Source organism: Rissa tridactyla, chromosome 22 (assembly GCF_028500815.1).
Source record: "Rissa tridactyla isolate bRisTri1 chromosome 22, bRisTri1.patW.cur.20221130, whole genome shotgun sequence".
NCBI classification, from domain to species: domain Eukaryota; kingdom Metazoa; phylum Chordata; class Aves; order Charadriiformes; family Laridae; genus Rissa; species Rissa tridactyla.
In genome coordinates, this window is record NC_071487.1 from 5,582,291 (window position 1) to 5,653,832 (window position 71,542).

The window sequence follows — 71,542 nt, forward strand, 5'->3', positions numbered from 1 at the left end:
TTCGCGTTGGCTCTACCTTCTGGCAACCGAACTAGACCTGCACGTTGCCCAGCCAAGCCTCTAGTCGTGCACAGCACCCTCACGCAGCCTTTACCTGCCAGAGCAATCCTTGCCAGGTCTCCTACCAAAGAACCCCTGCGGGGTTACACCCGTCTCTACGCGACACATTTATTGTAGCGCTCTTGTTTCACGGCTCTTTCGCTTCTACTCATCTGTCAAAGGAGTAACTTAAAACTCTTAAAAGAGGAGCTACGGTTCTTTAAAACATCACTCTTTGAAAGCTGGACACTTTGTGCAATACTTAGCAAAAAAATAATAGAAAATAAAAAACAAAACAAAATTTGAGCAAAACAAAATCAAATTTAATGTTCTTAAATGCAAAAGTAAAAACAAACAAAAAACACAAAAAAGCAAAAGAAAATTAACAGAAACAGAACAACTCAAAGTTTCAAGGCAGTCTGCAGAAAACTTGGGGGATTAATCTTTAAATCTACAAATCAAAGGGTTTTTTTGTTAATATCTAACTTGCAAGTAGTAAGTACTTTTCTGCTGAGTGTTCAATAAGTAAAGCTAGTTGTCAAAACAAAATCCTATTAAAATAGAAAAATCTAGCACTCATTAGAAGGGATGCGAGAAATACAATGCTCAAATGTTTATAACTGGTTTTTCTTTTTTTTTTTTCTTTTTTTTTTTTCCTCTTTACAAAATAGAACTACCAAAGGAATTCAAACTATAATGATCTTTGAGAATGAGTAAGTATCTGGCTGCATTATAATGTACCAGTAAGTAGTGCACCATGCATTAAATATTTGGACAGAAGAGATTCGGTTTGATAAAGTAGCAACATATATTCACACTCTCGTTTTGGAGGTTTCATTTTGACTCTGAAATCTTCCCGGAGTTTCTTTGAAACTCTTTGGTCCGTTCCTGTTAGCAAGTGGGCTTTAAAAAGTCACGTTTCTAAAAAAACCTTTGAATTTTGACAGCTCGGCCACTGCTCAGTGTGCAACTTACCTCATCAATGGTGTTAAAAGTTATGCTGGCATGCTACTACTTACAAGACCTTGACTTTAAAAAGCCTAATCCTCAACTCTAGATACGTAGTAATGCATATTAATCCATCAAACAATTTACTGGCAACTAAAACATTAGTATTTCTCCACTTTTCTTCCATACTACTGTGTCTGGGGGGTAGAGAAGGTCAGGGGAATGGGTAAGAAAAAACCAACAACATAAAAAACAAGAAAATTAAGGAATTCAGCCTGATATTTTTCAGAAAATTCCAGTTTTTGCAGACAACATTCAATGGAACAAATGTTAGTCTCATAAGTGAAAGCATGCTTCAATTTTACCACCATCCAGAGGGTCTAGTTAATGCAATCTACTTAAGATTTCAGGGGATTTTTAACGTGTTTTAAATGAAATAACTTAAAGGAACTTAAAATTGGTCTGACATTGTGGGATTTCAAACATTTGAACATGTCAGTTGCATCCCAGAATATAAAACCTTTTTCACTTCTCATTTAGACTAAGACAAACACTTGTGAAAATTGGCGCAAAATGAGTTTTACACTAACAAAAATGTTTCAACTTCTGTCACTCAATTATCTATTCCATACAAAAAAGCACGAGCAAGTTATTTGTGGGACTTGTTGGTTTTGAAGGAAACCTGTAAGATTTTGTCCCCCAGGCGGTAGCCATTAAGACTTGCTATGGCCATTGCAGCTTCTTCATAGTTTGTCATGGTCACAAAACCAAAACCTTTGCACTTGTTGGTGTTGAAATCTCGAATAACTTTCACATTGGTAACCGCACCAAAGGGGCCAAACATCTGCCAGAGGATTCCCTCATCAGCATCTTGACCAAGGTTGTAGATGAAGATACACCAGCCAGAAGATGCGTTTCCTGGAACATTTACACCAGAAAGCCCACTCATGTGATCTACACCCATAGGAGAGAACCTAGCAAATAAAAAGCACAATATTTCATGTAAAAGTTCAATTCAATTAAGCAAATTAACTTGAATGGGAAGCAACTGAGAATGAATTATTTTCTACATGGACATCAAAACCGCCAGAAAGAAATGTTTCCCCATTCAAATTGACAATCAAATTGACAGCTGCCAGGAAAAAAAACCAAAAAAGTTAAGTATTCCAACTACTTTATCAACAGGGAACCAGCCTCCCTAGGAACAGGGAGGCAACAGGAGAGTTGCAAGGCACGACTACGTGATCGCCTTCACAGGGGACCCGGATCGATCTTGGGAACTCAGCCGGGCTGTTAAGAGCACTCCGGGGCACGAGCGCGGAACCGCTCGAGTGCGGGTAACAGGCCAGCGCCCCCCCCCACCCCCCCAGGGCCCCCAGCTTTGCTTCAAGCCACCCTCAGGCACCTCCCACAGATCTTGCATCCTACTTCTCTCGCCTCTAAAACAGCACGTTGGGAACTCTTAAGTCAAAGGGTTTCTTTGGGTTTTCCGGGGGCAGGGGCGGGGGGGAAACGTGCGCGCGTGTGTGTGTTTTGTTGTTAAGGCGTAGAGATTGTGTGTATTAAATTAAATTTCTTTTTGTTGTGGAGCAGAACAAAACCTGCTCCCTTTTCCACCCTAAGGCAGCAGGTGCGGGCAAACGCTCCCAGTACCAGCGGGCTACTAAATGCGCCACAACCCTGCGTACACGCAGCTCTGCGGCAGCTAAGGAAATGTTAGCGCTTCCTCGGTCGGTTCTCATTAGCTGGGACACCCCACATTTCTCACTACAGGATCCAAATCTCGGGTGTTTTATTCCTTAATACCAGTTATGCAGATATTACTGACTGCGGTAGCTTTCAAACATCAAAATAGCAGATCACATTTAAGTACACAGTTACAATTTCAGTAGGCGTGCGTGGTTTTCTTCGTGTTAATTTTTCACCAACTTCACACTAAGAAAACTCACCTGGCTTTACTGAACTGGATTTTGAAACCACTCTTCCTAAACCCTGCCTCCTGCATAGCACCCCAGCAGTATTTATGCATAACAAAAAGCAAAAACACTCTCATTTTTATGTCTTGTTTTGTATTATTGTCTCTTCTCCTATTACCTGCATCTCTAATTCCCCTTTATTCTAGTTCTTGTCCCCATCCTAGAAATTCAAAGCTTCCGAATATTTACTGCAATATTACAGTTGCACAGCTAAGCACTCAAAGGTCAGGAAATGGGAAAGTTAAGGTAAAAAAACCCCTCAATTTGATTCCTCGTGCTCATGTGTTATTTAAAAATGTGAGGTCGCATGATTGTAGAAATATAATTATACTATACCAGGGGTTCCCAAACTGTGGTGTACCACTGGTGATATGCAAACCACTTAAAAGCGGTACACGTGCTGCTCTCTGCCAAGAGCATGGCGGTGGCAGTTCCTGATTCTCTGCTGACCTGGAGGAAACAGGGAATGGATGTCTGGGCAGTGAACGCTGCATTAAGTGCCAAACGCTTCCCCGCTGACTTTTGTCTTGCCCTGCATAAAGACAGGAGCCGCTGCTGCCTCTGTAGGGAGGGAGGGCTGGGGGCAGCGTGGATGAGCAGGAGGGGAAGCAGAGCTGCGGCAGCACGCGCATCCGCGCAGGGACGTTGGCTCACGCCCAGCGTGGCACTCGGGTTGATGCACTCACACAAGAGAACCACTCGGTCACCATCTCCCCCCCCACCAGGCTCTCCAGTGCTCGGAGCTGGTTTCCTTGGACACCTGAGCTATGAGACCTGCCTGTACCCAGAGCAGGGGCAGGGGTGGGGGGTGGGGGTGCAGAGCCCGTCCCTCCACCGCACCCTCGGTCCTGCTGAGCACTGCACTCCGGCAGAGCCGACCTGGGGCCTTCGGGAGCGCGGTGGGACACACCTGAGCTCACGCTGCACATACTCACTGCCGCTGCCACTCTTGGCCAGCCCCAAGCAAATCCAAGTTTGGGAATCCTTGCACTATAGTAAAACTGAAAAAGCGGTTAAGAGTACCAGAATGTGAATGAGGCGCACTAATCCGTGTGATCTGATGATTATGTGACATATCTACTATTTATTTTGCTTTTATGTAAAAGTGTTCTTGCGTTTGCATGCTTTATATGCTTACTTTTCCTGACAGACACCTTCAGCTCTGTAGCTTCTTTCCATTTGAGTAACGATCTGGTAGGATGCATTTATCTTAATACCTGGGAAGCTTTCATCTCAACAGATCACCAGTCTTGGGTTCCTGCTCACGTGTTTGGGGAGCGGAAAAATCACTAAGCTCAGAACTGCGTGACGTTGGTTCCAGCAGTCAGTGTAGCTCCAAACCTGCTTGCCATAAAGCCCCGGGCTCTGCCCACAAGCCCACACCAACAGAACATCAAGGCCTGGAAACACTTGTAGAAGAGCAGCTGAGGGTTAAACGCAGGAAGACAACAAATCTAAACGCTTATTACAGGCAAAATAATTTAAAGTAGCAAATACCTCTGTTCTTTGGATACACTAATTTTCAAGCATTGTCCTCTCTTCCTGCTTTGACTCACAAAAATGTGGCAGGTTTATTAAAAACCAAAAACACCCAAAAACTGAAAAAAACAAACCTGGGTAAAAACACCCCTAAAAGGCCTGAAAAGTCATTTCAAAAAAAGAACAACCACAAGAGATACCACCTCACACATAATATCCCACTTACCCAGATTGAGCATGATTCTAAAGTGAAGCTATACTTTGCAAGTTCATGTGAAAAAGAAACCCTTCCTAGAAGTTTCCAGCTGGTTAAAAAGCAACCAGCAAAAGAAGAAGTTTGTAGAAGTGACAGTAAAGGTGCTATGGGATTAGAGCTATGTGGGAGGCTAAATTCACGTCCCGACTCGCATCCCCCTGGCAGCGTCGCACAGGAGCCCTGGCAGGAGCGAGAGCACTCGCACGGCGAGCGGAGCGGGCTCGTCCTGCAATTTGGCCACCCTGCTAAACCTGTGCTCATCCTGGCCGGAACCGGGGCAGGAGGGGCAGGAGGCGTCTGGATCAGCTGGGGACAACAGCCCGCAGGCAGCCAGGCACAGAGCAGCTGATGCGGAACACCTCTTCGCCCTCCAGGAAGAGATTTTTTTTTTTTTTTTTGACCACACAAATTTAAGATGACTCTTCGGAAGCTGTACTGTCTGATTTGGGCAAACACCACTAAAGCCCACAGAGATCCAAGATGTTTCAAAGAAAAAAATTTCTAAATCCCATCAATACTGTAATTTGAATGATTGCAGTCTTATCTCACTTACTGCTGGTGTCCTCATTTTTGTTTCATTTATTTTTATACTGTCTCTTCCACATTGCTTTTTCAATCCTCCCTAAGCAGCCGTAGATGATGTGATCTATGGATCGTTCTTTTAAGTCATGCTAACCTCAACATTCCAACATCTTGTGACATTATCAACACGGTATGTGTATTTTTTTTAATTGTAATCTTTTTCACCTTATAAGCTTCTCTACTGTTATGAGACAGACCGCTTCATTTAATAGCTTCTGGGATTATTTTAACGCTCTAGAGGACATAATCTCAGAAGTGACACTCCTAAATGAAAACAATTTTTTTTTTTTTTTAGTTCTATGGAAGTCCTATAAATTCTTTTTGCTGAATTCTTTTCACTGCAACCTGAGAACAGCTGTAGATACCATCACAGGTGGGAGCAATCCCACTGCTAATAAGCAGTAGTATTGTTTTTAGTAGTAGCCGATGTTGCCTTCACACACGAACTTGGCATCATAACCCCCTGCCCCAGGACAGGTTGGGGGTGACCCACTGGGGAGCAGCTCTGTGGAAAGAGACCTGAGAGTCCTGGGGGACAACAGGGTGACCATGAGCCAGCAATGGGCCCTTGTGGCCAAGAAGGCCAGTGGCTCCTGGGGGGCATCAAGAAGAGCATGGCCAGCAGGTGGAGGGAGGTCATCCTCCCCCTCTGCTCTGCCCTGGGGAGGCCACACCTGGAGCGCTGGGTCCAGTTCTGGGCTCCCCGGTTCCAGAAGGACAGGGAACTGCTGGAGAGGGGACAGCAAAGGGCTGCCAAGATGCTGAGGGCACTGGAACACCTCTCTGATGAGGAAAGGCTGAGGGATTTGGGTCTCTTCAGTCTGGAAAAAAGATGGCTGAGGGGGGACCTTATCAACGCTTATAAATACTGAAAGGGGGGGTGTCAGGAGGATGGGGCCAGGCTCTTCTCAGTGGTGCCCAGGGACAGGACAAGGGGTAATGGGCACAAACTTGACCATGGGAAGTTCCATCCAAACATGAGGAGGAACTTCTTTGCTGTGAGGGTGGGTGGCAGAGCCCTGGCACAGGCTGCCCAGAGAGGTGGGGGAGTCTCTGTCTCTGGAGACATTCCAACCCCGCCTGGACGCGTTCCTGTGCCACCTGCTCTAAGACAGCCCTGCTCTGGCAGGAGGGTTGGACTAGATGATCTCCAGAGGTCCCTTCTAACCCTATGATTCTATGATCTTTTTATTTTTGAATAGTTCCACAGAAGAGGAGCTCAGCTACGCTGATACTGGTCACATCCACTGTTTGCCTCACAAGGAACTTTTTCTCCTACAGCCTGATAAAGACAGGAACAACTTACTGTGTACAAAACGGGGCTTGCTGAGTATTCAGTGATACAAGCTCGAAGCCTGAAATAGCAGGGCATTAAATCAAACAGCCACAGAGCAGAGAGCAGCAGCAATGGAAACAAGGGGGTTCATTCTCCTAGAACTTTGACGAAATGCTACTCTGGATGAAATGTTTTCTTCTGAGGCATTGTCACCACAGACAACTTGCATCCAAATTACAAATTGGCGTAACAGTTGAAAATTTAAACAATTTCACTGGAGTGAAACAAAACAGATGTGTGGGAGCTGCCGGTGACAGGGTTAAACACACTACAGCCTTCTTGCATTTCCCCTTGATCAAAGAATTATCAAGAAACAACAATTCCCCTTCAGGCATTTTGGACCCAACCCATGGGCTGGGATATAAACAGAAGTATGCTTGCTAAAGTAAGCGGGAACTGGCTCCAACCCTGCACAAGTCTGAAAGCAAAACCAGCTGAACTGGGAATATTTGAGATTCGAAAAAACATTCTTCTAGCATAAAGCTCCGGTGAACCGTAAAAGCACAGGGCTTCCAAGGACTTGCCCTCTCAAGCTTTAGGAGCTAAACTCCTTAATTGCAGCAGAGCCTAACGCCTAAAGATCTGCTATTCTGTTTAAGTAAACAAATACACTCGAAAGAAACCCTCGCCCCAGATGTTTTATCTGTCCTCCAAACACAATCCCATGCTGTAGCATCATTCCTTCTGGATGGCAACGGAGCGCTTGGAAAACCACGGCTCAGAATCAGCCAGGCCAACCCCGGGGGACGAGGCATCGCCACCCGTTCCTGATGCGAGCCCCAAATACCACAGTAGCTACAAAGGATTAACGGAACACGAAACAAAGGGTCTGAGCGATATCTGTAGGAAATTAATAATTACAAATTAGAGATGCTAAAGGCTTAATCCTGGCTTTACAGGGATATGATGGAACAGGATGAAGCGTAATCAAAATGTCAGTTTAAGTATTCAACCTCTACGTAGCAGAAACCACAACTGTAATTTATACCAACCGTGAGCTCTTCGGAAGCAGCTTATCCTTTCATCATGTTTTGTTCACCGCACAAAACAAACAAGACTCAGTCCAAGCTAAGGTTCCTAAGCTTTACCACAGGGTGAATTATTACAATTCATAAAGTTCAGCATCTTTTAAGGAAGACTCACTAGAAAAAAACTGCAATTGACACCAAAGGTGGGAAGAAAAATCAGAAGGGCTGCGGGATGGATCCATCTGGTGTGCATACGCGTGCGAGTGAGGGAAGCAAGCGTTAAAGTTCTTACAAGTCTGTGACGAGACACAAAGAGAGACGTGGACAGTACTTGTCCTCAAACCAACTGGTGAATCTTGCCTCCACGGCATGTTCGTAAGAGCATGGCTTAACCCCGAACTGCTCTGTTACTGCCTCTGCCGATCTGTAGCACCTAGACATCTTCAGCCCCTTCTCCACCAGCAAGCCTGTAACTAGGAGCAGAAGTTGGCCAAAATGCATTGACAGATGAGTGCCGGGCACAGACAACTTGAGCGGATGTAGTTGCCACAGAAGCAGGGATAGAACAGAAAGACACAACGTTTTCTTTCACCTTATCCCCACTTGTGAAAACTCAGGCCTGTAGAAAGGCAGGAAATGCAGGCAAATAGCGTTAATGCTGCTCTTAATGGTACCATCAAAGAACAATGAACAAACCAAAGTGGAACCGAACAATAACGAGGATGATGGTTCATCCAGCTTGGAGGTGTCACCGAGGTTAAGTCGGCCTGTGCCCTGCATCAAAACTGCTTCCGTAGAGAAAGAAAAAAAGAGATGGGTCATTGTCCTAGGAGACTCTCTCCTGAGGGGAACAGAGGGCCCAGTACGCAGACCGGACCCGCTTCCTGGGGAAGTCTGCTGCCTCCCTGGGGCCTGGGATAAAGACGTGAAGAGAAAACTCCCTGCCCCGATGTGGCCCTCAGATTCTTATCCATTACCGATTTTTCAGGTAGGCAGGGATGAAGCTGCTAGAAGAAGTCTGAGGGCAATCAGGAGAGACTTCAGGGCCTTGGGACAACTGGTTAAGGGATGAGGAGCACAAGTCGTGTTTTCCTCTATCCTTCCAGTTGCAGGGAATGATGAGGGAAGAAAGAGGAAGAGCCAGCAGATCGGTATCTGGTGTCACTGGCAGAATTTTGGGGTTTTTGATCATGGGTCAGTTTACACAACACCAGGCTTCTGGCGACAGATGGGGCACACCTGTCTCAAAGGGGGAAAAGGATCTTCACGCAGGAGTTGGCAGGGCTCACTGAAAAGAGCTTTAAACTAGATTTGAAGGGGAAGGGGATAAGAGCAGGCTGGCGAGAGCTAAGCCCGGGGGCAGCACACCAGTGTCTGAGGGACGGTGTGCTAGCAAGGTCCTTCTGTCCGCCGTCTCAGTGGAGGAAGGGGACGGTGACCCACGTGGCAGCAAAGACGCGAGGGTTATTGATGCGTTAGAAACCATGGAAGCGCCTGACAATGGTCACATGGGAACTGGGGCTTCCCCAGAAGAAGAAGGTGGTGAGATCAATAGCACAACTGAAGTGCATCCACACCAGCGCACGCAGCGTGGGCAGCAAACAGGAGGTGCTGGAAGCCACTGTGCAGCAGGAAAACTGATGTAGTTGCAATCACAGAAACATGGTGGGATGACTCCCACTGGAGTGCTGCAAGGGACGGCTACAAACTCTTCAGGAAGGACAGGCAAGGAAGGAGAGGAGGTGGGGTGGCCCTGTACGTTAGGGAGTGTTTTGACTGTCTAGAGCTTGACTGATGGTGACAATAGGGTTGTTTATGGGTAAGAATCAGGTGAGATTCTTTTCTAGACCTCCCAACCAGGATGAGGAGACAGATGAAATAGTCTGTAAGCAGTTGGGAGAAGTCTCACAATCGCAAGCCCTTCTCCTCATGGGGGACTTCGACTTAGCAGATGCCTGCTGGAAACACAGAGAAAACCGTCTCAGAGGTTCCTGGGGTATGTGGAAGGGAACTTCCCGACACAGCTGGTCAATGAGCCAACTAGGGACGGTGCCCCGCTGGACCTGTTGTTTGCCAACACAGAAGGACTCGTGGGCAATGCAGAGCGATCGTCCCCCTGTACTCGGTGCCTGTTCAAAGCAGGGACACCTCGAGCAGGCTGCTCAGGCCTGTTCCAGCCAGGTTTTGAGCCTGTCCAAGGACAGATACTCCACAGTCTCTTTGGGCAACCTGTTTGATTACCTTTAGTGTAAAACAAAGGTCTCATTGGAGACACGCTACACCTTCACTGCAGACACATCACACCTAGCTGTTCTTAAAACGCTAAACTAAAGCATTATGGAACGGTCACAGCAATACTGGAACAGAAGCACTCCAAAAAACTATTCGAGGTTTTAGTCCAATTTTGTTGAGCTAACTGGACACCTCAGAGGAAAAAAAGGAAAAAAAAAATTATCAGCAGGGAAACACTATGCTCAGAACGTCTCATGAACACAACAAAGCCAATTACTTAACTGCAAGACAGTAAACATGATGCATTCTCCAGAGCACAGGCCAACTATCAACACCCTCCTTTAAGCAACTAAAGCAAGTCAAATTCCAGCAATTCATACTCAAAGCAACTAAGGCAATTCTCACAGCAAAATACGAAGTATCTTCCACAGCTCTGGAAGCAGACAACGCTGCAATCACTCAATAACCTGACTGAACGTACCAGGACTCAAGGAAAGATATCCCACAGAATCTTTTAATCAGAAAAAAGGTTTTCCTGTTTTTCTGTGACACCTCCCTGCTGGAACCAATGGTTCAGAGCTTTAATTAAAGTTGCCAAATTATATCTGCGTTCAGATACACGGACTCCAGAATGGGGATCTGTTGAGACAGGCATCTACCAACACCCATCTGGAAACTGCTACCTTCTACCATCTCACTGTACACTCAGTTGTAGAAACAGACACCGTAGTGTATGTACCTTTACATAATTAACTTCAATATCAATTTTACAAGTAAGATTTTACTTTAATCATATTTTAATTCAACACTTTATTTACAAAACACTGCAGGACATATAGCGCACTCTGTATTCATTCACACACGCTGCCATGAAGGTACCACCGCACAGCTGCCAGGGTACAGTTTCCCAGACGGACACGGGATTAGCAGGACAGCCTTAAACGCATTATTCTTCCTAACCTACCTGAATCTTTGCGCCTGGTGATGCACTGGCCCTCCAAACCGTCTAGCTGGTGAATGACACAGCTGCGATAACAGTGCCACATTTTTGTTCTGGTTAGGATTGGCTGCAAACTTCACTGTAATGGGTTCGGTGGAACCTGGGGGTTTGTGACCATTGAAATTTGTAATTGCCTCTTCTGCTTCTGACCTTTTGTCAAACCGGATAAATGCGACCCCTCTGGACAAACCTTTTAACCAAACCAATAAAAAAAAAATAAAAAAAAAAAATTGAAGTTCAGGATAAACTCAAAATAACTTTGAAAGCAAAAAACAAAAAAGTTAAATATTTCTATGGTCACAGCTTTCAAGTTCTCTACATTTACTAATGTTTCTTCAGCAGCTAGAGGATAAAGTACAAAATTAAGAAACAGAAGACAAGTTAACACATTTCGGCTATAACAAACACAGTGACGAAAACACTTAATAAAAAATTCCATGAAATCCATCACCAACTGACATTCCCATTAACCAAAAAAACCTCCCAACATTTTAAATGAATTCCAGAAAGAAAAGCATTAATTCCAGTCAGTTAAAAACAAAACAAAACCCCTTAGCTTCGATTACTTTAACGCTAAAAAGCATCTGCAAACACAAAATTGACACGGATTTTTCCAGATGCTTTCAGTTTTCCACACTGAAAACACACTCCGTTTCGCAGACGAGGATATGAAGGTCTAACGCGAATAAAGCGGTTGAACTTCTGTAATGAAGAGATCACAAGTTCACTTACATCACGGTCATCATTTCTAGCTGTCACATACATACCTTGTTTTTAATTCATTAAAAACTGATTAGGACTGACCCCTCGGTAACCGTACTGAGAGTCACGCTGCTGTTAAACACCTGCGTCCCTTGTCCCTCGCTCCAGCCCCGGAGACTGTTACCCTCCTGACTGAGGTCAACGTCGTGCCCTGGGAGATCTCGTCCCCCACTCTCCCTTCTCACCTGTGACCCGACCTTACTCTGGAAATATCAGTTATCACAGTGAAGCTAAAAAGGTACATTTTGTTTAAACTGCATTTCCAAAGCCGCAAAGTATTACGGCTAGACTAATTCTAGTGCTTTACCAACTCTTCGGAAAGGGCCGTATCAAACACTGACATGTTATCGCTACTCTACCTCCACGTAGGGCAATCTTCAAACATAGCTTCAGAAGCTGTTTAAGCTTCTCATAAATCACAAAGCTGTTTTAACAGCTGAACGCTATTTCCTGTATTTCACAGAAGGAAATGCAGCACGGCAGAACCCTGGGCGTGCGGCAAGCAAGCAAAAGGGAATCCACCCCCTACAGCTACCCATGGAGTGGTCTCTAGAAAAGGCGTATTTTCCTCCAGGGCACTGGGAGAACTTCCGTAAATAACAACTCCTCTTATTTACTGCATGTTGTTAAGTACGCAGAGCCACTGCACTTTTTGAAGACCAGAACTGCAGAACCATGGCGGGAGACGGCCAGCCCCAACTGTGCAGCTGGCGTTTCTAGAGTGATCTGCAAAGGAACCGACCTGTGAAGAACGTATTCCGTTTTTTGATTTCTTGTTGGTTACTTCCTAAACAGGAGGCTGGACCAGGTCGGCTCATCAAGGTAGAGCTGAAGGCACTATCTGCTCCAAGGGCACTGAGATGGAGCCTCTCCGGGCCAGGGGGAAGCATCTGCCCTACGCCGGGAGGGCACAGAGCAGCAGCATCGCCCAGAACTCAGCCAGGACCATCCCAGAGCCCAACATATCTTACTTCTTCTCCACTGCCATGCTGTTCCTCTTAGTGCTTCTCACTTGATTTATCGTAGCGTTCATTTAAAAATATAAATGTTGTAGGAAAAATATTTTTAAATCAGATTAATTCTCAGAAGCTAGAGAACAAGCTCTGCTGAGAAGGTACATCTAAGAGCACAAATTAAATTTATCCTAACAGACTAGATCAAGATATGAAAGGCAGGTTTTAATGCCAACACGTGGCTACATTCTTGAAGTGAAGAGAAACCGAGGCTATGCGTGCATTAACCTTTATAACTTAACGGAGCACGTCCTTCAAACAATACATTATTAAGGTTACTTGAAAGCAAGCGGCATATTCTGGGCTGACACCAAATTAGACAGCATCTTGCCTCAGCACACCCAAGGAAAACTGTAGTATTCCTGGAGAGATTTTGATTGTACAACTCGTGTACCCTCATCTTACAGCTCTGTCAGAGACAGATCGTAGCTATCTAGACTCCGCTGGCAGCCAGAGAAGGATGACTGTTTGGGACAGGTCTTACAGTAGGTTTTCTGTGCTCTAGAACTCGTCTTCTTGCTTCTGCCTACAGCTGTCACCTAGCTCTAGGGACAGAACCACACAAGTTGGACAAAATGAATCCTTTTCTCTAGGAAAGGAAGGGCAGAATTTTCCTCACTCAACACCTGAGCGCCTACAACATCAGTATCCAGATCTCTTCGTGTCACCTCGGATTTCTTTTACGCGCAATGGCATTTCCAGTGTGGTCTGACCAAATCCAAATGCTTGAAAGCGGATGCCTACTCAAGGAGCTAGCTCTGACGGAGATACTTAGACTTTAGCATTTAGTCAGATTAATCCCACCAAAGGCTGCCGATGGCCTACTCCAAATTAGTCAATTCCTCCCAGAGGCTGAAAGTTGCTGCCTACCTACTGCGTATAACTGTACATACTACTGTACATAAACCTCAAACGTGCAATTGCTAAAATTAGATTGTCTTCTATTCTAATATAGCACATGCATAATTAATGAAAGAGTGTATTTGTAGAAGTTCTCTCCAAATTCACACATGATATATGGGCTACTCGAAAAAACACAGAATACCTAAGGTTACAGGATACTCTGCAGTCATACCGCCTGAAATAATTAGGTAAGAAATTAAAACTCTGTGGAAACACATTGTAACACTAAATCAGAATTACCAGCATAAAGGAAATCCTTACCTTTGGTCTCTCCTGAGCTGAGTGCTTAACTAAGCAACTTCTCCCTTTGCTTTCTCTGGGTTCCCCCCGCCCCCCCCCCCCAAACAAAATACATTCAGAAAATTCAAGAGGGCAGTTCTGAGTGTACGAAGTTCATTCTTTTCGTTAGCAGTAACCAAAGAGGACTGCAAGACCCCGCAAATGCGTTAAAATATGAGGAAATTGTGTGAGTGAGTTCCAAGTTGGTATAAAAGACAAAACACATTGTTGTTTTGCTTTTTAATATGTACCTATGGCCTGGAATTTACCTGTGGGTAACAGTTGCACTTGTGTAAGGTAAAGGTAACCTTAGCACTCCAGACTACAAACACTGCCCAGAAGCCCACTGCGCTACAGTAGCGTCAAGCGTCAGAGCGAGAGGGCAGATTTGGCAAATCAGCAGCTCAGCCTGGCAAAACTGACAAGAACAGCATAAAACATGACACGAGGTTTAGACCGTAAGCTTGCCAAGGAGGCAGTGTAAGTCATTCTGTGTTTTTTAAAAAAAAAAAAACAAAAACAAAAAAAAACATTGGGAAAGGATACCCCATTAAAATTATTTCAGTGGTTGACACCAGATGTCACGGTTAGTTTGTGAAAGTCTAATTTAGCTTAGGAACGACCAGTCTCTGAAACCCACCAAACATGCCGTACGCTGCAGTTTTAGGAAGCCAGCACAACGGAACTCACCTGTAGTTTGATCCACAAGCACACGCGAGTTGATGATGCGTCCAAAACGTGAAAACATATCTTCTACGTCTTTTTGTGTCATTGACCTTGGCAGTCCACTAATATATAAATTAGCATCCTTGATAACTTCAGAACTTGGACGAGCATAGGAAACCTTTACGAAGAAAAAAAAAAAAAAGGTACATTCAGGGTGCAAATAGGAAAGAGTACGTTACTTTGTCACGAGCCACTTTAGTTTGTTCCCCACTAAACAATGCAGGCGTATTTTTACTGGAGTTCAAAAAAGCAGAACAGGGAGAAGACGGGAGGGGGAAAACGCCCGAACAAAAAGAGAAGAGTCATGTCCCTTTATAACTCCATTCAATTTGGGCTTATCCAACAGGTAAAGAATATAGTGGCATTGCTATAAAGAGACAGCAGGAGACTAACAGCGATGCTTCCAACAAACGTATTTGCTATTTTGATTAATCCCTGACTGAAGTTCTGACTCAGGTACCGGACCTGTCAGTAACCACAGATCACACCAAGAACTCGTGCTGCCAGTGTATTTTTTTTTTTAAAGCCTCATTAAAAGATTTTACCGGCTGGAGCGCAGTTTTCTATCTTAATTTCTGCTTTTAGAGAAAGTTACAAATATCACCTAGGCGTGTGTGACTTCCTGCACGCACAGTACTGGCTGTTATTTTGGAAAAGGAGTGCATGTGTAGTAACATGATTTAAAACAGAGATCAGCAATATCAGCCACACACGAGTTCAAAAGCCTGGCAACAATTTGGAATGATCCCACCTGCTGCTGTAAAAATGGTGGGAATGAAAAAAAGGGGATCTTTGAATTACAAACCCGAGAGACTTAAGAGCTCACTTCACTACTCTCAGATTCTACCCTCCTCGCAGTCAGAGGCCACGCAGGCCACCAGAACGCAGTTTATTAGAATGCCATTTTCACAGAAGGAGGAAATAATCTCGACATCCTACCTTGATAGTTTTTGACTGAAGTCTGAGGCCATTCAGTGTGTTTATTGCTCTTTCAGCATCTTTTGCAGTAACGTAGTTCACAAAGCCGTAGCCTAAGCTGTGTCCTACGTGGAAGAACATTTTTTTAAATTAATCCTAACAAAAGAAAGTTATCACCATCGAGGTTAAAGGAAATGCAAATGAGAAAAAGTGAACTCGACATAAACGCAATCCACACAGCAAATATTTAAATAGGCCAAAGAAGCGTCATCATATGAAGCAACTCAAAGCTCTTTCATTTGCCACTCTGGATATCCCTCGGTCTCCAAGGGCAGCGTCTATCAGACAGCACAGATGATCCAGCGACAGTAAGAAATTCAAGACTAAAATACCGACTCTGAACAGTCTTGTAAGCTTAACGGGTGTGGGACCAAGGCAAGAATTTAACAAAGTTCACAAGTACAAACTCTTGTAGATAAAGAGCAGCAAGGGAGAAAGTGTCAACAGATGAACCGCTGGGTAAGGAATCTTCAGGTTACTCATTCCCGGGCGGCTATTCCTCCTGGAGACAAGGGGGGAAAAGTTGTTTTCAATCCCTCATACATTCATAGCGCTGATGAGCAGCGAGTCTCCCAAACGCAGGACGAAACTGAGGAGTGAAAAATTCCCTTCAACGCACACATAAAGTGATAGTACATGAATTGCAAGTTTACTCTTAACTCTCACAGAAAGAATTTGAGAATAATAATACAAATCTTTAAAATATTTAAGGCAAAGGATATTTATTTGGATATTTATTTGTTCTGCTTCTATGTCCAACCCCCACAAATGCTACCGTCAATTATAACACTATATATATACTAAGATCATTTTGGGCTGCAATTTCCCAACAATTAGAGGCTCTTATCACTGTAGACCTAAAAATAGCTAAAATATTTTCAAGACTGTCTCAGTGCAATAAAGCAACTCCCATTCAATAAAAGACGCACCTTTTTCAGACAACTTCTCCTTGTCTCACCCAGATCTATGGGATTTTCCAAAGCAAACTGTAAGCACGCACAGGAGAATGTGCTATTTTACTTTAACAATGTATTATTTTTAAGTTATTATTCAGCTCAATTGTTAGGCTTGAGAACACCAGAAGACACAGCTAATCATTATAGTAGAGGATTCTCTTCCAAAATAGTGCCCTTTTTTAATGGCCAAGCGTGGCTCTGCAATAGCCTTAGCTGGCAAGGAAGTTTTCTTATGCTTTCCAGACATCTCAGAACACCAAATATACCACCCCTACCCCCCCACCCCCCCAAAAAAAAGTGATATGGTGATTATCGCAGCACAAGATGACAAAGAAACTGAAGAAAGGGGCTGTAACAGACACCGCAGATTAATTCCATCTTGCGAGAAGAGAATCCCCTGGGTACTGAAGGAGTTGAGACCTACAAGTCTAAAAGCCCCGAGGACGGGAGGAAGCTCCAGATGCCCCTGGCAGCGCTCCCACGACCGCACACGGGAGAGACTGACCGCAGAACCCCTGCCCCGTGCCCTGGCACGTCCCCTGCCTGGCTCTGCGCTGCTCTGAATCCGAGCAGAGCAGTCACCCACCTAAACCCAAACAACAGCATTGCCCGCTTCCTAATACGCTCCTTCTATAAACAGTCCCGCTTAATTTTACTGTCTGCTAAAGAAGCCAGATCCCCTTTGTGTCCAACCCTCCCGCAGGAACAATATCCTGTTCTCTTACAGAGCGAGTGTTAAATCATCTCCACTGGCACAGATGCGACTCTCCTGATGCCAGACGCTTCTGCACAACTGTAACGGCAAATCACTCTGACAGCCGAGCAGGATTTAACTCTGCACAGGAAATAAATAAACGCAATAAAAGCAAGATCTCAGACACCAGCTTCTGCACCTTTATCCCTTAAGGATCTACAGATAACATTGATCAGGATTTTACAGACGTATCTTACACGTACCTACAGCACAGGTTTTGCTGATTTCTTTAGAACATTCATTTCCTGTTTTATTAGTCAGAGATGGTCAAACATTCGGATCAAATCTGGTTAGTCTACAATCCCTTACCTACTGAGACTCTTTTCCCCTGATTAAGAAAGCAAGTAATTTAACAATTAGAAAAACATTTAGCACCTGGACCCTGGCTTATTTCTTTTTTTAAGTTTAAGAGTAGGCAATGACTTTTTCCCTCCCGAGAGGGTGGGAAGAGCCTGACAGCCCTCACAGGTCCAGCACCTGCGCCGAAGGCTCAGACCACTGGCCACTTTGTAGACGCTTCCAATCTGTTCCAAAAGCCACATAAATGTGAATATGCCAGCAAACCAATGAATAGAACCAGGTCCTAATAAAGTTTACGGAAATAGACCAGGGAAACAGAGTTCAACAAGACTTAAGCACTCCGAATCTGCGCCACTGAGCCCTGGCAGTCAGGGCTGTCACTGCCCAGGCAGACGCTGCGCTGGGGAGGGGGGACTATATTCTCCCAGCAGGGGAAGAGCAGCAGTATTCCCCACCGTATGCATTTATTAACCTATCTTCAGCACGCTGAGTCACGGAGATCAGGGGCTCGGCCTCTGAACTATTTTCTTGCAACGAGCTGCCGGGGAAGGCAGCAGGCGGCCACCCTCACTCACCAGCAGCTTTCTTGCAAAGCATCGGACAGGTTACGTATTTATGCACCGTTTGAAATGAGCGACAAGGGAGATTAGCTAGTTAGTTTTGGTTTTATCCTGGGTGTAAGTAACAGCACTCACGGACACACGAGACCAAAAGCGACCACACGATCTGGGTCCAGTCCCTGTAATCACAAACTCTACATATTCCCTTTCCCTAAAATGTAAGCGAGCCTCATATTAAAAGCAGTCGGATTTTTGTCCCAGGCACTCCGATTGAAAGCATGTTCTACTGTCCTGGTTTGAGGTAAAACAGAATCAATTTTCTGGTTTGTAATTTCACTTTTTAGCTGGGCCTCTTCTAACTGACTAACGTCTGAAATTAACAGCATCTTGTTCAGAAACTGTTCACTCTCAGAGGGGTAAGACCTGATCGTACCAAGGAACGGTGCGCACAGAGGCTCTTGCTTATACTTATTGCTGTACCAACCAAGGGCAGCGAACTTCGCCGTTTGCCCCGTTAGAGGGTCGGAAGCGGAGAAGCGCAGAGGGGTCCCACCTGCAGGGAGGAGCAGACGGGACAGGGGACCCCAAACCGACCATCAGGGTATTCCATCCCATCTGCACCACGCTCGGTGTAAAAGCTGAGGGATCAAAGGGGCAAGGGGGCTCTGGCTCGTTCTTTCTTCAATGGCCGGCGTCTGAGGAGGACCCTGTCTGTCCGTCTGCCTTTGATCCCGATCCCAGCATTCCTGACTCTAGTTCCGGAATTCAGCTCCCATCCTTCGCTGACTCCAGTCTGGGATTTTCCCTGTGTCTGCTGGTGACGCGATCGCCATCCTGGGAGCTGGATACGGTTTTGTGTCTATTGTATATGGGTTTTTTTCTTTAATTTTTATTATTCTATTATTATTTACTATTTTCTTATTTATTATTATTTTCATTAAAGTAGTTTAATTCTTTTTCTAAACTTGTGAATCTCCTTATCTCTTCCTCTCCTCTCTGAGCACGGGGGTGGCAGGGGGGAATCTGTCGCTCTGATCGGCCAATCCGGCCACAACCACGACATCTACAAACCCCATCCAACGCTCTCCTTTCCTAAATGCGGGTCTTCATACTTCATACCCACTTGTTCTCGTGCAAATGCTGCCCTTGAGCTCACACACACTTATCCTTCCAAGTGTCTGTTCCCTAAAGCACACCCAGGCAGTGCCCATATCCCCTTGGCTTTCTTCACTGGTTTTGTCTGAGCAAAATTCCGCACCTTCTCCACTTCTCATTTGATAGAGGTTGCTCAATGACTGTTCCTTATCAAGGAGTTTGAATGCCCTGGGAAAAGAGAGCAGGGACATAATGGCGTTGACAGAAACAAACACAGATTAAAAAAAGAAGGGTCTGAAAAGCGGCAGGATTACAACAGTTACCAGATTTTCTCATATTCGCTGTAGGCATTTGACAGTGAAGTTCAGACTAAAGACCAGAAATCACAGTCCTGTTAACTTTTACCTGCCACTGGATAAAAAAAAAGAAATCAATTATTTATCTTTCTGTACAAAAATTAGAATACAGACCTTCCCTCTTAGACTATACTCACCACCTTCAATTTACATCAGTGTAATATGAACTTACAGTCTTCCAGTGCTAAAAAACACCAGGCCACGCAAAATTGACAACATATATTACATTACCTTGCTCTAAATACTTAACACCCTCAGTCTCAGCCATCTCCTGCCGTTCAGTTACTAGTTTTCACCTCTAAACAGCCGAGGATATTGAACACACGACACACTCGTCACTGCAAGAGGCACGTTACACCCTTCCGCTGACGGTCACTCTTCAGGAACGCTCTCTGCTGCACAGTTTTACTCCGTATTCCCTCCTCCTCAACAGGACAAACTACCTTCCTTCTAGGGCATGCCAGAAAATACATACGGAATCAGCACTTACACAGCGTTAGGATTTCTGTCAAGTGTTGCTATCCCAGGCAAGGACACAAGTTATTTGCTTTATTGTGATGTTAAGGACCTGCTAGAAACCTACCCTGCAAAAGGAGGCATTACTGTAACAGTTTTCAAAGCGTTTTAGGGGACAGTAATTAAAAAAAAACCTTCAAAAAGGTTTCCGTAAATGCAAATCTACTCAAGAGACAAAGATTAAAAAAACCAAACAAGGAGGTCCTTATCTGGATGAATAATTAACAAAGTGACCATAAACCCTAGTTTTAAGCAAACTACTATACTCCTTCAGCAGAAAGAATCTAGTTTTGTTGCCACGACAAAAAGCCCTTTCACGAGAGAGGGCACTCATTTCTTTCTGTGCATCACTTGGTTTTCTGTCCATGTCCCCGCTTCCTTTCCCAGCTCCCCGAGACACACGCCTTCAGTCACCAGCTCCTTTCTCATTCCCCTCCCGCTACCGCCCCACAACTCCAGTTTCACTGGGGAGCCCGACACGAGACCAGAGCTACCACTTACTGTCCACTTCGCCACAGCCTCACTGCCCCCCTGAAAGCCGCTAACGCAGATCCTGCCCATCCCACCCTTCTCGGGAAAACCTAAATTTACACCTGGCTCCTGTTCTGTCAGCGCACTTCAGTACGAGGGCGTCTGAACTTATGGTTTGTTTTCTGAACTGGGAAAAAGCGTTTTGAGATTAAATTTAAAATGCTCAAGGAAAGAACACAGAAGGATGGAACAGAACTTCCCCAATGTCACTCAGGGGAGGATGTGGCATCTTGGAAAGAGAGTTGGGTTTGGGTTTTTTTTGTTTGTTTGGCTTTACAAAATGTGCTGTGAGTGATAACCAGATAGCTTAAATACGAATGAATGCATAAAGAAATACCAAGTCCAAATGCCTGATACCAATGTGCTGAAAAAGCAGAATTCAAAGCAGCGGCTCTGTAGTTTCAGAGGATGAGGACAGCTTAGAAGCGCTGAGATGCACCTTGTGCGGGCTTTCTTTAGTACAGGTCCACTACGGTGCAGCTGGGGATACACGAGCACACCAACCCCCAGGAAAGCGCAAGCACCCTTACATCAAACTTCCGAAAAAAGGTTGTGCCGATGCAGAAGTGCGGGAAGGCAGGACTGGCAGAGCAAGCCATCAGGGGGCTGTATCCTAAGCCCTGAGACAAGTCAACACTACGCGTGCAGCATCTTTTGTTTCCTAACGGCCAGGAAAACAAGCAGATGTGGCAGCGGAGTGGCCTGGCGAAGCAGGGAGCTCATGGCAGAGCTCCAACGCAGACAACAAGTGCACAGTCGAGGGAAGAACCAACGGCCTACGACAGCAGGAACTTAGAGACACCTCCACGCAGTCTCAGGGAAGCCAGAGCCCAACTGGAGCTGAGGCTTGAAAGGAATGCAACCAACCAACCAACCTCAAGGGGAACGAGAAAAGCTTCTCTTGCTGCCTGAAAAAGGAAAATGCAGGGCAGCTGCTGAATAGCACGTGGGATTTGGCGAGGATGGTACACGACACCTTCTTTGCCTCAGTCTTCACCGACAAAGTCTAACAGGTCTCTTTCTCTCTGGGAAAGAGTTCAAGGAGAAGGACCAGTGGATGAAGATCAAGTCAGAGACTGATTGAGAGAACCTGACCCATACAAATCCATGGGGCAAGATGAGCTCTTTCTAAGGGTGCTGAGACCCCAGGCTCATGTCCTGCCCAAAACTCTTCTCTATCATCTTTGACTGGTCATGGAAATTGGAAGAGGTCCCCAGCGACTGGAGGAACGCAAATGCTCCACCCATCTTCAAAAAGAGAACAAAAAAACAAACAAAAAGAATCCCCACACTCTACGTGTATGCCTGCAACAAGTGGAGTTCTGCAGGGATCTATCCTGGGACCTGCTGTTTAACCTCTTATCCATGACCTGGAGGAGGTGATGGGAGCGTGCTCTCACAAAGGTTGGGAGGAACCTGTCAACACCCTGGAGGACAGGGCTGCCACCCAGAGGGACCTCAACACACCGGAAGAAGGAGCCAACAGGCACCTTATGAAACGCAGCAAGGACAAATGCAAAGCCCTGATCACGGGAAGGAAGAAACCCTGGCAACACCACAGACTGGGCACTTACGGGCTGGAGAGCAGCTCTATAGAAAGGATCTGGGACTCACGGTATAGAGCAAGGCAAGTGTGGGCCAGGAGCGCGCTATGACAGAGAAGGTTAACAGGACCCTGCACTACACCAACAGAGAAATACAACCAGAAGACAGGAGGGAAGAGGTCAATGTCCCCCAATACAGGAAAGACATTGATAAACTGAAGCGAGCTCAGCAAAGGTCCACCAAGATCCTCAGTGGACTGGAGCAGGTGGAGGTTTGCAAGATGGGGTAAAGTCCTGAGTGACCTGGTCTGACCTCACAGCTGACTGCTCTCAGCAGGAGGCTGCACTAGTGTCCCTGCACCATCCTGTGATCCCAAACAACAGAAGGAGGAACACAACACCATGTTACTCTGAGGTTCTTCCAGTTCTACCTGACAAGGTCTTTTTGAAATATGCACAGAATCATAGAATGGTTGGGGTTGGAAGGAACCTTAAAGATCATCTAGTTCCAACCTCCCTGCCCTGGGCAGGGACATCTCCCGCTAGACCAGGTTGCTCAAAGCCTCATCCAGCCTGGCCTTGAACCCCTCCAGGGATGGGGCGGCCACAACCTCCCTGGGCAACCTGAGCCAGGGGCTCCCCACCCTCACAGTAAATAATTTCTTCCTAATATCCAATCTAAATCTCCCCTCTTTCAGTTTGAAACTGTTACCCCTCATCTTATCATTACGGTCCCTGATGAAGAATGCCTCCCCATCCTTCCTGTAGGCCCCCTTTAGGGACTGGAAGGTCTCCTCGGAGCCTTCTCTTCTCCAGGCTGAACCCCCCCAGCTCCCTCAGCCTGTCCTCCCAGCAGAGGGGCTCCAGCCCTTTTATCATCTTCATAACCCTCCACTGGACCCATTCCAACAGGTCCATGTCCTTCTTGTGCTGAGGGCTCCAGAGCTGGTCACAGCACTCCAGATGGGGTCTCACCAGCGCAGAGCAGAGGGGCAGAATCACCTCCCTCGCCCTGCTGGCCACGCTTCTTTTGATGCGGCCCAGGATGCAGTTGGCTTTCTGGGCTGCCAGCGCACATTGCTGGCTCATGTTGAGCTTCTCGGCCACCAGCACCCCCAAGTCCTTCTCCTCAGGGCTGCTCTCAAGCCATTCCCCACCCAACCTGTATTTTTGCCTGGGATTGCCATGACCCAGGTGCAGCACCTTGCACTTGGCCTGGTTGAACTTCACGAGGTTCAGCATATAGGCTGTCTTAATACATCTAAGGGGGGATGTAACAGAACTGAATATTAATGAAAGGCTTAGAGAAGGTAAAGAATCACACTCTTTTCTCCCTCACAATATTTTCTTCCATGAATGGAACCACGTCTAAATTTTGAGTTTATTTCTAGCATAGTCCTTAAACCAAAGCCTGGAATTACTAAAACTGCTACATGGCTAGCAACACAGACTCTGCCAATTTTCAGTGGACTAGTTATTCTGTCACACGTTTTTGGAAGCATCCATTCTTATAGGCTATTTTTAATTGAGTGAAAACTCATTTCTGTAGGTTTCCACTAGTTTTCTTCTGTCATTTTTTTTTTTGTCCACTGGTCTCCGGAGATGATGCTGGTTTCTAGCTCCTCCTTATGTCCTTCAGCCCAATGTTAAATCTCTGCTCCACATCGTAACTGTTAACCACTTTTTCACTTTGATATTCTAAATGCAAACTTCAGAACCTGACCTGTTCTACACGCACTGCTTGGCTCGACTTTGGAGACAAGCAGTTGCTATTTGTTACCCCCTCGGCAGTTTTTGTTTTTATACTACAAGGTGTCCTTACAAAAAAAAAAAAAAAAAAGAAGGAAAAAAAAAAGAAAAGAAAGCAGCTTCTTGAAGCATTTTGGTCAAAACATATTTTTGGACGTGAAAAAGAATCTCAAGTATTTAATCACTGATCTTCAAAAACTACCAGTAGAAGGGCATGATTTTCCATTACAAGTCTATGCCGATCAAACACTACTATCACAACACAGAAGTGATTCTATTTATTACTAGTCTACCACATAGCTCACAGGATATTTTTGAAAACACAAGGAACACCCCCGTCACTTAGGATATAGATTAGGCGTCTCAGCTACTCTGAAAACAAATGAATCTGAAGCTAAAAGTCATTGCTGGAACCAAAACCTGTCTCTTGATGCAGTCCCCAAGCAGCCAGTCCTCCGTTCTTCAGCAACGGCCTTACCCCTGGCTTCACCAGGGATAGTGCAAAGCGGCTCTGCTTCTGGGAAACACCCCCATTCTCTCCCACCGACACCATGGTGAGCACCCCGAGTCCCAGAAAACTGGAAAACCCGCTGTTTGAGATAGAACTAAGTACAGTAGTTTAGTACAGGTAATGAAGTAGCACGTTCATCTTAAAAGTCACTTTCACTTTGCCCCGAAAAAAATATTATATTATAGTTTTTTTATACAGATTTTGGAAAATGGAAGCAAGTCGGGTTTTGGTGTGCGTTTTTTTCCTGAATAACTTCTTGACGCCACAATTAATCATTCTGAAGGACTTTTTACAGTTCTGCTTCATCTCCAGTTCAGTCATAAATGCTGTCCAAAACCACCATTAGTCGCGCAAACGCCAAGAGAGCCGTGCAGAAATGCCACAGGATCAGGCCGGGGGACAAAGCTCCGCCTGGCCGGGCAGCCTGGTGTCCTGCTGAACCCAGCGAGACGCGGGGGGACGCACCGCGCTGCTGCGAGGCCGTGGGCACCACACCACGAATCGCTGCACCACGCTCCACCACCACTTCAAGCACGTCCTTTAGAGAACCGATCCAAAAGCTCGGGTTTGTATTTAAGCACTTCCACAATACCTGTCTACGGTCAGCGTCAACGCCACAGCTCGGTCCTGTCCTCCACCGTAACTCAATTCAGCTTTTTTTTTTTTTTTTTTTTACAGTTTCTGTGACTAAGACCCAGACTGCTCTCTGAGCCAATTCCTGCTTCTGCTTAAGACTTAAACCCAGCACGTCTTACTGAAAAGGCTTTTGACTGCAACAGAAAGGAAACAAAGAAAACACCTAGTTTTACTGATAAGGATTTTCAAATACAGAATGTGTCCCCGCTGCTTCATTTGGCTCTATACACCAGGACACAAGCCGCTTTGTTCCGTGGCCAAACGATGAATAGTATCATTTATGGAAGTTTAAGGGCAAAAATCGCATTGAACAGGTTGGAAAAGCCTGACCTTCAAATAACGCAGGAAAAATTACAACTTACAAATCAAGTGGCCTCTCCTCCATTTGCAAAATAAATGGCATTTGCCTTGAAACAAAGATGACTACAAGCAATTCCAACAGACGCTTCTTGAGAAAAAAGTCAAAAGCTACAAAGGTAACCTGACATCAGTTTGTTCTTTACCCCGGCTCAGAGACACCTTCAAGAGACCTCACCGTCTCCACAATATTTAAAAAATTTGACCATATACAGCAGGAGTGACAGCTTTAAATCCTGAAAACAAAAGTTTTGCTATTTTTAGTAAATAATTTCATTTAATGAAGCCCTTCCACGTATCGTTTCTATATGTTCTCATCACATTTTTTTCCCTTTCTCTTATTTCCAGAACATTTTTCTATTGAGATTAAGTTGCTCCAGGGCTCTTTTTCCAGATGAATTGCCGGCATCCTAGATGCTGTGAAGTGAAAAGGATTTGTAAAGTGAACACAGAAAACACCAGGCCCCAAATTGCGCACGGATACCACAGGCTGATTTCTCGAGGAAGCCTTTGGAAGGAAAATGCCTTGCCCGCTCACGGTAAGATCTCATTTCTTTAAACTTTAGGATAGATTTTCGTTACTCTGTGGTTGGAACAGAAACCTGACTATGCAAGATGCTGAGGGCTGAAAAATCCACTCCCTGTCTCCTTAGAAAGACACTTCAGCTTTCAAATAACGACACACTTTTAGCTGCAAACATTACAATGCAAAGCCTCAGCAAGCGTTCAGAGCCAACACGACCGTAAGTCAAGCTGAACTAAATTGTTCCTCTGTAGACACATACTGCTTCTCCACTGGCAGAGAATGAAGTACTCTACGAAGATGCGGCACAGTAACTCCCGCTAAAAACATCTTGAGAAACAGTAAGAGTACAACTGAAGGTTTTGCTAGAGGGCTCATTTTTATGGCTTGATGAGGGAAAAGAAAGGCAAACGAAGTGAAGATGTCAGCTTTTGTAAAGCAGAGTACTTCAGGCAGCGGCTAGTACAACCACGTTGGCTTTTTTGACTTTATGTGCCTATTTATCGGAAGGAGGGATACTACGCATGACGGTATTTAACCCTCTCAATGTCTCCTGACAGAGTAAAAGGATACTCACAACCCTAAAACAGTAGGAAGTTATCCTCTGTTACCAGCCCAGCCCTAAAGCTTTCAGAGAACACTGCCGAGGTCCCTCTGACCGGCAGCACAACCACCACCAGTGGTGTACCAGCCACTCCTCCCAGTTTGGTACCAGCTGCCAACATGCTGAGGGCGCAATCTGCCCCATCGTCCAGTTATTAACAAAAATTTGCAACAGAATTGGCCCCGATACCAAATCCTTCGGGTAGTTCACTAGTAACTGGCGTCCAGCTGGACTTTGTGCTGCTGATCACCAACCTCAGAGATCAGTTTTCAATCCAACCACAGGTCCTTCACTTGGTGACACAGGTCCCCCAGCAGCGCCCACCTCCTGCAGCAACAGGAACATGTCTCTCTACCCAGCCCAGGTGAGAGGCCCCAGGCACTCCCTGCAGCCCGACACCTGCAGAGCTGCACCTTCTTTTTTGGTCAAGGGAGCTCTCTTTGGGTCAAGGCTGCTGATGTTACAGGGATGGCCACTATAATGACTGCTGGAGACTGTGCAGCATGTCACCACCATTCCTCAATGCACAAAGGCTGATCGCAACGCAGTCCATGGTCCCCATCCGCACTGCTACGCCTGTTGGCAGCACGCTGGGAGCTGTGCTCTAGGCTAGACTGTTATAGAATCAGGGAATGGTTTGGGTTGGAACAGTCCTTAAAGCCCACCCAGTGTCACCCTCTGCCCTGGGCAGGGACACCTCCCACCAGCCCAGGTTGCTCCAAGCCCCAGCCAACCTGGCCTTGAACCCCTCCAGGGATGGGGCATGTATAGGCCTGCTCTAAGCAATAGCTAAAAAGGTGCTTGACCTTCCCTAACCAGGGGCCAACTGGAACTAAAGCCCTAACCTCCCTCTGATCAAGTACACCTGGTAGAGCTCAGAGCTCTCCACTAGAAGTCAAGGTCTCCTACAGCTATCCTTTCCTGGCAGCAGCAAGCACTCCAGTCCCTCAAAGGGTTCCTAGAAGTCCGTTGACAACCCCAGAAGTTCCCAGAACATTTAGAAGCTGAGCCCAGGAACTGCTGCACCAGCTGCTGCCTCTGCTAGCCATGCTCCAAAACCACTTCAGGAATCCAAGCAACCTTTCTATTCAGTGCATTCCCATACCCTTGCTGGAGCTCAGTCAGTAGAATCATAGGGTTGGAAGGGACCTCTGGAAATTATCTCCTCCAACCCCCGGCCACAGCAGGGTCACCCACAGCAGGTGGCACAGGAACACGTCCAGGCGGGGTTGGAATGTCTCCAGAGACGGAGACTCCCCCACCTCTCTGGGCAGCCTGTGCCAGGGCTCTGCCACCCTCACAGCAAAGAAGTTCCTCCTCCTGTTTAGGTGGAACTTCCCATGGTCAAGTTTGTGCCTGTTACCCCTTGTCCTGTCCCTGGGCACCACTGAGAAGAGCTTGGCCCCACCCTCCTGACACCCCCCTTTCAGTATTTATAAGCGTTGATAAGATCCCCCCTCAGGCGTCTTTTTTCCAGACTGAAGAGACCCAAATCCCTCAGCCTTTCCTCAGCACAGAGGTGTTCCAGTCCCCTCAGCATCTTGGCAGCCCTTTGCTGTCCCCTCTCCAGCAGTTCCCTGTCCTTCTGGAACCGGGGAGCCCAGAACTTGACCCAGCGACCCAGGTGCGGCCTCCCCAGGGCAGAGCAGAGGGGGAGGATGACCTCCCTCCACCTGCTGGATATGCTCTTCTTGATGCCCCCCAGGATGCCATTGGCCTTCTTGGCCACAAGGGCCCATCGCTGCCTCATGGTCACCCTGTTGTCCCCCAGGACTCCCAGGTTTCTTTCCACAGAGCTGCTCTCCAGCAGTTCACCCCCAACCTGTCCTGGTGCAGGGGGTTATTCCTCCCCAGGTGCAGGGCCCTACACTTGCCCTTGTTGAGTTTCATAAGGTTTCTCTCCACCCAGCTCTCCAGCCTGCCCAGGTCTCTCTGGATGGCAGCACAGCCTTCCGGTGTGTCAGCCACCCCCCCCAGCTTTGTGTCATCAGCGAACTTGCTGAGGGTGCACTCTATCCCCTCATCCAGGTCATTGATGAACAGATTGAAGAGGACTGGACCCCTGGGGAACACCAATCGTCACTGACCTCCAACTAGACTCTGGGCCCCTAATCACAACCCTCTGAGCTCTGTCTTTCAACCCGTTATCTATCCACCTTACTGGCCATTTGTCAAGCCCACTCTTCCTAAGCTTCCCTATGAGGATGCTGTGGGAGACCGTGTTGAACACCTTGCTTAAGTCAAGTACCTCTGAGGTAGTTTATATGGCCAATTTTACAATAAAGGAAGTTATGTGAAGCTGGCAAATCTAGAGGGGTGTTAACTTTTTCCGTATTTGGCCAATTTGTCTACAAAGCATTCGCACTTTTCATTAAGTTAATCTTTGTTGCCAGGCATTCTTGAATGCGCATTTGAAGGAATTGCATACAACCAATTGTGATTAAAAAGCTAGGAAAAAAAAATATCCAGGGGTAATGATGCATTCCAATTACACAGTTTTTTGTTTTTAAACAGCAAAACTGCATAAGCAATTTCATGGTGGTTTTCCATGCAAAAGGAAACAATTTCAGCCAAAGAGAACACTCAAATACTTTTGACAAAACAAGAACACTTAAGAATTCTGTTTCTAGACTGGAGTCCACTGCACTAGTGAAATGAATAGTTACCCTGTCACATGAGCCACTACTTACCGCTTTTCAGCATCTGAAAGCACCGCAATAAAATCTTCCTTCCCTTTTTGCTTTAAGAGCTTACAAGGACACAGCCATTTCTTTCTTTTTCAGCTACATTAATTTCTGTGAAAGAGTCTTCCAGAGAAGACATCATGAAAAGGAAAAGACAGGGAAAAGGTGAAGCTGCATACCGATTCCCGAGGAATTCCATCTACCTAGTGGTGATTTCTTCTTGGCCCCGTAAGCTGAATGCCACGTGCACGCTTGCAGCGCGAGCGAGCCGTAATGACAGCGGGTTTTGAGATGGACCCCAGATTTCCACACACAACCTTAACAAATCACCCCAAAACGTCCATTCTGATCCACGTTTTTCAGCAACAGTGGAGCGATACCTTTACCCCTGCCGGCTGCTCATCAAGGAGTTCAACGTCAGCCAGCTCCATCAGAGCTCAAACTTACATCAGCAAACGCAGCCAGCTGAGAGGAAGCCACTGTCCCCTTTCAGTGTCTGCAGGGAGATGGCTGTATTTTGGTAGCTGACAGGTACAGACGGAGCCTTTGGCACAGTCTGAAGGATCGTACCCTGGATTTCCTAGAGTAGAAAGTCATGAGTATCACAGGGATACCTTATTCCCTGCTGTCCTGGGTTGAGCGACACAGGACTAATTTCTCTTCCAATGCTGGGGAAAACTCCACTTTTGGAAGACTCTAGTGTCTGAATTTGTGAAAATATTTACTTTATAGCCAGCTAGGCTATGTGGGATTCAAGGTCTCAGTGTTTTCAAGCCTTGCCAGGTGCAGGGATGAGGAGGAACGAGGCCTGGGCATTTGACCCAGGCTGGCCAACAGGATTATTTCATACCATTAACGTCACATTCGATATAAATTAGAAAGTTTGCTGCGTAGTTTCTGTCTCCCTTGATGGTGGCAGTCCAGAGAAACTCCTTGCCCTGGTGCCAAACCCCTGAGCCCTTCCCTTCCTCCCAAAGCCGTTGCACTCGCAGCGTCTGACATTTACTGTCCGCTGCTGGGCGTGCACGGCTGCCTACTGATTGAACGGGCTGAGTATCATTCTTGTATATCTTATATTAGTATCAGGATTAATACTGGTTCTTTAGTATTATTGTTAATTATTTAGTCTTATCCTATTAAGTCTATTTATACTTCAACCCTCTTTGCTTTCCCCAATTCCCCTTTCCAGGTGGGGAGGGGTCATCAGGTGACAGAATAATTGCCTAAACGACAATAGTTATGGGTTTTCTCAAACCATAACACCTGCTTAAGCAGTAGAGAAGGTGTGAGGGAGGGAACAAGAACCCTCAAGAAGTTGGAAGCCTCCCTAACAAAACCAAGTGCCATCAAACACTCTTACAGAGAGGTGCAGACAGCAAAGGTACTGAGAGCAGGGCGATGGGTGTCATGAGCAATAAGCGGATCCCACTGCAGTCTGAGACCCTAAACACGCGGCAAAAGTTTAACCCAACTTTTTCAGAGCTTTAGAACAGTTGGATCCAAAACGACCAACACTTCAGCAGCATAAGGGGAAGACAGAGAAACTAAATACAACTTACGCTCATGGCAGACTAACTTTCAGCTTTAGCATTTGGTCCAGACGGACTGAAAGCCTGCGTACACTTGCATGAAGAACATACTAAAGATGACCAGGTTTTCTCAAAAAATTTACTGCTATTGATTAGAAGCATCCGCTTTGTGTGCAATCAAACATCCTGACACAACAAGTCATCCGCATCTGTGCTGCAAGACGTTCAGCAAGACTAGAGCGGCACAAAGGCCTGGATTTCTGCATTAGCAGGTACTGAAGGAGAAGAAATGCTTGAAAAATGTTCACCATAAGATGAGTCCACCACAGCAGACTGGCTGGAAACCCAGACCCCGAAATGTGGATGTCCCAGCAAAGTCAAGCGTCCCCACTGAAAAGCATGGTACAGAACATATTTCTTCTGTTGGATCATCTATGATAGGAGGCAGCGGCTCCACGAAGGAGGACATCTAACAGTATGTACATTCCTGGGTAGGAAACCAGTACAGAGCACAAGCTTGGCACCATTGCGTCTGAAACGTCCAGAGACGGGCACCGGAGCTGGTGCGGGGTCTGGAGCACAAGTGCTGTGAGGAGAGGCTGAGGGAGCTGGGGGGGTTCAGCCTGGAGAAGAGGAGGCTGAGGGGAGACCTTCTCGCTCTCTGCAGCTCCCTGAAAGGAGGGGGCAGCTGCGGGGGGCTCGGGCTCTTCTCCCAAGGAACAGGCGATGGGACAAGAGGAAACAGCCTCCAGTTGCCCCAGGGGAGGTTTAGATGGATATGAGGAAAAATTTCTTCACTAAAAGTGTTATCAAGCATTGGACCAGTCTGCCCAGGGCAGTGGTGGAGTCGCCATCCCTGGAGGGATTGAAAAGCCGGGCAGACGTGGGGCTGAGGGACATGGGTCAGTGGTGGGTTTGGCGGTGTTGGGTTAATGGTTGATGATCTGAAGGATCTCTTCCAACCATAACGATTCTATGATTCTAAGTCAGTTCTAGAGGGCTACAGTCTGATCGGACAAACCCCAGTACTTTTCCCTGCTCTCAGCCTCATGAGCCAGCACCACAGGAAGAGAGGATTTTGTCAACGGAATTGGGTCAATGGCTACTCACAAGCCTCAGCAATTACCACAATATGCCTGCATATGCAAGGGTGAAAGGCACATCTCTGACTTGACACTGTGCCATACTATATCAGGGAGCAACCTTCTAATGTTTACCCAGGGCTCAAAGCTCCAAGGTATGGCCAGTGCTAGTCTCAATATCTGACAGAAAGAACAATATCCAATTCTATAGCTCTCTTAGGAAAATCCTGGATGTCCAAGACATACTCACCATAAATACAAGTCCAGTGAGCAACAGAGCAACAATCCAATATTTGCCCCCGGACCCTGAGTAACTGATTCACCCACCACAAGTTCAGCAAAGCCACGTCTGGAAGTGCTTAGGAATGTAATACACAAATCGGAGAACGGAGACACCAGCACCCTGCCTTTCCAGTATGATCTGGAAGAGATGAAGGAGCACTGCACCCTGCCTAATGCTCGTCTACTGTGCGCAAGCTTCTCTTTACAGTTACTGTAAAAAAAAAAAAACCAACACGAAACAGAAAAAGAAGTTATCATGTCTCAAACAACAAAACAAACGCATAGTCACACTTTCACCAGCGGCTATAATCCATGCAGACACAAAGCAGAAAATTCATAGCGAGGAATGTAAACTGCCACTGGGGTTTGCTGCTACTTTCAACTTCCTTCAGCATTCATCGATAACAGAATAAAGGATAAGGAGTCTAGTGGTTTCAAAGAGTTTCTCTAAATTTTATAAACACAATCTAATACATGGAACACAGGATCGTTCAGTACCATCCTGCATTTGAAACAAAGCCCAACAACGTACAGACTTTGACTTCATTATGAAATATTTTGCTTAAACAAAACAAAACTTTGATTAAAGAACCGATTTGAAAGCCAAAGTAATCAATTTCCAGAAAACTAAGGCAGGTTCAATAAGTCATTAAAAACTGCATTCCAGGCAGGAGACATTTTCTGCCCTACATGTTTCATTAACAGAGAATTAATCGAGAAAAAAATATACATATCAGTCATTGTTTTATGAAAACTAAGCATTATCAAACACTGATTTGAACTCTGCAAATACAGTTAATAAAGGCAACTCCAAAGACAAAATGCTTTGATTTAACAGAATGTTACAGGGCACAAAAGCTGTGATTTCATTGGAAAGAACTAAACTGATCTAAAGAGTACAATTTCAACAAAAGGGGAGGTTACCTCCCTCCTGTCCAGGCCACTCAAGCCCACTACATCTCACATGCTGATATTATGACTTATTTGACCTCACGGAAGCCAAGGTCCGGGAGCTAAACAGGTTTTTCTGCAGCTCTGGTTTCCTGCTAGTCTGCCATGGGGCCAGAAGAACGCAAGTGGTGGCACAAGGAAAGCAGAACACCGCCACAAGACTGTTCTTCTCAGGGGCAGCCAAACAGCAGATCTGCTCAGGGTGGAGTTTTACAATACAGAAGTCTTAACGTAAACGCGAAGGGATGAAAGAAAAGCAAAAGGAAGAAAAAAAATAAATAGTACTTTTAGAAGGTTCCTGAAGAAGTCAGTTCTTAGTTACCGATATTCCAGTGAGCGTGGAGAAGGCTGAGAATTGCTCCTAACAGTGTCACAAGTGAACGAAAAATTAGGCAGAACAAAATTAAGTGGTCTGACCAACGCAGCCAGGCAGAATGAAACACTTCGCTATCACTTTAAAGAAACACGAGCGTTTTATCCACAGGCACTCAAGGACTCTATGCAACGTCAACAGGAATTTTATTTTTGATTCTTCAGAGGGTTGATAAGAAAAACCTGAAGCACAAAAGCATATGGTTTGGACTTTAAACTACCCAGCACTGTCAAGTTCCAAGTTAAAGTTAACCAGACTTTACCGGAGTAGTCAATGCTACAGAGAACAGTGCAAAGTAGACTCTCAAACTTCAGGTAATGACATGTCTTGCTTCCAATTTAAAATACCCTCACCTCTCACAGAGACAATTTTGTACTTATTTGAAAGTCTTAAGTTGTGGATCAGCCATGACATTTGATGAACGGCTTGCTACCGTTAAACAAGTGATCTTATTTCCTTACAAAAGTAGCCTCCAGAGCAAGCCTCTACTTCTAAGCATCCCAAACTGTATGACATCCAGGCTGATTACTCAGCTATCAAATTATTCAAAGAAACCAGTATTTTACGTGACTATTTCATGATGATTTTACATATACATTCCGTAAATACAGATTTAGACAGACAGCTACCATGTGAAACTTCATTTGAAAAAAATTAGGAAAACTAGACAGAAATCAGAGAAGCCATTCTGAAAGTAAATTCTAAATTTTTTTAACTACTCAGTTCTCATGTCTATTCTCAAGCACATAAAATAAAGCACTAAAGTCATTTAAAATAACACACAAAGAATTCTCACAGGATTCATCAGCTTTCATGCAGTTTTTATAGGCAGTGACATAGTTTCAGACCTGTTTCGTTATGGATTAGATAACGATCTAAGTCAGTAGTGCTAGATCCTGAGCTACAAGATTGAGCATGTGCAGCAGCAAATTCCACAAGGCAATCGTCTGCAGGCTGAGAACAAGCACGCGTGCATCGCTACTGAACAGCGGGGTTACTTTTATTTACAGAACCAACCAGGCTCTCCCACTAAATCCAAGATTCTGTGAATTCTGAACAATAACAACCAGAATTTGTAAATGAAGATTTTTTTTTTTAACCGGGCAAGGATTAAATCATCTTCACAGAGCTGATAAAAAAGCTCCTGCAACTAAATAGACACAGCTTATGGAACCAGTTGCTCTACCAGCATCTGGCTGTTTTGTGAAACTTAAATGTTTCCTTGAAATCTGAACAATTCATTCCTCTCATTTTTTAAAGCTACTACTAACAATCCTATTTAAAAGACCTTGCAAGTAAAATTCCTGAAAAGTGATAAGGCCTACAACCATTTCAGACACAAGCCGCACCTTTATTTTATTGATCAAAATCAGATGAAAAGGTTTGTTTGCGTATTTAGAGCTCTGGTAGAGTGAAAAATGCCCAGACTATAGGAAGTATAAATAAGCCGGGGACCAAATTCAAACTAGTTTTAGACACGCCTATTGATGTGCAAATTTAGGAACTTGCAATTCTTAACCATATACAAAACAGAATACTTACGGCCCAATTAATGACTGTCTTCCTAATCCTCAGTAACTCGTCATAGCATTACTCTAGTTACATGCATACTTGTCAGTAGTTTGGTTGCACACAGACACACACAAATATTTAATATTTTTACATTAAATTGCATTCAAGTAAGTATTTGCTTGAGCAGTCTACCACAAAGTAAAAACTTCTTATATACTGGACTATACCTGCAACTTTGTCCCGAATAAGTTTTGCAGATTCAACTTCGCCAATACTGCTAAATAGACTCCGTAACTCATCTTGCGTCATGTTCTGAGGGAGGTAGTTCACAATTAAATTTGTTCTACCAATATCGTCCCTGCAATCTTCAGCCATGTGATCTTCATAACCATTAGACATTTTATAAAATATCTGTGAAGAGAAAAATCCCAAGTAAGTTCTAGGTCTTTGCATTTCAATAAGCCAAACTTTCTCCACCTGAACTAAGTTTGAATGTTTATTTTAGGAAAAAAAAAAAAGAGAACAAGCAACAGTTTTGACTACGCATTTTTTCCACTCACAAAACAAAACATTATTTGTTGAAAATTCCAGAACAATTCATTCCTTCAAACTAACAATCATGGCATTTTCCAAAACTATGAGCCATTAAAGAGCTCTTAAGGGTTGTTGGTTTTTGGTTTTGTTTTGGTTTTTTTTCATTAATAATAAAAAAAAATAAAAATCATCGAGACAGATTTTGTACACATTCCTGTAAACACCGAAGTATTCACAACAACAGAGTTAAAAAATCAGGTTCCCCATGTCCAAGCGCTTCACGAGCCAGAATCAAAACTTCAGTATTTCAACCGGGGACTATTTATTTTCTAAATATTTCCTCTTTCACACGTTGCTTATCCTGCATCTGAAGGCCCTGTTATTGCTAAACGGTTGCCTTTGGGTGACTGCTTAATTGCATATATGGAACAGAAGAACCTGGACTGGAGCACAAACTTTGGTGCATATTGAGTATTTGACTGAGTTTCTACTTTTTGCACCTTTTCAAAGAAAGCCTTGAGAAAACATCCAGAAATTCCATCACGTGAAGATATTCTCTGCCTTAGCCAGGCAGCAGCAGGGACTGAATCCCGACATCTTAGCTGCAGAGGACATCTACCACCCAAGCTCCCACCAGACCCGAGCTGCTCTTCCTTCACGGCCTCCCAGAAGAATAAATTTTAAAGCACTTTTACAACTACTTTGAAATTGTCACAGGATTTGACAATTTCTGAGAAAATCAGGATACCTAAACCCCATTCCTCCAACAGGAGAAAAAATGAGGTCTAGCAGATTCAGGAACCCGAGACTGGCACGTTCTTTCTGGAAACCACCACCACCAGGAAGCTAATTTCTTGTATGGTTCCAGACTCTGGTTCTCGAGTTTGCTGCTGCAGATTTGTTCGTCCTTTCAGTCCCAGAGCGCCAAACATTTCTAGCTCCAAAATACACAGTTCTGTTTAACAACTCTTAAAACCAGCTGCGGAGCACACAGAATTAACAGAAAAGCTGCTAAACCCCTGAAGTTAATTCATCAGCACTCCTCCTCTGAAGTCCTCACTACTTGTGTATTTTACCACCGAATCCCAACACTCTGGCCTATTAGCAGCACACAGACATGTCAATCCACACCATAAAGTCACAATAATGTTAGTATGAATGTGTTTCCAATTCAGACTCCACCAGTAAGGGCCATAAGACCAAGCGCTTTTATTTTTGGATGAAATGAAGGCAGACTTACAACCCTAACTCCCTTCTGAAAGTTCAGTGTAAACCTTCCAAGTTCAACATTAAATCCGCTTCTCATTGAGCCTCTCAGTGCCACCACAGAAGAATTAATTACCACAGGCTCAAAGAAGAGCTTTGTGTTTACTTTAATAGAACTTCTGGCCAATACAATCCTTTCGCCAAAAGAATAACATAAGATGCTGTATGTAAGTAACTACTATTAAAATTCCTCTAGCTGCAGTTTGCTTGAGAACTGAAGCAGGGATCACTAGCACAGTGCGAGTCTTGCCCGAGGAGATAATCAATCTCAGCTGAATTACAACAGTTTAAGGTATTATTGCTTCTCGGCCACCAGTAAAACACCAGGTCAGGTGTTCAGAGGATGCAAAAGCTTCTCGCTCATCCCAGTGCTGTGAGCCAGCAAGCACTGCCATTCCATGTAGTTAATACTGGCTACGTTTAGCAATTTATTTTTGCATTAAGATGGGTCAGAAGCATTCATATAGAATCACAGACTGGTTTGGGTGGGAAGGGACCTGAAAGCCCACCCAGTGGCACCCCCTGCCCTGGGCAGGGACACCTCCCACCAGCCCAGGTTGCTCCAAGCCCCGTCCAACCTGGCCTTGAACCCCTCCAGGGATGGGGCAGCCACAGCTTCTCTGGGCAACCTGGGCCAGGGGCTCACCCCCCTCACAGCAAACAATTTCTGCCTCACATCTCACCTAAGTCTCCCCTCCTTCAGTTTGAAACCGTTACCCTTCGTCCTATCATTACACTCCCTGATATAACCACAAATAATTCTCAAATAAGGTGATTTTGAGTTACAAAAATCAACACAAGACAACTATGTAGCATCAGCTTCCGGATTTTTGTGAAACCACAGACGTCGCTGCCCCCGATGCCAAGGGCCTGAGCAGCAATGGTAACACAGCTTTATTTTACCAATTAGATCTCTCAAAGGATGAGCCTTTCAGGGACCGCACTGCTACTGACAACCTGAAGTTGTCGGAATAATGGAAAAAGTCAGGAAGAGCAACTAGAAATCCTACATCTAGAAAGGGAATGCTGCCTGCAGGAAGGGACTTTCAGTCCCTTCACCAGTACTTAAGTCATGTTTGGCATTTACTTCATACTTTCTTCTTAGGAAGGTCAGATTTTTTAAAGCGGTGACAACAGAATACACAATTTTAGAATAAACCATGACTAGACTTATGTTAACCTGACATTTAGCACAGTATAGATTTAAACTGAATCCCCTCTTTTTTTTTTTTTTAGTATGTGCTGAAGCGCTAACAGCTGGCAGGTTAGAGAAGTCTTGCTCCCCCTCTCCCACCGATGAGCCTTCCACCCTCATTTCTGCATTTCCAGTGTCCCCAGGAGCAAGCCCCAGCACCCTTCTGCCCACAGGATAACCAATTCGTGCCACGAAAGCAATGGAAAACTACACCAGGAGGGAAGCGCTTTTTCTTGTGTCAGCAGTTTTAATCTGCTTTCCTTGCAGCACGATAAGCACCAGCGCTAATGCCGGAGGAGAGGAGAGAAAGAGGAGAAAACGCAGAGCTAGAAGCAGGGGAAGAGACTCCCCCATCGGATGATTTTATGCTGCCAGGTTGTCTCAGTTCTACTGGGGAATTATGGCATTAGATACATGTTCCCTTTCGGCTCTGTCAGAAGTGCCCAGGCACAACCTCCCTGTGCTGGTAACTGACACTCAAACAGCTGAACCTTCGTTGTTCAGCACGGCAGAGCTATAAAACCAGATGACTTAAGTTTTCAAAATTGTTTTAACGGAAGGCAACTTCGCTTGCCTTCATCCCGTATAAAATTCAAGCCCTACAACACACCAATGTGTTGATGAGCACAGACGTGGTACGGTACAATCAGAATATTTAGTAAGCAAAGGGTGAAGTGCTGCGATTTTTTCCAGCTTTACAAGACTAAAGTTCAAATTTCTGTCACTAACCAGATTTGCCCACGATGAGATACAAATCCTTCCCGCTGCCAATATTACCCTCCTGCCAAGTTTAAGAAGTTGCTATGTATTCTAACGCTTTCCAAAAACTTTTTTTAAAATAAATAAATAAAACTATTTTCCTTATCCTCCAAGGTCTATATGCTGCCTAGAAAGGAGACACCGCAGCTAGACACCAAGCGCAGAAAACTCCCCAGCACACCATGACGGCAAGTTCCCAGGCTTATATCTGGCATTAAGCAAAATTGACAGGAGTTTGGCAAGTGGCTATCAACTTTAAATCATTTTACCACAGCCTCTAATCTCACTGTCTGCAACGCTCACCATCTCTATCTCCCCGTGATAAACAAGCAGTGCCTAGGGCACTGTTGATTCAGGAGCAATTAGAACTGTGAAGGAAGCCTTCCATCTGCTTTTCTTCAGATATTAGAAAAGTTATAGGAAGCCCTTCCATAAAGGTCTGGCAAATGTTTTCATGGGATAAGAGGAAGAACGTATGCAGAAGCGACAAAGGCACAGTAGAGAAAAGGAGCAGAGTGCTGATAAAGAAGATGCTCCTTTCTTCCTAATCTCTCCCCAAGCACTTGCACAATCTACTGCAAGACTAACACTTTCTGGCCATCCTGGAAATGAGTGGGAAACCGCTTCCTCCGCTGGTGGTGAACAGTTCTCATACCGTTGAGAATAAAGGCAGCCCCTGGAGAATTGTTAATCTTTGCATGCTGAAAAGAATTCCAAAAAGGAAAGGCCATAAAATGGTCAGTATGGATGAACTAAGAAATGCTACATAAGAAAACAAGTTTATTCTGCTCTCACCGAAATATGTTGAGGGAATCTCCTGATCTTTCCTTATCAAAGAGGGATTCAAATTAGCATCAGTAAATATTCCAGACTGGAGAACGAGGCCTAGAAACTAACTTGGATCTCTAACTTCATTAACTCATGTTTGTCAATCCATGTTGACATAAATCAGAAATCTGAACGCGATCACATTCTCAGTAGACAGGTCAAGGATGGAAAAAGGCCTAACAGCTCCATTTGGGAAGGGGAGCTGCAATGAGACTGGTACTTTGCAGCCTTTCCAAAAAAAGCCTTCAATTCTATGTCCCAAAAAAAGGAAATCTTAAGTTCCATTGCATTGCAGTTCCTAAAATTAGGTGGGTTTTTTTTTTTTTTTTTAAATAAACCTGCAACAGGTTGTTTTAAAAGGCAGCCTTCTTTTTCTTCCTTGTGTAAGATGCCCTCAAACATACAGTGCCAAGGATGTAGAGCAACCAACGGGAACTGTGTGTTCGGTGCTCAAGTCTCCCATTGACTCTGGAGGTGCTCAAATTCACATAGCCCAGCTCTTTACTACCCGCTTCGAAGAGTGTCATTCATCAACAGCCAGGTCTGCATTCTCAGGACTGGAATGAGGAACTCAGGACCTGAGGAACTGGACTGAGGAAGCTCTCCAAGGTTTTTTGGGTTTGTTTGTTGTTTTTTTTTCCCCAGAAACGTTGCACTGACCACGACAACCACCTTACGAAGGTGCACAAGATCTCAGAACATTTAAAAGAAAAATGACACAGATGGTTTTGGCAACAGACCAATAAAAGATTTTTCCAACTGACAGTATCTCCACCTAGAATTCTAGGAGGCAGTGCTATTAAGTCTTTCACAGGGAGACATCTGGTAAGAAGGAAGACCTGTACACATCTGAGGAGATAATCTGAAACGGGAACACTGGCAAGAAAGAAACTGTCTGTCTTCAAGATCAGGCAAGAGGCTTAGCGTACCTTCACCTTGTCCACAGGCCTGTAGAGGCACCAGATCCCACTACTGGGATCACAGACTCGAATGTAGACACCTAAACAGATGATAACAACACGAGCATTTTAGCTACTGCAGAACTTAAGACAGGAAATTCTTCCAGGAGCAAGGAGCCCTGTGCTCCTTCATGCCAGCAATTAGCACCTTCATTAAAATCCAGGCAGCAGGTCTTATCACTCCAGCAACTGACCTCATTCATGCAATATAGTTCTCCAGACAGCGAAGGCCACGTAGTGCTGCAGATGCGCAGGGGAGCACTAGCTCTAGCTGTGCTGAACACAAGGAGGTCAGAGCTACCTCAGGCGTACTTCTTGTCTTTGCTATCAGAAGCACACAGACTACACCGATATCTGACACTTGGCCAAAGAGAGACAGATGAATGTATTAAAGTATTGTGGCACCGAGTTCGGGGGACCTTCACTGGAACGCTGGGAACGGGCCACAGCGAGCACAGCGTGGTTCTCAAACCACAGGAGAACTGAAGCTGCTGTCTTTGCAAAGTGCAAGTTAGCATCACCTAGGACATGCTATGCAGGAGACAGTGTTTCACTGAGTCCCTGCGTTGATGAGGTCCCCTTCTTGGGATTAATACTGGTGAATGAACAGGGATCCTGCACCAGAACAAGTGACCTTGGCAGAGTTCTGCTGGTGAGCTGTCTTGATCAACTTGGACTTCAGTCTCAAGGGTTTAGTCTTAAACACACTGGCTGACCTCAAGAATCTTGATGGGGTTCTTCAAGTAGAACTTCAGGGCTATACAAAGAAGAGACCGCCTCCTGTTTCTTCAGCACATGGATGATATTTGTTGACATGCCTCCCCTGCAAGTCATGGTTGACTCAAAGGCAAACAACAAGTTTGACTATCTGTCCTGGACACTGCTCTACCCCTCCATTTTGAAGCTGCTGAGCAGTCTTCCTTGGAGATCACACCTGAAATAGAACAAAAAGGACACTACTACATCAAGGGAAGTGCAAAACCAAGCCACACAGCTGCAAAAGGCCGATGCAGAGGTGCTGAGATGTCTAGGTTTGACCACATGCCAGAAGCAATGCGACACAGAGAAGGGCCTGCAGAGCCTCCGCTAGCTTTGGCTGTTTCCGGAAAACAGTTCTCAAGAATGATCCAACACAGTATTGACAGTATTGCCACGCAAAAACTTGGTTTGCAGCCAGCTGTCAAGACAGGACTGAGAAGCAAGAGTTTAATCAAGGCATAGAAAGGACAGAGACTGGGGAAAAAGATACCCATGTTTTCTTCTCAAATCAATGCAAGAAACAAAATGATTCACCTTAGAAGCCACGCCAGCAGAAAAACCTCCACTAGGCCTATATGCCTCCCAGAAAACAGAAACATCTCCCAATGCTCCACAACCAGAATACATCTATTTCTTAATCCAGACCCTTCTACGTTTATACAGCATACAAGGGAAAAAAATGTGAAGTTTAACATAACAGGTTATCCTAGCATGTACACGCACAACACAGGTCACGCACTTCAAAACCTCTACTCAGATCTGAGCTACATGCTTAAGTCTTTCAACAGATTATTTCAATGTATACCTGCAAAGACAGGTAGTAATGCTTAAGTCCTCTTTATGAATAAAAATAATGTAGATCCCAAGTAATGTGCCCATGTTTGAGATTCCTGACGCTGTTTCCAAAAAGCAAGTCCCTGACCACAAAGGAAGAATCTTGATCTCACCTCTTCTTGCTTGGTACGCTTGCTTAACCTGATGGGCAGCTACTGTATTTCACGAGCATGAATCTTTATGTTCCCTCGGAATAGCCATCTTCCTGAACTTTGAAGCATGATGTTTGGGTACACACGAAAACTTAAAGGCAGAAAGTGAGGCATCACAGATTCCTTCCCTCAAACTGTACTGGTACCCTATTTCTCTCTTTATTGTCCCACAGTGATCAATAACATCAGTATTCTCTCCCACATAGCTGTCTCCTCGGAATTCCTCTCCCCTCAGACACGATATTTTAAATCCACAAACAGGAGAAATTTAAATTCAATGCTCAATTTGATTTCTTTGGTATTTGTACTCTCCCTCCTCCCCAAGACTGAAACCAACTCGGTCTACTGAAACAGGCTAATGAAGGTCACTTAAAAAAAACCAACACGTTTGTCTTTAGACAGGAAGATTCTGTTACACTGAAACTCTAAGCATTAAGCCACATAACTTGCTTAAATTGTAATATATGTTCCTTCCACGCTAACGTGTAAGTTCTGCTTGTAAACCTGGCAACCAAATAAATCCTTTCTGCTTTGGATTTTTCAGAGTTAATAGATCTCATTTTTTTATTGAGTCCTCTCCCCCTTTGCGAACCTGGAATGAAGACACTGCCCTTTTTCTCCTTAGCTTGACTAAATTGGAGATTCCAACACTTTTGTTAGTTCTGAAAATAAAAATATCTCTGCACCAGAACCGGTTATTTCTAAAACCTACTACTGCATTTCAACAAACTTTATTTCCATACGCTAAATCAATGATTTCTAGTATAACATATTATTGAATGACATCATCAAGGTAAGTGTTTTTGTCAATGCTTCTATGGCCATTCAGAGACAGAAATATTTGAGGTCAAAAAATAAGCTGCATTCTTCAGAGGAACGACCTCGTTTTACCATCAGTCTGATGAACTATACTCAATTCCCAGGAACGAAATTCATTATAGTTAGGATGCTGTCAGAAATCAGATGCAGACTGGCCATAATTCCCATCCACTGCTGCTTTAACACAAAGGGGAGGATCATCTCTGCTGGACAGGTATGAACAAGGGCCAACTGGAAACTATGCAGTTCAGATACTAAACATCTGCAGCTAGATCTGAGGTTTCCCCGTCTTTCAAGGTTAACAGCCTTGACAGAGAGGGTAGCCTACAGAGCTCTGCTCAGAGCTTCACACGCACACCTTCCACAGTCGTCTTGTCCCAGGGTCAAAGATGCTGACAGTTAACATAACGGAGCTCTTAAACAGAGAAGGGACAGATGGACAACTTTTTGCAGCTAAGACTGTCTCACCTTCTGCACTGGTATGTTAAAAAGGATAGGTTTATGATAACCAGATGTTAAAAAAACCAAAACAAAACACAAAAAGTTATTATCTTCCTTGTTCTAGAGAGTGTCAGACTGTGCAACAGTCGCCTCTGGCAATTTTTTCACCTACAAAAAAACATCTGGAGACAAAGAATTGTGCTGTGAGGGAACAAATTGTTTCCTATGCACAGGACACTTGCGGTAGGTGAGAAGTGGACATAAGAACTATGGATTCCAGACACATTCTGAAAACAGCTGCCCCACACATTGATCCATCCTTGGATTAGCAGCTGGTACTTTCACTTTGATGGGACAGGAAGGCAAGGGAAGTAACAGGAGGAGGAGACAGCACCCAACTTGTTCACCAGCACAAAACAAGGAGCTGGAAAGCCATCTCTGAAGGCTTGATGAGACACCACAACTTGCTACTGCACTCCTACAAGGAGGCCATGAAAGCGGTGGGCAAGAGGAAAAAAAATCATACTTTATAGTTACTATGCCACTGCTACTAATATTTAAAAAATAAAATAAAAAGCAGCAAACCAACACACATGAAGAACATCTCTGCCCCCAAAAAAACCAAAACAAAAGCAGCTTAAAATCTATTTTTGCATACATCACCTACATATAACAAGGTTGTATAATCAAATGGATCATTTAGGCCAGCAGTTTGAAGACTGCAGGTGCCTAGATCACAGAAATGCACATCAGAAAGATGTGTCCTGATCAACCTCGAACAGAAGGCAAAATTTAACACCTCTTGTTTGTTGAACTATGTCACTCTTCCCAAATGCTTAAATTGGTCAGAATCTCCTACAGCTGCCTTCCATGCTTTTTCTAAAAGTACTTGGAGGTGCAAAAATAACAGCTTCTCTTAAGTATCTTTCTGAAGTCTGCAAATACAGCAAGCTCGAGTTTTCTGTAACTGAAAGTCTACCACCTTCAGAGGTAGGTTATCCACAAGACATGTAGTCACTGCAACATCTAGTAACATTTTTCTGTCATCAATTCACAGAGGGCATGTAACAAATAAGCAAGAAACAAGACAGAGACCAAAGTTTCAGGAAAGAAAGCAGGCTGGCGCAACAGCTTAAAGAAACAGATTCCAAAAGTAAAATGACATGCCTCTGACAGGTCGAGACAGGGAGGGTATTTTTTCAGGAAAAACAAAAAGTGACAAAACATGCAAGGACCAGAAAACAGAGTAAGCTAATGCTAGCACTAGACACTGGCCACATGCAACAGACGTGATTAAGTTAAGAAAGACGCTAGACACAATATTCACATTTCCATTTAGACTGTGCTTACTACAACTGCTCTTCCCACAAACCTGGCACGGCGTGAGACAACTCATATCAGAAAGCAGTAGGGCCACCTTTATCTGGTGCTGCAGAACGACCCACATCAGGGCTAAATAACTAAGGCTATAAACTCACTATACAATAAATTTAAGAACCATACTAGCTTAAGATGTTCCTGGTCATATTCCAATCAAGCCAAGGGAAGAGCCTACTGCAAGTGCAGGCCGTTGTTCTATAACTCAGGACTGTTGAACACTTTGAATCATGAAACCACAGGCTCATTAGCATCATTATACAAATACAGTTATACTGCTGCAGAACAAAAACTAGGACAGTCACAGAGTAATGTATCATGCTGCACAGACCTACAAGCTCAGGAACCTAGACTTTATTATCTATCATACAACACACACATAACCCAAGAGTCAACAGAGATCTAAGAAATCATATGAACCATACAGCCTTGATAAAGCCTATGGAACCTAAGCATCACTCCAGTTTTAGAGATGCACAAGTCAGAGAACTCTGTTCATACACATCTAGGAAGAAAAAGAGGTTAAAACATGAGTACCGGGAATGAAAGGCTGGTAAGAACTGAGTGATATGAGCAGAAAAACATCCACATTCAGGGTATAAAAGGAAAAAGGAACAGAAATACAGAGACCATAAAAAGTGATCAAATGTCAACAACGACAAACATTAACAAAGAGAATGAATCTCTACCCTTCCCATTTCTTTCCTCCTTTATTTTCCACAGATGCCTCATTAAGTGGTCCACAGGATCCCAGTGCAAATCCTTCATGCAAGGAAACATGCTTCCCTTCTCAGCAAGTCTCAGATATGAGCCACTGCCCAACAGATAACGCTACTCCGCTACCCAGCATTACAGAATATGGTAGCCAGCACACGCTTCCACACAACTATTCCAGCAGAGCTCAGTAGCCCTTTCTCCCGGCTACCTCCACACACGTTCCTTTCACCCACGCCCTCCCACTGAATGGCCTCCTAATACATTTTTGCCTCTTCCAATCACTAAAAAACGGTAAGCGCTCTACTTTGAAAAGCCTCCCACGAGTACTAACAACAGTGGACTGCTACTTTAGTCAGGATTTCTTCCGGCCAAACGCACTCAGCGCAGCACTGCTTTACCCTGTTCCTAGCCGGCCCAAATCTGCACTAATACTCACACGCATTGTCCTCATTAGGAAGCCCACCCTCAGATACTGCCAGTCAATAAAGATGCGCCAGTCTTAACGAAGGTGGGAGATTTAAAAGCCGCGTCCGTGCAGACACAGGCCAAATAAATACGAAAGGCAACGGCATTAACCAGAAGATAAAAAGCTCCAGGATAAGGTACGGACCCGGGCAGCGCCTCCGCCAGCCGGGGCCGGCCCCCTCCGCGCCAGCCCCGGCCGGCGCGACCCACGGCCTTCTCGGCCAGGAGCGCGGAGGCCTCGGGCCCTCCTCCGCCGCCCGTGCCCCATCCGCCTCCCGCAGGCCCTCGCCGCCGCGCAGGCCGCAGGCCCGCCTCCGGCCCGCAGGCCGCGGCCCCGCTCGCCGCCCGGCCGCCCCGGGCCCGCGCTCCCCCCGCGCCCGGCCCCTCCCCCCCGCAGGCCCAGGCCTCGGCCTCCGCCTCGCTGGCGCGGCCCTCGCCGCCCGCTCCCGCCCGCGCCAGCCTAGCGGGCGCCGCCGGGGGCTCGACGGGCGCCGCCCCGCAGCCGGCGGCGGCGCGGCCTCACCTGTGGCCGGCTCGGCAGGGCCTGTGCAGCGGGAGGCTAACGGCTCCGCAGCGCGCACAACAAGCCGCTCGCAGCGCCGCCGGCCACGCCCCCGCCCCGCCCACCGAGCCCCGTTGGCTGCCGCGCGCACGTGCCCCGCGTCCCATTGGCCCCGCGGCCCGTCCGTCAAAGGCCGGCGGGGAGGGGCGCTGCGCGTGCGGCGCTGGCGGCCTGGCGCGGGGAGCGGAGCCCGCGCGCCGCCCCCGGGCCCGCCGCCTCCTCCCGAGCCCACCGGGGACGGGGCTGGTGGGGGGCGCCGCCTCCGGGCCCTCGGCCGGTGGGGAAGGGGTGGTTCCGGCCCGTCTGCCGGGGCTGCAGGCAGCCGCTGCGGGAGAGGAGCGGGCCTGCGGGGCTCCCGCAGAGGCTGGCGGGAAGCGGCGGGCAGCCTGAGCAGAGCGATCCCAAGAGCGGAGCCGGCGCCCCCCAGCCTCGGCCTTCGCCCTGAGGCCGGCTGAAGCCGTGGGAGGGAGCTGGGAGGAGGAGGTGGACCTCCATGGCTGCCCCTGCGTGGGTCCTGCCCTGCTGCTCTCGCAGGAGGAGAAATAAGTGTCTTTCCCCGTGGCAGAAGCGAGGCCTGAGCAGCAGATGTGGCACGGCAGGCCCAGGCTCGGGGTGCCTGGCCGGTGCCTCCCCGTTACTTCTCTCCCCATGGCATCGCGCACCAGCCGTAGCTCAGGCACAGGAGCCTCCCTGGAGAGATGAAATTGTTCCCGTGTAAACGAGACAGAAGTGAGGATCTGCAGGAGAAGCTCTGGTGGCCGGCGCTTTTCCATGCTCCGAGTCCTTCTTCAGTGGCCTCAGGGGAATTGAGGTCAAGAGTTCTCCCTCTGTCCACTGCCAGCAAGTTTTCGGTAGCCAAGGGCATCCCTTTATACCTGAGCCTATTTCCACTGCACAGGAGGAGTCTGTGACTGTAAAATTCCACTATTCTGCAGGAAACAAATGTCTTTTTGTCATTCACACAGTATTCTGCAACAATACCCATGGCACAAAGCAGTACTGTTAGCGTGTAACATACATGTAAGCTTGCAAGTCCGTGAATCTTGTATACCTGTCAAGGTGCTCAACTTTGGCGAAAAATTCAGAATATTGCTGCGCTAAAATGTGTGAGTTATTTTTCATTCACAGACAGTTGATAATTTGAGTTTTACCTGATTGAATAACATAACAGAAAATCAAATTCACGTACCTTTCGCTAGACTAGAAGAGCAGTGGGATCTCACCTGACGGACTGGAACTTGCAATATCGCAGCAAACCCGTATATAGGAGTATGCGTTCTGTGCCATTTCCTTGCACACGTGTGTGTGGAAATACTCCTTACCCAGTAATAATTACACTGGAACACATGGAAAATCACAGAAGGAAAACGCAAATATCTTTCCTCTACCTATCTTGACGTGGCAAGGCCTTGTGTAGTAAATTCCCAATGTTGTTACACTGGCGGTATCTGGTTTAACTGCCCAGAAACCTATTTCAGAATCCCCCCCAAGCGGTGTTGTTACGCTAGGCCGTTACACACGGGCTCCGAATCCTGTGTACGGTACAACTGGGAACAGCCCAGCGTCTGCCATAGTCCGAAGGGCACAGTATCAAAGAAAACATAATGGTCAGCATCATTAAATGAAGAGTCCATCGAGGACATTAATGATTAAGAGAGATGTTAAAAACGCTGCAATTTCCTTTTTTTCTTTATTGTAGCTCTCAGTGCCAGATGGGGAATCCTCACATGTAAACTCCAGCCTGACAGGTCTGGAAATATCCTTCAAGGCCTCATAAAACATTAAAGATGTTTGTGCATCTGTTATTTGCTCGTGCTGCTATGTATGCCAGCCACAATATCATAATTTTGTCATTCACATCAATGGCAGCTTTCTCTTACTGCAAATTTTGTATTTTCCTTGCATCATTTCAGGTTTTAATTAAGCAATCCCATTCTTGGGCCTAAAATGGGTCTCAGATCTTCAAAAATTGAGGCCATGGGCACAAGACAACACTGCACAGAGCTTCGATGCCTTTATCTTGTAACAGCACTTTTGCAATCTCATCGTTTCATTTATCACCATAAACACTGTTATTTAAAACCGTGATGGCAATTAGAAGGTATTATCCTATTGAACTATATGTCAGCTTTTAAAGGAACAATCTCATTTTGCTGAAATATATTCATTGTTGCAGTGTTTCAGTTCAATAGGAAAACATACCAGTCTAAAGGTTTCATGGTAATGTGGAATCTTAGAAATGGGAAGATAGGTCTCCCAGTGAAGTCATCTTACAATGATGCAACATAAATGGCACCAGGCTCTTCATGGGTGCGTCAAGTCACGTATTTCTTGTGTGGAAACGTGAAGAAAGCTCACTGCAAACAGGGCAGTGCTGGGAGCCATTCGTCAACATGCATCGTACGAGGCAGAAAAATGAGCGGTGCGAAGTGAATTACTGAAGCGGTTGCCAGAAGGACAAATGGTTATAACCAGCCATGAATCAGCTAGAAACATCGGGTTACAAAAGGAGGGAGATTGTTAAAATCATAGAATCATTTAGGTTGTAAAAGACCCTTAAGATCATCAAGTCCAACCGTTAATCCAACACCGCCAAATCCACCACTGACCCACGTCCCTCAGCCCCACGTCTGCCCGGCTTTTCAATCCCTCCAGGGATGGCGACTCCACCACTGCCCTGGGCAGCCTGGGCCAAGGCTTGACAACCCTTTTGGGGAAGAAATTTTTCCTAATATCCAATATAAACCTTCCCCCTGGGGCAACTGGAGGCCGTTTCCTCTTGTCCCATCACCTGTTCCTTGGGAGAAGAGACCGACCCCCCCCGGCTGCCCCCTCCTTTCAGGGAGCTGCAGAGAGCGAGAAGGTCTCCCCTCAGCCTCCTCTTCTCCAGGCTGAACCCCCCCAGCTCCCTCAGCCGCTCCTCACAGCACTTGTGCTCCAGACCCCGCACCAGCTCCGGTGCCCGTCTCTGGACACGCTCCAGCACCTCAATGTCCCTCCTGTAGCGAGGGGCCAAAACTGGACACAGCCCTCGAGGTGGGGCCTCACCAGTGCCGAGTACAGGGGGATGGTCACTGCCCCAGTCCTGCTGGCCACACTGTTCCTGATGCAGGCCAGGATGCTGTTGGCCTCCTTGGCCACCTGGGCACACTGCTGGCTCGTACTCAGCCAGCCAGCTCTGCCCCCAGCCCGGAGCGCTCATGGGGTTGGTGTGACCCAAGTGCAGGACCCAGCACTTGGCCTTGTTGAACCTCACACCATTGACCTCGACACATCAACCAAGCCTGTCCAGATCCCTCTGTAGAGCCTTCTACCCTCAAGCAGATCAACACTCCCACCCAACTTGGTGTAGTCTTCAAACTGATTGAGAGTGCACTCAATCCCCTCATCCAGGTCGTTGATAAAGATATTAAACAGAACCAGCCCCAGTAGTGAGCCCTGGGGAACACCACTGGTGACCAGCCACCAACTGGAGTTGACTCCATTCACCACCACCCTTTGGGCCCGGCCATCCAGCCAGCTTTTCACCCTTTGAAGAGCACAAGCCATGGGCAGACAGAGGTTTCCAACAGCACAAGGGTGGCTCTGGGCCACTCAGGGCTGGTCCCGCTGCTCTGGTGCCAGGCAGCCGCAGCATGGCCAGGTCCTAGCGCCCCAGACAGCGCCCACCTGCACTGCTGGCCACCGGCTACAACAGGAGCTTCTGCAAGCCTCCGGACAGTGGCTCTTAATTAATATCCCTATTTTTATGTTGTTCTCGTTGTTATCAAAAAGCACTACTTTTATAAACGCCGGGTGTCCTAGTTTGAGCAACACAAGACTAATTTCTCTAACGGTAATTTTCAGTAAGGTCTCTTCAAAGGTCTCTTTTCCCTCTTTCTAGGGAAAACTGCATTTTTAGAAGACTCTGGTGTCTGAATTTGTGAAAATATTTACTTTATAGCCAGCTCTGGTGTGCGGGTTTCAAGCTCTCAGTGTTTTTGAGCTCACCAGGTGTGGGGACGAGGAGGAGCGAGTCCCGGGCACTTGACCCAAGCTGCCAACAGGGTTATTTCATACCTCTCCATGATAGGGCTGGTGCTGGGGTTGCTCCTGGTCGTGCCAGCGGCCGTTTTGCTGGGTTACGTGGTGGACTTCGCCCTCAAAACCTGCCGGAGAAAAAGCAAGGTGCTCCCGCCATGGAGGACCTGCAGCCCCGCCGCCGCCAAAGACGAGTAGTATCTCATCTACACCCTCTGAGGGGGGGGGCACCCCCTTTTTGCCCCCCCCCCCGAGGTGGGAGACACCCCCCTCTTCCCCCCAAAAAAACGTTTTTTTCTGGTGCATTTTGGGCACGCAGCTGCTGCTTTAGAATTATTTGAATTCCTGTGGCGGGGGCTTTATTTTTTTTAATTCTTTTGTAGGGAAACAGGGCTGGGGAGGGGGGCAAATCACAGCGTGGGGGGGGATTACTTGGGGAGGGATTAAAGCTTCCCTCCCCCTCTTTCCTCCAGTTCTGGGGGGGTTTCTCTCCGCTTTCCCAGCTCTTCTCTCCCAGTAGGGGAAAACTTTGTAGAGTGGGGTCGATGGTTGGACTCGATGATCCCAAGGGTCTTTTCCAACCCGAATGATTCTATGATTCTATCAATTAGAAAGTTCGCTGAGGAGCTCGCTCTCCCCCTTGCTGGCTGCCACCCTCAGCACTCCTCGCCCCGGTGCCAGAGCCCCGAGCCCTTCCCTTCCTCCCGCCGCCGCAGCGCTCGCGGGGTCCCATGTTGGCTGTGTCTGCGGGGAGCGCACGGCTGATAGAATTGGCCGAGTATAATCCTTGTATTGGTGTTGGGATCGACGTTGGCTCTTTAGTATTATTAATGTTAATTATTTAGCCTTATTCTATTAAATCAGTTTATTTCAACCCTCGTGTTTCCTTGGTTTTTCCCTGATTCCCATTCCCGGGTGGGGAGGGGTCACTGGGTGAGAGGCTAATTGTCTAAACGCCAATAAATCATTGCGGGTTCCTCAAACCCTAACACGGGTTTCCCTCTCCCGGGGTCCCTCAGAGCACGGCACCTCCCTCCCTGCGGCTGCCACAAAATGGCGGCCAGCGCCGCGGGGCAGGTACAGGCGGGGCGGGGCCAGCCCGGGGCGGGGGAGGGATAGACCCCGCCCCCCGGGAGGCCCCGCCCCGCCCCCGGCCCCACCCCTCCCTCAGGGTGGATAAAATGGCGGCGGGGCGGCGCCTGTCGTTTTGGTGAGGGCTGAGTTCGGTACGGGGGAGGTGGCGGAGTGCCCTGGGGAGCTCTGGTTTCCGTGGGTTTCTACCCCCTGAAAGGTGTCCTGGCTCCTGCACAGCCTTCCCTCAGTGTCCTTATTTATTTCTCTCCTTTAGGGTTTTGCAGTGTTTTCTCTCTGCTGGCTTCTTGCTGTTAAGAGATCACCTTCCCCATCCTCCCCTGTGGCTTTCTCTGCTCGGCGTCTCAGCCCCTGGACTTCCATTATCTCCTGGCTCCCCCTGCACCTCCCTCAGTAATTGCTCTGAGCCTTTGCTTTCCCAATGCACCTGTTTACTCGTCTCCTGGTTTGTGGCTCCATAGCACCATCTTATTAGCTGGACTTAGGGGCTCCTGTGTTGCTCCTCTGTCAGCATCCTTCAGAATAATGCTCCTTGACTTCTCTATTTTGGGGTTTCTTTATGCTTTCCTCACTCCTGGTATTCAGTCCCTGGTGCTTTTGTCTTTGCATTCAAGGGTCGTTTCTCCCTAGAGATCTGGTCTGATAATATCTACTTGTTTGGAGTGGTTTGTCCTCTTTGGAAGTACCTTCTCCCGGTGGTTGTCAGAAGGGTGAAGCCATACTTGGTATTTCACCCCCATGGGAGTTACCTGCCTTGTGGTTAGCTGTAACCGCTCCTTTTGTTCCGCCTGGGTTGGCGTCTCACTTGTGAGGTGAATTATGTCACCTGGGGCACATTCATCCCTTCCTTGGGCTGCAGTAAGGTCACCCCTGTTCAAATTTTCAGTGAATTGTAGGAGAACTTCTCTGGCCTTTCTCGGGTCGGTGTGGGAATCGCTGTGTTGAGTTTTGAAGCAGAGGGAGCCGCTTTGGTAACGTGTGGGCGTGTTGGCTGGCGAACATGTTGGTTCAGGTTTTGCTGCACCAATGTTCTCTAATTAAACCAGCCACAGTTAATAATCACAGACTGGCAGGGGTTGGAAGGGACCTCTGGAGATCATCCACAGCAGGGTCACCCACAGCAGGTGGCACAGGAACGCGTCCAGGCGGGGTTGGAATGTCTCCAGAGACGGAGACTCCCCCACCTCTCTGGGCAGCCTGTGCCAGGGCTCTGCCACCCTCACAGCAAAGAAGTTCCTCCTCATGTTGAGATGGAATTTCCTCTGTTCCAGTTTGTGCCCGTTGCTCCTTGTCCTGTCGCTGGGCACCACTGAGAAGAGTCTGGCCCCATCCTCTTGCCACCTGCCCCTTAGATATTGCTGAGCGTTGATGAGATCCCCCTCGGTCTGCTCTTCTCCATCAGATGTGGGTAAGTTTTATTCCAATTTACATTAGCTGTTATTGAAGCTGATTTTTCTCTTTCTTTGAGTTCCCTTTATGTATTAATAGCCTTTGTAAGTGTCCCCCCCCATATTTGTTGTGTAGCAGTCATAGTATCTATTAGCCTAGTTTCTGAAATAATCTCCTTTAATGTTTAATAGTGGGTAAAATACCTCCACAGTCAAACAAAAAATGGAAGAAAAGCGGAATGGAAGCTTTTCTGGTTGCCGGTAGTCGTCTTTATTCTAAGCTCATGATTTATGAAGCTTGTGGCTGTGTGTGGCGCTGTACCAGTTGTGAATGGTGTCTGTGTAAATTGTTTAATGTGATGTAGTTGTTATTTGTAACACAGCTCTATTTTTCCAGTGAGGTGTTAATTTTCCATTGCAATTAAAATCTAGAAGTTTTGATAACCATTTTTATAATTTCCAGTCTTGCTACATGTCTCAGACTAAACAGAGAAGCAAATGGCTGGGAAGTGCTTGGGCTGTTTTGTGGCAAATCTGATCATGCATTTAAGTTTTGGTATGTCTTAAATCATAATAACCTGGAGTGACTGCTGGTAGCGTGCTTTCATTTGCTTGTGTCTCTGGTGTATAGGAGCAAAGTAATACTTTTTTTTTTGTAGTAGTAGTGTAAATCGTTACTTCTGCATATCGCTTACTAGTTCTGGGCATGGGACCTCGTTGAATGCTGTGAGCTTGTTTAGCCTAGAAAGATAGTCTGAGCTTACTGACCACAGTGTGTTGTCTCAGCTTCATGTGGAAAACATCTTGTCCAACTGTCAGTAAGACCGTATGATATCACCACATTCCAGTCCTTGAAATGTCAGGATGACGTTAAGCACTAGTAAAATGCATAGTAAACACACTGTTTGAATCACCTTTTTTGTTGCCCCAAAGACCTGGGGAAAGCTTATGTTTTTTCTGTATTTTGGAGCGTTTGGCAAAACGTTCCACTGAGGCATACGCATATGAAGTAGTTGTAGGGAGTTATGAAGAGCCCGACATCTGCCTTTGAGAATGGTTGTTTGAGAGCGCCTTGTTAGTTTTGCAATAAAGTATTTACTGTCACAATAAAAATCCATGGAAATAGATTCGCTGACCTGTTCTTACATGATTCAAGTGTCTACAGTGATGTAACTGCCTTATTGAAGCCACAAATTTAGTTTGCATGCATCAGCAATGGTAACTCCATTGATGCTGCTGCCAAACTTGGCACTAAGATTGTTTGGACTAACGCCACCAACAATTACATAGTGCTCTGTGTTCTTAATGCATTTGATGTGAATGGTTTGCCTTCGCTGCCAGAGGTTTATGCTTTCCAGAGCATGTATTCTTGATGGTCTTAAATACAGAAAGTGTGGCGATATGAACACCGTAATGCTAAGGAATCTCCCGGGTTTTATGAAGTAATTAGTTGGCTTTAATATTTATGGCACTTGTGCAAGCCTTAAGCGTCTCTTACCACCACCACGGAAGCAAAAAAGCACTACAGAGTCACTGTGTTATCAGACTTTGTGTGTTTTTGTACTTAAGTATGTATTTCAAAATTCGGTGAGAGACTTTGTAAAATCTCATTGTCATTAAAATTCACCACAGAAGCAAAGAATTTCCCCACACCAGGGCTTTATGGAGGAAGGCACGACTATACCTAAAAAAGCTTGAAAGTTTGAAACATCAAAGCCCTGTTGAAACTTGCGTTGTAGTAATGTGAGTCTGTACAGGCCACCAAATCTGGAGAAAGCTCCAGCATCAAATGAGATCAGAATCCTAGCTGAAAAGGACAGTGTAATTGTTGTGCCAAGCATACCAGTTTGCAGCAAATACTTAGTGAAGCAACATGTAGTCTTGATCTGGTTTTTATCCCTAAATGTGTAGACTTTTGCATTTTCAAGGTAAGTGCTTTAGATAATCCTTTAGCTTAATACATTACACAGTGAAGTGCAAGATCTGTCTCCAGGGATTGTCTGTCAGCAGATGATCCAAGTGCCGGCTGATGTGCAGCTAACCAGCAGTATGTCTGCCAGTTGGGGTTTGTTTTTTCTGGTTTCCAACATTACACTTCGGATGTGTTTACATGCTGAACACTTCTCCGAATAGGTGGGATGTCCAAGGATGTCTGCTCACACAGATCCACGTTATTTATGCCTTTAAAAGGGTTCAACTTCAGAAATTCTAATCATCTAGTCCTGAGTATCTTGGGTGTTACAGCTATCAGGAGATACGTATCATCAGCATAGCAACAACAACACAAGCCGCGTCTTTCAAAAATCCCTCTCAAGAACATCTTAGAGATGCTGAAAAGCACTGGAGTCAAAACTGGCCAGGGGAAACTTCGTACCCAGACTAAGTTCAGGGTATCAGCCGTCACGGTTGTGGGCAGCACTCAGGTACGACCCAAACCAATTCAGAATGGCCCCGGGTATATCAAGCGTGGCCTTCAGGTGACACCGTCACATCCCAGCATCGATAGCGAACGGTCTCTTCCTGTTGTTCCTCCCCAGCGCTGCGGAGTTTGTGGAGCGTGTGGATATTTCACCTGTGACTTGTCCTGTAACTATGGTCTGCTGCGTTCCAATGTGACCTCTCATGTTTTAGCTCAAGTTCGGCAGTAGATGTAGGTGCCCGCACGGTATGGCGTGGGAGAGGTTCAGTGTCGTTTGAACGGGGTGAGCAGTAAGCGTCTGAAGAAAGTGTCTTCCTCCTATTAAATCATGATGCTTTAGGATCTACCTGATAGCAATATAGAATATTTTTTTTCCCCTACTTTATGGGTTAAGCTTGTGCATTCAGTGCTTTTTTGTTTGCTACTTAACTATCTCTAAGATAATACTCAAACAGATTTTAAGAACAGTACTGTGTAAAAAAAAAAAAAAGTGACTTTTTTGTCACTTTGTGACAAAAATTGTCAAAGACAATTCATCTTTGAAAACAGTTACAAAATGTTACTTTATTTTTGTAAAGTGTTCACTGGCTCTCTAGAAGATGCCTGCACTTCAAAGTTTTGGTTTATTTGAAGAACTAAATCTGACAAGAAACTTAAGTCAAGGTGATGATGTAGATTCAGCTTTCTTTTTGAATGACAAAATTCTGCTTCTGGTGAGGCTGGGAAGCTGTTAGGTGTTTAAGACTTACAGCATGATGCTTTTCAGTTTGACTTTTGGGGCATACAAATTCTTCAGTATCTTTTGAAGTCCGTTTACAAGGCACGATGATTCTTGTTTCTCACTGAATGGAAACTAATGCTTGTATTAAAGCAATACTAGTATTGAATTTTAAAATGCTTCCGTTTAAATGTAAGCTACTGCCAATGACTTTCCATTTTAATAGTTTCTGAAGCTGGAAAAAATAACTTGTTACCATAACTTCACCTATGGAGTTAAATAACGAGGTGTGGAAACAAGTGGCATTATAAACTATTAAGAAATGTTGACTTTTTAAAAATAAAAGCTCTATTATTTGGATGTTGAGGTGAACTGTGGCTTCAGAATAATATGTGCACCAGCAATGGAGGTTTGGCAAGAGGAGAAATGCTCTGATAGTTTTCTGCCTTCCTTGGTAAGGACAGAAAGCGTATGATCTAACACCAGTTTTTAGAGCAAGTTCGTAAGTCAGTTTTCTTCATGCAGTTGAACAATGTCATTTTAGGGAACAACTTCTGTTAAGTGCTACAACTAATGAAACTCAGTATTTCTTCTCCCTTCAGTTTTGGGTCTCCATGGCCTAAGCTTCCCCACAGCAATAGACTAGCGTGTCTGCACTGTATGGCTCATGCTTTAATTTAAATCAAACAGCAAACTAAAACTTCTGAATACAGAAGTGGGGTTGTAAGCTAATGGCTTAAGGATGTGTGACAAGATAATTTATCCGCATTCAGGTCTGCTATAAAACTTGCAAGGTAGACATTGAAGGCTTGTATTTTCTTTAGGGAGAGATCAGCATTGGCTATGGTAACTCCTGGGGCCTGAGCCGCTGCTGCTTTGTCCACCTAGACAAAAGAGCAGCTTTTTTTGTGATCGAAATAACACCTACCAAAATTCAGCATTTAATTGTTAACTTAATAGCGTACTGAGTAAGAGTTGGGCTTGTCATACTGGGCAGAAGCCCTTTAGCAATTTTATGTAACACTAATCCTTAATTACTAGGAAATCCACAGCTATTTATTTATTGATTGGCATTTTCTGGCTTGTTGTTTGGCTTTGTCTTAGTTCCACATCTAGTCTGTTGTGGCCTTAATTTTATATCATGGACTTGAGCTGCATTAGTCAGCCTTCATAAGCAGGATGATATTAAAATGTGGTATCAGTAAATTCTGTGTGTGGAAGCTATGTCTGTTAAATAAAACTTTCTTATTTTTTTCTTTTTTTTTTTTAAAGCACTCAGCCCCTCGGTTTCATCATATCCCATCAGTGGAGCGCACTGTACCGTAGAGCAAACCTCGGCACTGGCATCTCCCGTCACTGCCCAGCCTGTCCCACCAGCAGGCTTTCAGGAAGGGGCCATTTGTTAAGACCTGGAGAGTTTTTAGTTGGCAACCTGTATTGATGGTTTTTGCTTATACTAATTGCACAGTCAAGACAGTAATGATTAAGATTCTTTATGATCCACATGTCTAATCTTTAATTGAAAAGACTCAGTCGTTACTACCTTCAGTTTTCTTCATGCCTACACCATCCATTTAGGTATTCAAATGTGGGGTTTTGGGTGGTGGGATAATGAAAACAAAACCCAACTCTGGAGCTCCCTCTGCCACACAACAGTTTAACAGAACTTGAATTTTACTGCTGAATATTATTGCTTAGGTAACTCTGGAAGTAACTTAGGGGTCCCTGCCCAGGGCAGGGGGTTGGAACTAGATGATTTTTAAGGTTCCTTCCAAACTAAACCATTCCATGATTCTAATAGATGGTGCATCAGGACTAACAAATCTGAGTTTTTGGTCTAGGCTATGGCAAGTAATACTCCAGAACTCCAAACAGAGAATGCCTTGCCAGCAGCAGTGTGTCTCGGGCAGCGGCTATGTGGCAAGTGTGCCTACAGAATTATGATTATGTTTCTGAGCTTTCATCAGCTACATTGATTTCCTGGATTAGAGTCAGGATTTTTGATCATTTTAGGAGAAATTGGTTCCAGTCGCCTGTGGCTATTAGTCTGCCCGATAGAGCAGATAAACCAGACCTGTCCACCATAAGGACTCTGGCTGCATCAGGAAAACAGGGATGTGGTTTGCAGGCAGTGAGGGCTCTGGGTGAATTAAATTAGGAATTCCCTGTTTTGGCACAGTATCAAGTTATGAAGACTTTTCAGATTTTTATTACTCAGAGTAGAGGTGCCGGTGTTGGAACGTATTGAACTAGCCACTGTGATTTATCAACAGAAATGATTACTACATCCCGGGAGGTTACTTTGGCCATCAGAACTTGTTTTGCTGGCATGTTTATTCCTTGACTCTGTACTGTATTTGATTTTGAGACTTCAGGTTGAATTTGCAGGCCTGCTCCTTAAAGGAAGCTTTTTTGTAACTGTAAAATTGTCATGTATAACACACAAATTCATACAATCTCTGCAGTAGTTTGTCAGAATCATTTTATTGTTCTTTGATTACTGAGACTGCTGCCAGAGACCAAAGTGCAGCTCATATCAACATTTCCTAGGGACTTTTGTGTCAGCAGAGTATTCTGTTCTCATCCTTTAAAGATAATGAAGTGAGTCATTGTCTTTACATCTCATGTGATTTATTATAGACATACATTGCTAATGCTTTTGGGATGGGGTGGGGGGAGACGATGGGGACCAAAACAAAAACCCCAGATCTTTTGTTCAGACTTGTGGCTTTGACCTAGTAGTCTGGTTGGGAGTTTGCTTAACCAGGGACTTGCTTTGATTTATTTTTTTAATCTATGTACTGAGAACTTTTCAGCAGACAATGGAACTCATGGGAGCTTTTTGATTATTTATTTTTTTAGGTATACTTCTGCTTTGGTGTCAAGGATGAATACACCCTTTTAGTCTATATGAATGTGTCAATGTTTTAGTCTGCTACTGAAAAATTGAGGCTTATCTGCACTGGGTGCAGATTGCTGGCTCCGATAAAGGAGTAGATTTGATATCTTGAAGAAAAAATGTCAACTTGTAAAGCTTTGGGAGCATAGAAAAATTCCTACACTGACCATCAGCACAAACTGTGCAGTAACATCTCCAACCCATTCTGCCATTAGCATTTGATATACCTATTTATGACCTAGCTCTTCTTTTATCATAAAGATGACAAGGTGGAGTTATAACAAGAAGTAAAATAAAAGGAAAATACAGTTTCAGCCTTTGTCCTAACACAAAGGATGTATTTGTTGGGGCAAGTATCAAATTACTGCTAAGTGTGGGAGAGGGTGTTTGAAGGAGGAAGGAGTCCTGTGAGCTGCTGAGGAGCTTGAGACAAATGTAGACATGCACGTGCTTGAGCAGAAAATGCTGATCATCCTTGCTAGATGCTCCATGGCAACAGAAGTGACGAGCCATTCTGCAGAGGACAGAGGGAGAACAGGGCTGTTATCCACCTCCCATAAGAAACACGTTTCTCAATTAGAAGCCCTCCTTGCCCACAGTGGCAACTCTTTTGCTGGACCGTGTTTAAGAGCGGTGATAGCAAGTCTGTAGACCTGATGACCTAAACATTTTTTTCTTACTCCAAACCAAGATTGTCCATAAGCATTTTAAGCTAGAAATGTTATGGCTTTTAGTGGTTTGAAATGCTGGATATGCCTGCTGTAGGATAGGTGAGGGTGAGAATTATGGGGCCCTCCAGATTAGCTCTTGGAATAAACTGCATGGTTCATACAGGGAGAAATCCCTTCTGATGCTGACGAGTGTGCAACTCCTGTAGTTTTCATGGACTGTTAGGAGAACAGAATTGTGTGATTTTTTAATTTTTTTTTTCAGAATACCTGCATCACTTACAGTTCTGTAATAAGTATGATAAGAGATAATGAGGGTGGTGAGCCCCTGGCTCAGGTTGCCCAGAGAAGCTGTGGCTGCCCCATCCCTGGAGGGGTTCAAGGCCAGGTTGGCCGGGGCTTGGAGCAACCTGGGCTGGTGGGAGGTGTCCCTGCCCAGGGCAGGGGGTGGCACTGGGTGGGCTTTAAGGTCCCTTCCAACCCAAACCAGTCTGTGATTCTATGATAATAACTGAATCTTAATGCCCTGGCTGTAGGAGGTGCTGGGATCCACTGCACAATTGGCTCTATGCATTAACGTCTGGTAAAACTGCAGTGAAATTTTGAATTAATTGGTTGGAGATGAAGAGATTGAGGTTTTTTTCCGGGTTGTCTCTATGTTGAAATTCCCCTCTCATGCAAGGTGATGTTTTCTGCCAAATTATAGCAGATTATACTGGTAATATAGTGTGTTAGGAGTCACGCAGTGTGCTTTTAAACTTTGCAGAGTGGGTCAGTATATTCATTGTCTGAAAAAAAGATGAGCAGTAGAATAGCAGTAGTAGAAGCAATAGAATCTGGTGTTATGTAAGGCGTAGCATGAGGAATGATAGGAAGACTTCATGCATGACTGAATAGGTAGTGTACAAAAGTAAAACCTGGGGGGAAACTGTCATAGCTTTTCCACACTATAAGGAGCTGTGCTGTCTGTCGCTACTCAGGAGCAAAATTTTGGAGTTTACAATAGCGCTGAGCAGTAGCTTATCAAATCTTAGACATTAAGAACAAAAATAGAGGACAAAACATTATGCTGCTGTTTTGTATAATGGCAGGGGCTTGTCTGTGCTCGGGATACTGATAGCGTGCAGTTCTCTGCTCCTCTTGTCTTGGAGAGGACAAAGTAGGACTTGGAAGGGGCCTGAGGCTGGTGACAGAGATGATCAAAAGCAGAGCATGGCTTCCTTAGCAAGAATGACTGAGTGGGCTGGGGCTCCTCAGCCTGAGGGAGATGATTTAAAGCAGACACTTGATGTTTACAGAATCTGAAGTGGCACGAAGCAGCTGGATGGGAACTGACTGTTCACTGTCTCTTCCAGTCATACACGAGCCGAGGTTTGCAAGTGCAGCTACGACGAGCTTCAGCACACACCAAAGGAGGTGACAATTCTCACACTAGGCAGTAGCTCTGTGGGAGCCTTGCTCAAGGATGCTGTGGCTGCAGAAAGCTAAAGGGGGAAAAAAGGAGGCTGAGCAAGTATCTGAGAGGTGTTCTGAGAGTTACCAAAGGACACATTATGTCAGGCTTGGGGTATTCTTGGGGCTGATGATTGAAGCAGGGGGACTTGCAAGGGAGTATTCTGTAGTGCCTCTTCCCTCAGCGTTTGCTTACAGGCACCATTGGAGACAGGATACCCACTGGATAGACCTGAATGTGCTCATTACCAGATAGTACCTTTTTGATAGACTTCACACAGTTGCTTTATCATTACGGCATGACTTTCTTCTCTGTGTGGGCTTCATTTTGCTGAAGCTGTCGCTGCATTCTGTGTAAACTGGTCTAGACTCCCTCTGTAGGCAACAGAAAGCAACAGCCAGGATGAGTTGCCTTTCAGAGATGCCTGTTGCTGTCTGGCCACTGGGAACGCACAGATTTTTTTGGCGACTCGTATGTCCTCTGACTGGTGGCCAACAGCCATTCAGGGTGCTGGGGCATTTGGTTCGATCTGCCACTGGTGTGGAGCCCGCTGCCGGCAGGGGAACCGAATGACTAAAGAAGTTGGATGTTGTCCTGATCAAAGACACCCATTTCTTGAGGGATGTACTAGTTTGGTGTTTTTTTTTTCCCCTAATACAGTATGTTTCAGTCCTTAGTAAGTAGCTCCTGGTATTGCCATTAATGGATCAGCTTTGACTTTCTAGTGAATTTCAGAGAAATGGTTCTAGACTTTAGCATGTTATCTGCTTCTTTTGAATGGTAAGACCTGTTTCTTGTTTAACAGTGTTCCAGATCTAGGTACTTCTAGAGAGTCAAAATAAACAAATCTTACTCTTTTTTTCTCTCTCCATTGCAAGAGTATTTTGAACCAGTGTCTGTCATACTATCAAGAGCGTTGGATTTTGTATGTTTTAATGAGGTCTTGTATCTTGCTTTAGAAGTTGGTAATATACCCCAACTTTGGGGTGACTCAAGCTGAGCACCATTTGGAATTGGAATGAGACTCTCATGGGAATGAATTAAAACTGCTTTCTTGTCCAGCGTTATCGCCAATGATTCCTGCAATTTCCCTTGCACCCCCAGCTGAGCTCTCCTCGAGTAAGCACAATTAGTCGCTTCCTGCTCCCAAGTCATTTCCTGCCAATACCATGAAAATGTTATTAGGTATTTTTTTCTGTAAACAATCTCATTATCCTCTATTTGAGGCAGACATCAAGACATTAAATCTGTGAATTGTCTGCTGTGTCAGTCAATTAAAAGCAACTATTTCTTTACTACAGTCTGTCTTATTAATCTTTTTGTTTTTCTGTTGGAATTCTCTATACAGGATAATTACAGTTATGAACAACAAACATCTGCAAGCAACTATGAGAGCAAGCAGCGCCAGCCAGCGCCTGCCTGCTCAGCTGCAGCCTCCAGCTGGGGATTCGTACTGCCCACCAAGCAAGCGCTGCTGGAATCCTGCATCCAAGTCCAACGTATGTGTATGCTTTCTTTTAAAGCCCTTGCAGTACAGGTAGTTGGTTCTCAAGTAAGACACTTAAAAAAAAAAAAAACCCCTAAAACCACTACTTCCTGGAGTCACGGAAGGAGATGAGCTTCCTGCTCAGAATCTGTTTCTGGAGAAGCCTCTCTCTGCTGAGATATCTTTCTCTTATAGTTTCTTCAGTGTGAAATGACTGTTGTGAATTGTACCTTCTTGCTCAAATATCAGTTTCATATCAGTTCTCATAAACAGGTTAAAATAGGTTGTATTTAATCCATATTCTGATACTGTGGAAATAAGAACGGGGGAAAATGATTTTCAATTCTTTCTTTTGTGTCTTTGTAACTAGAAAACATAACACTATCCTACATTACCATGTCTGCAAACAGAATTTGAAGTAACTTGAATATAGAAGCAATATTTTTCCATATCTATTGGTTGAGAGAATATGATGATACGAAATGTGGATTATAAATATTTTTCATTAATTCCTTGAAACTCTGCTAGAAAAAGTGGTATTTCTGTAGCACTGAATTTGAGAAATCCGAAATGAAACTGTTACAGAATTAGTATTTCGCCTTTTTAAGGGGTGATGTAGATTAGCTTACTCCATCATAGTTTGGGGTTGTTTTTTTTTTTTTGGCGGGTGAGGGGGGGACAGTGGGTGGTAAGGGGAAGGTTTAAATAGGTACACTGTTTCAGAGACTCTAAAAATCTGTTCTGCGAGCTCAGCTCCTGGACATGTGTGTATGTTGAAAAACATAGGAGAGTGAGCAGTATATTTGTAACTAAAATCGCTGGATAACTTTGTCATGTTCAGGAAGCAAAAACTGCTAAAACCTGGCTGGCATCTTGTTAACCCTCTTTTTTTTCTTCTGATATTTTAGTAATGAGAAGTTTTCTTCTCCAGATAAAATGTAAATATTTTGGTGATAAATCCATTTTTCTCTGCCTACTGGAACAATTATGTGCTGTTTCAAACTTTTCATTTACATAGCTTTGTATTTCTTCATGTGAATTCTTATGATTTTTGTTAGATAACCTTGTGTTTTAAGAATAAATTTTTATCGATGTGCTAAACATCTCTTTCCTAACTTAATTCATATGAGAGTTTGGGAATAAGTCTTCTGGGGTGCCTTCTGTCCTGCAGCTGGTTATTGGTGTGTCTGTTGATGCTGGGAATCGGGGCCAGCTGTCCCCATGGGGGAGCGTGTGCGACCCACCCAACTGCAGGTTCCACTCTGAGGAATGAGACTTGAGAGGGGATTTTCCCCCCCCTTACCTGTGTTACTTTCTCAGTTTGCTACCTGAATGACAGCTTGCTTTTTACGGTGGAAGAAAAGAGAGATCTGTTACTTAAAGCGATGCTTGCAGAGCTGTAATGTCCTACAAGTGTATACTTAACAACCAATAAGTTACCACATCTAAAACTCCTACAGGTTTTTTCAGAAGCATGTGATCTGCCTGTTGACTGCCTGGCCTCTTTCAGCTGCTGTTGACATTCGTTATGACTCTTAGTCAGTGCTGTACTGAAAACTTAAATGACAAACATGGGGCAAAAGGGTCCTTAGCTCTTCATATTTTGAGGTGACGTGCGTCTAACCACATGTGTTTGACTACAGTATTGTCGCCTGTATCTAGGTGAGCCCTGCAGTCAACAAAACGCTAGTCATGCAGATATATTTGGCCAGATGTAAGTCTTGCAGCCAAGACTGGACTGGTAAGAAGCCTAAAATGCATATGTTTGTGCGAGTGCTTACAGTAAAGCAAGGCACTAAAGGAGAAATTTGTCAAACTGTTAGTGCTCGTGAGCTTTTTATACATTGCAGGTTTGAATGTGACTCCAAAGGGAGGTTTTTTGGTTTTAATCTGAGTGTTTCAGGAAACTTTCCGTTTATTTTCAGAGGACATTTACTGTTTTAGTAGAAAAACAGTACCGTCATTGAAAGGGAAATGAATATGTTGCCCTGTTTGATTGTAGACTTACCGGGAGCACTTAGAATGACAAGAGCACAAAAAGAAAGATGTTGTTCAGAAGACAGGAAACCAAGGGAGCGGGAGCTCGGCAGGATTCAAAACCAGCGTCAATGTGAGCTCTGTGATGTCTCTGCAGAGGAGCAGGTCCATGCACCGCACGTATCTGGGAGCCGCCAGAAGGTGGGATGGGTTTGTAGAGTTATGAATGTGCCTGGGCTCGCTTATGTTCTAGAAGTGTGTACAGTAAGTAAAACATCTTTCAGAAGCATTTCTGAAAGAAAAATTGTGATATAAATAGGTGCTTTAAGCCAGTTCACTGCAGTGAATGAACTCTTGGGGTAACCAGATGGGATCTAGGCATGAGTGTGTTGCTTGGCTTTGCCAAATGTCCCTCCCCTGAAATTGTAATCTATGCCGAGAAACCTAAACACTTTTAAAATGTTTTCTATCACATTTTTCTCTCAACTCATGTTGAAGTGATGTGATAGTTAACAGGGAAATAACTTTATCACTTCAAAAAATCCCAATGACATAAGCGTAGCAGAATCAAATCTCAACTGTATTTCTTGAAACATTCCTGAAAATCATTCCACAATTGAACTTGGTTTTGACTATTCAAGCCAATATCCCTAAAACCTATTTGCTCCGAGTGTTCAGTGATCTTTGGACGTATTCTTTTAAGTCTTATCTAAGTTACGGCTTTGAAAATATCTGAGCACAAGAATTGTCAAGTTTTTTGTTTGGCCTGGGAAGAAGATGGCGTATTTCCAAGAGATTCTTGTGGGGTCATTCAGAGTTGTCTTTCCTGGAGTTCTTTCCTAATGTCCACTTTTATACCAAAGTGTTTACAGCAGGGTGCCAGGCTGTTTTGCCTGTGAGATCAGCTGTAAATCTCAAGTTGGTCTGCACTGTTCTTTGTACTTTGTTGAGCCCAGGAACTGTTGTATGAATAGAAGCGTGGAAGCGGCTGACTTCTGAGAACTGCTCGCAGAGGAGGGATGCTGAGGAGGAAGAGGAGGTGGTGGTGTGAGCTGTAACCTGTTCAGAAGTGTTCTCGGATATTGAAGGCACCGGTGCCTGGTGTGTAGCATCATATAGATGTTTATGTCAGCTTGTGATAAAAAGCTTAGAATTTTTCAAGCCTAACTACAGTTTTGTAGTTGATATAATAACCACCATCAAAGAAATATTTACAGTTAAATTTGTGTTTGTGGAGCACAAAGATTCTAGGAGAGTCTCAAATTGCCTTTTCTTTTGAAAGACTTCTTACCATTGGAAGAACTTGCCTGTCTTTGCAAAGTGAAACTTGTTCATGTCACCCGTTGGATGTTGCAGCAGGCGGAATGTGAGACAGATACTCAAGGGGAAGCTTTTGCTTAACAAAGCCAAACTTTTAGCATAGACATTGGTTCTGTGTTGCATTAGAGGTGCAAATCTCAGTAATAAATTTATTCCACTACTGTCAGCTGCTTTAATTATTGCTATAATGACAAGGAATAGAACAAATTGGGGAAGGCTTTACGGTGACAAACAACTGACAATAATATGAAGGATTTTTAGCTTAAATGCTATTAAGGATGTCTTCCTAAATAGTAAAGAATTGGGCTACTAATACAGTTTTCCTCATTCACAGACTAACAGAAATACAGGGAGCAAGCAACAAACTCGTGGCAGAGAAGGTGATGAAACCAGCAGCAGAGCTACAACTATCTCTGAGAATATACCTAGAGGACTGCTGGATGTACAGCCTGTTTTACATGACCGTGTAGAAGAGGGTAACATCTTTCTTCACAAGATAAATTGCTATCTGAGGCTTTTCATTTCAGACATACTAATCATGATTTTTAACATGTTTGCGATGTTGTTTTTTCAGCAATACTTGATCTGGGTGTTGAACTTACTCCATGCGGTTTCATTTGGTGCATAATTACCGCACTCTGATTTTTCAAATATACAGTTATGGGCTTATATGCGAGGTTTTGTATTAGTCGAGCTTTTTTTTCCGCGAGTCAATACTGGTTTTGATGCTGTGCCAGATGATGAAACATTTAGATTGTTTCCGTTGTTATTATTTCATGAATTCCTGAAAATGTTACTTTGCTTTTAGTTATGAAATTGTACATTAAGATTTGAAATCTCAATTCAGTCTTCGGGTATAGCGTTTCCAGTGAGATCAGTTTTCGTTCTTCCCATTCTCATTGTATGCAAAAGCAGATAAAAAGAAAAAAAAAACAAAGGCAGCAAGTGTAAGAATGATTTATGCCTGGAAGAAGCCCACGATGACGCAGGCGGGTGACTGACTGAATACCAGGGAGGAGGTGGGTGCTGCAGGAGGCAGTAATGATCTTCAAGGGGACGTACTTGCGTGCACTGTGGACTCGAAAAGAAAAAAATGCTGGAAGAAATTCTTTGCTAGGAAATGAATGCTATTTCTTATGAGGTTTAAAATGAAGTCATATCCATCATGATGACAAATACTGTCTTGTCACTGTATGTGAATGAATCATTAAATTTCTATGTGGGGTTTTCAGTGGCATCTCTCTAGAGCCCTTTGCAGCTTAAATGGATGTTGCGGTTCCTTCCTGTCTTAAATAGCATTGTAACGTGGCTGTGAGCTTTTAAAATAGCTGCTGCACATTACTCAATGGGTTGGCAAAACTTTAATAAGTATGTGCCTCTTGTGAAAGTACATTCGGGTGAGAAATCCCTAAATGCAAAGCAGTTGTTACCGTCATGGGTCGCTATCCTGAACAACATGTTTTATGTCTCAGACTGGAAATGATGAAGGAAAAAATATCCGACTTCATTGTAAGCTCTGAGTGCAGTTTCAGTGGGTTTGTGTTTAGTATTCAGAGAGCAGTGCTAGAATCCTACTCCGAAATAAAAAATGTACGAGAAGGTGGGGAAAAAAGTTCTACTCTCGCACAGGCCCATAAAACTGCAGTAGTGATGGAAAAATGACAGTGAATAACAGAAATGTTCATGGAGACCTCCGAGGACTTACTCTAAATGACAGAGGTGATGTATTCTGGTATTTTGTGTGCTTTTGAGGGGGAATTTCTTGTATGATTACTGCAGTTAAGAAGATTACCGGGCAGCTGTAAAATCCTGCATGCACTCAGTTGTCTCAGATCTTTAACAATTTTAGAAAGAAGCTCTGAACTGAGCTTTTCATTCCCCTGACATTGACCCCCAGGAAGCTCTGGTTGGTGTCAAGTGCAGGTCAAAGGGTTGGTTTGTGTGTGTCTGCCTGGGGAGGGGCTGGTGTCTGTTTTAGTGGTAAAGTGCCAAAGATAATTCCTTACTTGGCTATTTATACAATAAAAATTATCATGGAAGCTGATATGTTCCTAGTGGTTTTACAGGCCTGTGCCAACACAATCTAGAAACTAATTTCCAAGCGCTAAAAAACCAAGGCAGAGTCCCAAGGACAGGTGTGTGCCTAGAGAAGCAGCAAGGTTTGGTTAAAGGGAAAGCAAGTTTGTTTGCTTTTTACTTCTAATGTGTTGCTTTTATCCTCTCCGCAGGCAACGTGACTCTTTGTAGGCGTGAAGCCTGCTAAATCCTGGCAGCGGTGTGCGGCATGGTTGGGAAGGTGTCGCGTTGGGGAATAGGGGTGAGTGTCACAGCGTTACCTGGGAACCTGGCGGGAACCCTGGGCACAGCAGCGCACGCTGTCAACCCTATTCCTGGGTTCCTCGGCCTCTTGATTGTTTTCTTACGAAAGTGTGTGAAGTGCGGTGTTTTGACTCCTCAGCACTGCTGAGTTGCTCTGTCCAAATAACATTGATAGCAACACTCTCTCCAGGAAGGAGACCTGGCTGCCTTCCGATTCATAAGGAAAGGCTGATACTTGCATTTGGCAGAGGTGTATTTCAAGCCCCCAGGCACTCATGCTTGGCGTTTACAAAGCTCGTGTTGCCTTTCTGAACGCTTGCTGTTGTTATTTATAGAAAACCTTTTAAGGGAAGTCTCAAGTGCTGTAGCTGTGTTGTTCATTCCAGAGAATCTAAAGCTTGATTAGTTTGTCACATTTTCTTACTTGAGGTAAAGCAAAATTCCAGGACTACTTAAACAGTTTTTAAACTTTATTTTTAGTACTTTACCTGCTGAGTTTTGCTGTTTAAAAACCTGACTGCAATATCTGATTTTTGTCATGTGTTTTCTTTCTCACATCTTGCATTGTCAGATGAACCTGGGCTGCAGGATCGCTGTCAGAAAGGTCAGCTGGATGCTCTGGAGACTGAGCTGTCAGGAGTGAGATGATGTCCCAGCCCAGGCACAGGTGGAGGAAAAAAAAGCAGTTAACAACAGCTAAAGAGGACACTTTGGTAAATGTTCCTGGCAGTGATATACTGGAGATCCCCGCCGCAATTAACACTCTTAAACTACTGCATTTCATTTATTATTATATTCTTCTCATTAGTAACACCAGAAATTGTGCTGACGTTGCTCACTTTTTAATAAAGGGATTCATCCAAGTGAGTGAATATTTCAAATAAAAGCCAAGTTGTCTTTAAATACAATGCTGCTTGTTTTAAACTTTTCTATCTGCCGTTGAGTCTTCCGTCACATTTTGGTATTGCCTATGTGGAAAACCACAGAACTTACTGTAGGACATAAAATTGTACAGCGCATAACTCAAGCCCTCTTCCATTCTGTTTGCGTAGTTGTTTGGTATGTGGTAGGAAAGGTCATTTACATGTAATTACTTCTCTTTCATTGACACTTACAACTTGCCTGACTTTGCTGTTTCTTTGCAATGAAAACATTGACTTTCTTGACCGATATTGAGTAAGCAAATGTTAAATCCTACAGTCACTCGTGTTAAATATGAAGAAAGAGAATAGAGTATGAGACTAAATTGTCTTGCCTGGAACCTCTGCGGCTCGGTGCAGAAGTTTGATTAAGATGACCAGCTTGGACACCGAATGCTTGATTTCTTATTTTCAAAGTAGCTGGCTGCCTTAGCTCTAGGTGAGCGTTTGAAATGTAAGTCTAATTGTTACCTGTGGTGTAGTGGTGGTGGTGATGATCTAAAAAACTTTAAATCCCAGCTTCCCTAGTGGATGTGGGAAGAGCTGCAGGTTTCTATGTGTTCCCTTCATACAGCTGCCTTCACTTCAGTCGGGTTGTCACCGTTTTATCTCCTCCTTCTCCTCATGTTTTTTAAAAATGCTGACTTTCAGAAAAAAACCAACCAACCAAAACCAACAGAACAACCAGGGGACTTGGAATCCCTTGCCATCCCTAAAATATACATTTAATGCATGCAGTAAAAAAAGAAGAGATTGCTAGAACAGCAGAGGGTGAAGGAGGGGTGCGTGGGGGGGAAGATGCTGCCTAATAATCATACTGTGTGTATAAAAGTGTTCATATAGTTCCAGTTTTTATATATAAAGAGGTCCTGCTTTAGTCTGTTATCTTACATTTTTTAATAACTTTTCCTTGACGTAGTGTACTGTAGGTAGTTTTAAATGGTGCTATAATCACCACAGACCTCCCACCACTGTGTAAGAGGGAAGTTGCCTGGAGCAGCAGTTCCTTGCCTTCCGTTACGTCTTTTCCCTCCCACCTCCTTGCTCTGGAAGAAGCTCTTCCCACAGCAAAACAGGTAGACAGTCAGATAGTAGGAAAGAAAAAAAAAATATAAACAGATCAAAAAACCCACAACAAACAAAAAAAAACCCAACCCCCTTGGTATTGTGTGTGTGTGTGTGTGTGTGTGTGTGCGTTCTATAGGTTTTCTTCATTTCTTCACCACCCTCAAAGCGGTGGCAGTTTCCAGCCTGGCCTGTGATGGCTGAAAGTGCTTCATGCACGCGTTCTTTGTTGAAACTTGGGTTTCAGATCACTCTTCACACTCCTTCAGACTTTTTGGAATATTTGGAACAACAGCTTTTCAGAACCTACTGGAAAACATTATTTTTGTTTACTGGCAAATAAAGCTGTTTCCTCTTTAAGTACTCTTTTCGGGGGTGTAAAGCAGGTTCTGTTTAAATATTCTGGGTTAAGAGCTATAAGCTATACAAAATTATCTATTTGAAGAGGGATGCATTTCAGCGCTTCTGTAGATGTTTAAACCATAGGCTGCTGCCCAAGCCTTAGCTCTGAGGTGGTTTGTTTTGCCGTACAGTTATTGTCATCTGTTTCTGGTAAAATGGAAAGAGGGGGAAGTGTTGAAATATTGTGAGCAATTTCTAGCCTTTTACCTTAGAACAAAAGAGGATGAAATGGTGCACACACTCCAAAAAGCTTCCCTCATTAGAAATTAGGAAGTAAAACCATTAGATGCTGCCACAAGTGCTGCTTGAGGTGAAAGCCAAGTTGTGATACCAAATACTAAGGTTTTAACTGAAACACCAGTCCCCACTCAGGGTAAGGGACAGAGATGCAAAGACCAAGAACGCAGAAGTGGAAGGTGCTTTTAAGTGTTGCACGTCACCCCAAAACAGTCACGGCGCGAAGCATGGACACTGCAGCGGAGTGTCTGGATGGAAGAGTGGTGACAGCAGCGGGGTCTGGGCGTACGGAGCTGGGTGCCCAGCTGTAGCAGCGCATCTTCCCCTCCTCCCTGGAGTATTGCCCAGCCTGCTTCCTTCACGGGGCGTCAATTTGTAAATTTGTGCATCGCTGTTTGCTCTGGAAGGGTTTAGTGAAAACGTATTTGCTGCCTGTGCTGCTCCTTGGGGAATCCCTCTTGGAAGTACCTGGCTGCTGGTAATGCTGTGTGCGCAGTGTGTGGCTGTGTAAGAGCATCTGAACGCGGGGCTGTGTACGGCTGCTTGGAGCAGGGTATGGTTAAGGGAACGCCTATAGCTCCAGCCATTAGCTAGGGTGAAATACCCTTTC

At 45.0% G+C, this 71,542-nt stretch overlaps 1 protein-coding gene and 1 long non-coding RNA gene across 9 annotated transcripts; one reads left to right on the top strand and one right to left on the bottom strand.

Annotated features, from left to right (window-relative positions):
* Positions 1-340: 340 nt before the first annotated feature.
* Positions 341-46,606, bottom strand: ELAVL1 (ELAV like RNA binding protein 1). 7 transcript variants are annotated; one of them, XM_054182030.1, is made up of 8 exons: positions 46,511-46,599; positions 41,140-41,357; positions 35,110-35,293; positions 15,439-15,542; positions 14,464-14,617; positions 10,781-11,006; positions 3,300-3,413; positions 341-1,961 (listed from the first exon to the last, which is right to left on the bottom strand). In XM_054182030.1, the coding sequence occupies exons 3-8, from the start codon at positions 35,279-35,281 to the stop codon at positions 1,637-1,639; spliced, it is 1,095 nt and encodes a 364-aa protein (XP_054038005.1). In that variant the 5' UTR covers positions 35,282-35,293; positions 41,140-41,357; positions 46,511-46,599; the 3' UTR covers positions 341-1,636. The 7 variants fall into 7 exon arrangements, with proteins under 7 accessions (XP_054038005.1, XP_054038004.1, XP_054038008.1 ...); XM_054182029.1 differs by lacking the exon at positions 41,140-41,357 and having other exon boundaries at positions 46,511-46,606; XM_054182033.1 differs by lacking the exons at positions 41,140-41,357; positions 46,511-46,599 and adding an exon at positions 41,058-41,078.
* Positions 46,607-51,730: 5,124 nt separating this feature from the next.
* On the top strand, positions 51,731-69,216 carry LOC128900661 (uncharacterized). Of its 2 annotated transcripts, XR_008463351.1 has the most exons (8): positions 51,731-51,779; positions 52,933-53,069; positions 62,555-62,705; positions 64,695-64,870; positions 65,621-65,770; positions 66,324-66,465; positions 66,564-68,306; positions 68,880-69,216. It is a non-coding gene; the product is annotated as an uncharacterized LOC128900661 (long non-coding RNA). The 2 variants fall into 2 exon arrangements; XR_008463350.1 differs by having other exon boundaries at positions 65,626-65,770; positions 66,324-68,306.
* The last annotated feature ends 2,326 nt before the right edge of the window (positions 69,217-71,542 follow it).

Excerpts from the sequence above, each read along its gene's own strand:
- ELAVL1 (XM_054182029.1), bottom strand. The coding sequence starts at position 35,281 with ATGTCTAATGGTTATGAAGATCACATGGCTGAAGATTGCAGGGACGAT. Across the intron at positions 15,543-35,109 it reads TATTCGGGACAAAGTTGCAG|GACACAGCTTAGGCTACGGC; the intron begins GTATAGTCCAGT and ends TCTTCCACGTAG. Across the intron at positions 11,007-14,463 it reads GCTTGTGGATCAAACTACAG|GTTTGTCCAGAGGGGTCGCA; the intron begins GTGAGTTCCGTT and ends TTTGGTTAAAAG.